General features: G+C 42.6%; 4 protein-coding genes and 1 long non-coding RNA gene across 6 annotated transcripts; all 5 read right to left on the bottom strand.

Moving 5' to 3' along the window:
- Nucleotides 1-20,927: 20,927 nt before the first annotated feature.
- LOC124140193 lies at nucleotides 20,928-30,168 on the bottom strand. Its single transcript, XM_046507608.2, has 3 exons — nucleotides 30,013-30,168; nucleotides 22,630-22,923; nucleotides 20,928-21,372 (listed from the first exon to the last, which is right to left on the bottom strand). The coding sequence occupies exons 1-3, from the start codon at nucleotides 30,019-30,021 to the stop codon at nucleotides 21,208-21,210; spliced, it is 468 nt and encodes a 155-aa protein (XP_046363564.1). The 5' UTR covers nucleotides 30,022-30,168; the 3' UTR covers nucleotides 20,928-21,207.
- A 5,048-nt stretch (nucleotides 30,169-35,216) lies between these two features.
- On the bottom strand, nucleotides 35,217-68,106 carry LOC124140126. Of its 2 annotated transcripts, none has more exons than XM_048401615.1 (10): nucleotides 68,038-68,106; nucleotides 57,491-57,720; nucleotides 56,980-57,145; nucleotides 56,172-56,416; nucleotides 52,632-52,681; nucleotides 51,394-52,228; nucleotides 47,360-47,479; nucleotides 46,964-47,053; nucleotides 40,268-40,353; nucleotides 35,217-38,923 (listed from the first exon to the last, which is right to left on the bottom strand). In XM_048401615.1, exons 2-10 carry the CDS (start codon nucleotides 57,635-57,637, stop codon nucleotides 38,731-38,733), a joined length of 1,932 nt encoding a protein of 643 aa, XP_048257572.1. In that variant the 5' UTR covers nucleotides 57,638-57,720; nucleotides 68,038-68,106; the 3' UTR covers nucleotides 35,217-38,730. The 2 variants fall into 2 exon arrangements, with proteins under 2 accessions (XP_048257572.1, XP_048257571.1); XM_048401614.1 differs by having other exon boundaries at nucleotides 67,923-68,100.
- LOC124140127 lies at nucleotides 42,391-46,956 on the bottom strand. The gene is made up of 2 exons (XR_007222746.1): nucleotides 43,432-46,956; nucleotides 42,391-43,376 (listed from the first exon to the last, which is right to left on the bottom strand). It is a non-coding gene; the product is annotated as an uncharacterized LOC124140127 (long non-coding RNA).
- On the bottom strand, nucleotides 61,313-62,263 carry LOC125383493 (mucin-2-like). The gene has a single exon (XM_048401806.1). It carries the CDS (start codon nucleotides 62,261-62,263, stop codon nucleotides 61,313-61,315), a length of 951 nt encoding a protein of 316 aa, XP_048257763.1.
- LOC125383492 (signaling mucin HKR1-like) lies at nucleotides 63,235-64,248 on the bottom strand. The gene has a single exon (XM_048401805.1). The coding sequence runs from the start codon at nucleotides 64,246-64,248 to the stop codon at nucleotides 63,235-63,237; it is 1,014 nt and encodes a 337-aa protein (XP_048257762.1).
- Nucleotides 68,107-72,089: the final 3,983 nt, after the last annotated feature.

The raw sequence follows: 72,089 nt of genomic DNA, 5'->3' as shown, positions 1-72,089 counted from the left end.
GATGAGGATGGTGCTGGTAACGATGAAGATGTATGTTGATGGAGATTAAAGGGAGGTGCTCTCCACGTATAACTGGTAGATGTAGCGCGAAAATTTCAAGTTTTACGCTTTGCCCGAACGTTTTTGGGAGCCAGTCATATTGCATCGCCACAGTAGTATCTTTGATTCATGAAATACAACATTTATTACTTTCTCGAACAATACGACCACAATCGTGGAATAGGCGGTCCACAAGGTGGGGCCAGACAGATAGTCTGTTCCCCGAATGCATGGATCAGTGTTCATGCTATCAACCCCTTGTTTGTGTGGTCCATTAACTCACCATTGCCCACACGGCTCCCGCTGGTCTTCTCGGAGTGAGTGCCACAGAGACTACTTCAGATTACTACGACTGTCAGATTCCTTATATCTTACAAAGAGATGTTTCAAAATGATTCGTTACAACCGTAGTTCGTTATAAGCATATATAAGCCAATAGCTGGGACAGAAAAACAGTTCGTTATATCCGTCATTTCATTATAAACGTGTTCTTTATAAACGTAGTTTACCGTACTGTTGTTTTTTTAGAGCTTGGTCCATTCTACATGACAAAATTAAATGCTAACACTTTTGTGTAAGGTAAGGCATATAGTGAAGTGGCATAGGTTGAGTTTAATATTTTCAGTTGGTTGTCGATATGAATTAATGAAATAACTAAAGAAAATTAAGCAAGGCTCGCAGATTTTATTTCTATACGCGTAACTGTATTGTATTGTGACAGAGCAAATATAAGCCTTCGTGGTACCTAAAACTTGAACTACACTGTCTTTGTCGATTTCTATCGTGTTTTCTACCCACAATGTATTGTCACATATACTTTGAATATTGTAAAAACCGCATTCTGCATGTTTGAAACCTATACATGTGCACACATGGGTACAATGTGTGCAGCCCATTTCTGGTGTCCCCCGCCATGATATAGCTGGAATATCGCTAAAAGTGGCTTAAAACCCAAATCATTGATCATATCATTATTTGTGAACGCCTACTGATAATGACTCAGAAAGAAGTACTTTTCAATAAATATAAGGTTCCGCTGCTCTCAAATCGGATATTTCAGGCAGACGTTGTTGTCGTGATTTGATACTTCTGACTGACCAATCGGATTTTTTTTAAGTGTCGTCGGTCGTGACTATTTATCTGTTCAGTGAACCCACGAGTGAGTGAGGGGAAAGGGGTTAACGCCGCTGTGAACAGTATCTCTACTCTGTCTCAATCTGTCATCTCAACGTTGGAGGAAAGCCCAAAGTGATGCAGAACAAGAGCACGGATATGGTGCTCACAAAGAAATGATCGTGTTTGTTTACATTGGGTTATGAACTGTACGGATCATGATATCCTTCATCGTAGTCTTGGGGGCATGGGAAGCCCAGTCGTCTAAGGCGCCGCGATTCGCTGTGCAGAGTTGCGTCTCTTGGGCACGCCAGAAACCTATGATTGTTAGTTCGAATCCCGGTTCGCCCCGATTTTGCTCTAGGTTTGAACGAAGTGATGCAGGTCTTAGATGTTTTAAATTATCATCTGATGAAACCCACGAACACGGGTGTGGTGCTGACAATCCCAGAAACATAATCGACGCGAACCGGGATTCCATTCCATAATCACAGGTTTCTTTCATGTCCAAGGGACGCAACTCTGCAAAGCCATTGCGGCGCCTGTTCTGTTCTGTTCTGCTAATCTGGGATTCGAACCTACAATTAGAGAATCTTTCATTATTCTCATGACGTATTCGTTTATAGAATTCAATTACTGTAACATGGAGAAAGTCAATTGTTAGTGGATCATACCATTTACAAAAATTTATACCGTTTGTAGTTCAAGGGCATAAAATCATATTGCCATTGTTAGCAAAACCCTTTGTATTGTTGGTGTAAATAACGTTTCTTTAAAACGTATTATAGACATATATCCACAAATAGCGCCATGTATGTATTATATAAAAAATAAAAACTTTGAAATATTCTCTGTAATATGAAGTTTAAGTTACACCGTCCCACGTGACATCACACCTGGATTAACGGAACCCGCCTTCGGATTTAGATGTCCAATCAATCGGAAGAAACTCAGGCTCAATTGCTGGTTTTAATTCCACATCCCAAAAGCTTTAAAATATATTTACCGTCTCATAACATTTTGATACTGCAGACATTTTGCTTAAAACACACATGATAAAAAACTGATTGCCTGGCGTTTGATCGCAAAATACCTTCGCCAGGTACTATTGGCCATGGCCACACATCACATTGTATACATATTTGCGGATATGGACGCGGTCGACTTCATCGCAATATTCCTCAAAATGATGTCTATTTCTCCAGTATTTACACCCATTTGACTGATTGTGCCATTCGGTTCCATTTCTCACGTGTAATGCTTCCGATTAAATGGCACTTTGCTGTTGCGACGCTTTGATGTAACGTTGCTATTGACCTCGTCATTAAGGCACAACGATTTCCATAATGGTCTAGTCACCTGGGACTTGAAAAGGACATCACATATCAGGAACCATTGGGAAGGATTGCTCTGTTGGCTTCCTGATAAATAAACTACTCATTTATTGTGAATGAGATTGAAAGCCGAGGCGATACGCCGGTCCCTCTGTGCACGGTTTGATCGTTTTGCCGTTTTCGTTTCATTTAGGATATTGAAAATTGTGTACATTATTGATACGAGTACACAACTGACGGCTGGCGAGTCCCAGGTGTGGAATCAAATCTTGCTCGAACCTGAGCACTTTTGGAACAATCGTTGACCATTCCCGCAATTAGATGCCGAGAGAAATGGTCAGTGGTATCATGTGATCTAGACTTGGTCAAACTGTTTTTAGTTAAAAGTTTATGTTCTTGTAAACCTGTCGAAAAACATGCAGATAGGGACGAAAAAAGATATCGGCAATTAGAAAAAAATATCATTACGTTTCAAGGGGATAACAAACACCAAGAGAATATAATTACAAACGTACATGCATTTCGGGTATTTGATTTTTAAGCGGGACTGGGCCAAGTCTATGGAGCCATAGTTTCCTTGAATTTGATGACTACAGAAATAGCAGGTTTCCGCCTACATTATTCTGGATTCAACAAGAGATCGTGCGAGGAAATATCTTTTTCTCCTCATGCCGGATAATTATATTTGGTCTGGAAGGAAAGAATAAAAAGAACGTTGAGTTTTTGTTTGGCAAATGGTAATAAGAATGGGATGTGACAAGTTGGACTTTCTGAATTTTGAATTTCAGTTTAAGGATGTGTTTTATCTCGCTGGTTGGCAGGTATTAACTTCATCGAAGAATGGTCAGAAATGTGGTTAAACTATGTCGGAATGATACATTGTATGTGTGCACGAGCATACGTCGATGTATAAAGAGTCAAAACTCTTCGTAAAGCCACCGAGAGCTTTAAAGCAAATTTGGTACATGTTTCAGTTCAAATGTGCAAGTCAGATTCACAGGCAAATTCAAAACGCATATACTATCATAACTTACAATGTACTTGGTACACTATTAACACAAAAGTGTACAAATGATTAATAGTGACATTGAAACTTTACATTTGTTGTGGCAACTGTTTCCGTGACACAGGTGGTAGCGTGAAGGACTACATATAAGGATTCTGCAGGGTCGTATTCCGTCGAGGTTTAAAAGTGTTGCGTTCATAAATGTGTTACACACAATCCCAAATATATTTAGACCTAAACATGTCACAATTATGGGACAAGGAACGTGCTGGGATTTGTGTTTAGGATCTAAACACATTTTTTTCAGTGTATCATGATAATTCTGAGCGTCATCATAATCATCATCGTAACAATAATCATCATAATGATCTGCATTGCTGAAATATTGCCTATGCAACGTCAAATCATTAGAATCATCACCTTCGTCCTCGTAATCACCATCACCATCTACATCACCATCATTATTGACATCATCATCGTCGTCCTAAGTAGAAGTAGTAGTGGTGGTGGAAACAGTTCACCGAACTCATAAATCCCACAAAAGAAATGCCTCAAATGTGAGTGAGTGAGTGAGTTGGGTTTAACGCCGCTTTTAACACTATTACATTTATATCACGGCGTGTCAGCTTAATGTGGGAAGAAAGCCCGAAGTGATGCAGGTCTCAGACGTTTACCACTTCGGTGAAACCCACGAGCACGGGTATGGTGCTGACAAACCTAGAAACATAATCGGGGCGAACCAGGATTCGAACTCACAATCATAGGTTTCTGGCGTGCCCAAGGGACGCAACTCTGCACAGTTAATCGTGGCGCCTTAGACGACTGGCCACCCGTCCCCCCTCAAATATGAACAGAAATTTCAAAAGAGTATTTAAGTAAACTTTATTATGATTGAAAATAAAACATATTGGCCTTGGTAAAGCCCTGTAATCAATTGTTAAATGATAATACACCCATTTAAGACATATTATTGACGAACAACCTAGTGTATGTACGTTAATGCTGATTTAGCTACCAATGATTACTTTGAAAGGGTGTATTATATGTACTGGTGTAGTGAAAGGGTATTTTGTAGATACTTTGAAACTCATTAACCGCTCGACTGCTAATAATTATGTACCCGGAAGTCGAATGTATTTGTTTTCGACTTTGAAATTATCGTTTCGTGGCGTTCAAGGAGTTTAAGAATTCTGAATCCAGGTATCGATCGATAGAATGCACTAACTGCAAGTCTCCATTCAATAAATGCGGACACTTTTTAACGTTAAAAAATCTCTCCAAATGGTAAAAACAATTAATATATTTTTATTCTATTTGTATGACTGATTTTAGGTTATTACAATTTTGCAAATATTATAAATTGTGTATTTTATGCTGTATCTTATATAGCCACGTCGGTGGTTTCTTTTTAGTTGAGTTGAGTTTAATTAAAGCACTGATGCGATAAGTAGGTTCCTCATTCTGGCATCACTTTGACATTGTCTTAAATACTGGTTGGTATATCTTGTAGTCCAATAAATATGAGTTGGTTTATATAGTACTGCACTACATATTAGTTGGTTTATTTAGCAGTACAATAAAAATTAGTTGGTTTGTTTAGAATTACAATATATGTTAATTAGTTTATTTCGTACTAAACTAAATATTACTTTGTATATTTAGTGGTTCAAAAAATATTTGTAGGTTTATTTAGTACATGTAGTACAATATATATTAGTTGGTTTATTTAGTAGTACATGTACAATAAATATTAGTTGGTTTATTTAGTAGTACAATATATATTAATTGGTTAATTTCGTACAAAACTAAATATTACTTTGTATATTTAGTGGTTCAAAAATATTAGAGGGGCGGTCGGGTAGCCTAGTGGTTAAAGCGTTAGCTCGTCACGCCGAAGACCCGGGTTCGATTCCTGACATGGGTACAATGTGTGAAGCCCATTTCTGGTGTCCCCCGCCGTGATATTGCTGGAATATTGCTAAAAGCGGCGTAAAACCATACTCACTCACTCACTCAAAAATATTAGTTGCTTTATTTAGTACATGTAGTACAATAAATATTAGTTGGTTTATTTAGTAGTACAATGACTATTACTTGGGTTTTTAGTAGTACAACAAATATTAGTTGTTTTTATATAGGAGAGTGGGTATTCGTTTGTGTATTTAGTAGTACAATCAATATTAGTTGGTTTTTATTAGTAGTACAAGAAAAATTAGTTAGTTATATTTAGTACTACAATGAATATTACTTGTTTTATTTAGTTTTTCAATAAATATTACTTGCATTATTTAATAGTAGAATGCACTAACATTATAACATAGAGAAGAATTGTGTCTTTGATAGATTGATCCTGGCATCCATGTCGACAGTGGTGCGTCTGATCATTATTACCCAAATAGACAACTTCAAACAACGCCCGGCTAGATACATATAGGGAATCTCACCCGAGTGTCTTTTGATATCAAACATATGAATACGAGTTGATAAAAGTGGAAAAAAACACGAGGCTTGCCGAGGAGATTTTTCCACTTTTTTTTCATATATATGACATTCTTTCACCTCTAAACGTTTTGGCAAATGTCAAAATCTACAATTATGTTGTAATTTTGAAAAACGCTTTGCCATTCCGCCGTCTTGCTAAGGTTTGTTGGGGATTGACGTAAGGCCCCTGACAACCATGAGCATGTTGCTGCCATGGACCTGTCCAAGGCTTTTTGCTGTACACCTCATGATCTGTTGGGATAGGGCTGTCGGCAGCAGGTCGAATTGGGTTCGGATTGCAGCGGTTGGTCTAATATTTCAAGGGGTTACCTCAAGGGTCCATACCAGGGCGATTGCTTTTTAACGTTTATAGTAATGCTATTTTCTACTGTCAGGTTAAATCTTCTCTGTACTAGTATGCGATATTATGCGCAATAAATATCCCGCAATGCTCAAGTCCACAATTGAAAATGACTGTGAAACTCACTTTAAGTTGTTTGACAGCAGCCAGATTACGACCAACCCAGCCAAGTGTTAGGCCATATGCCTAGGGAGTAGAACCAACCCAGCCAAGTGTTAGGCCATATGCCTAGGGAGTAGAACCAATCCAGCCAAGTGTTAGGCCATATGCCTAGGGAGTAGAACCAACCCAGCCAAGTGTTAGGCCATATGCCTAGGGAGTAGAACCAACCCAGCCAAGTGTTAGGCCATATGCCTAGGGAGTAGAACCAATCCAGCCAAGTGTTAAGCCATATGCCTAGGGAGTAGAACCAACCCAGCCAAGTGTTAGGCCATATGCCTAGGGAGTAGAACCAATCCAGCCAAGTGTTAGGCCATATGCCTAGGGAGTAGAACCAACCCAGCCAAGTGTTAGGCCATATGCCTAGGGAGTAGAAACAACCCATATCTTCAAAATTTCTGTATTGAAAGTAAAATTTGGTTAATGGTGTGGATATTGACAAAAAGCTGACCTTTAATAAACATTTTTCTTTTATCTGTAGGAAATCTTAAAGAGATTTGATACAAACAATATCTGACCAGTGGGTGAAATGGGTGAAACTACAAATCATATATATTTTTTCTAATTTAAATTAGTGTAACGTTATTTGGCTGTAACAGGTAGAAAATAAATCAGGAACGAGCAATTCGCTTGGTTAACAATGACAACTGTTCTCTCCTTTCATGTCTTCTTCTAAACGCTGTTACAGACTTTCTACATGTAAGGCGTCTCAAGGACATGGCACAAGAGGTCTTCAAACTTGTCAATAAAACATCACCTTTTTAAGTTTAAAAATGAATTGAAATCAAAACCCCTAGGTAACAGTTCATGGCTGAATTAGCCGAGGTTAATACAACTTAATTCGGCCTATACTCTTTAGCGTATGAGGCTGCTAGGGTCTGGAACAGCCTAGGCTGGCGAATGAATTCCGTAAGACTAAATGTTCTGAGTTCTGCAGACTGGTCGGAAACTGGGGCGTCCCATACACTTTCTCAGTATACCGATGACTCTCATCGATTCTAGTATTTATTTTATATTTTTCTTCTATCCAATTTCTGGTTTCGTTTAATTAATTCATGCCCTGTGTGTACATTCTTTTTCTTGTTTATATTTCTGTGTTGTACATTTTTCAAACTGTTCGTCGGAAAAATAGTTTTTATCGGTAATGTTCACCATCCGACGCTAAATAAAGCTTTTTGTGTCTTGTATCTTGTACCTTGTATATTGTATGATACAAGCCAGTACATATTCAGTGTTCTCCTACCCACTACCCATAAGGTATCAGTAGTATTGTCAAAATTAGAATGAATAATAAATCAATATCTTAAGTATAGATATCCCCCAAAACTATCGTAAATAAAACTCTGCAGGGAGAATAAATCACTCGGGGATGCACCCTTCATGGTTTATTTTCCTTGCAGTGTTTTATTGTACGATAAACAACGACCACGAGTCGTTTTTTTCTGAAATATCTCGAAGATGTTTATGTTACAATATAACACTGCGGGGAGAATAAACCATGAGAGACGCGGCCACGACTGGTTTATTTTCACTGCTGTGTTGTATTGTACGATAAACAACGACCACGAGTCGTATATTTCTTATATGAGATATAAACATTATGTACAGCCTCTTTGAGGATATTAATATAATAAAGCATTTTCCCGTATTTAAATAATGATGACTCCCTGAATAGAATCCGACCTCAGTAATGTCGACAAGTCCATTTTATGAACAGGGTTGGTTGAGGTTGGTATCTCCCGCATATTCACACAATCCTCAAATCGATTTATCTGTACCTATTCTCCCAATACCAATTGTCATATCTCTCCCACTTTTGGATGCGATCGTTCGGTCATTGCGTTTATCTGCGTTGTCTAGCTAAATCTATGGAGAACAACTCACTGGACACTTCCCTCACTAAATTGTCGTCGTCCAATGTACTACGTCATCAAGTTGCGAGTGTGTGTTCGAATCGTCTGAAGTGACGTCATGATAGAACAATGTTTTACGCTTATATAATATAATATAAAATACAATATAATATAATAATATAATATAGCAAATATAATATGAAAAAAGAAGAGTTGGTGCTATTCTATGTGTATGACCTTGACATATTTCATAGTGTTGATACTTAGTGTTAAGACTAGTGAGTGCAATTACATATTGCGCTGTTTATAATAAACAAATGTTCGACAAATGGGCCGGTAAACAGCAGGTGTGTCGGGTGTGCTGCAGGTGTGATGCAGGTGTGCCCTGTGCATGTACCAGTTCGAGTACCTCGAGATATCCTTGACAGTAGACTGACTTTTTCCCCTAAACACTCATTCCATATACAGGAAATGCGGATTTCATTTTTTTCGAAAACTAAGGGGCAATAAAAAAGCATCTATCTTTGTCCACAGTTATAACACATATCTTAACATACATTGTACACTGAATTATAACTCTGCATGCTAAATTAGACGCGCTTGAATCAGAAACAAACTCTTTAAAGAATACATACTAGTTTGTAAATTGCAAGCCGCTCAACATAATTTTTGCGTGGGTTTGTGGACTTAACGTTGAAGCACAAGTATGGAGTTTATAAATGATATACAATTAACTCTGCTTCCGACTGAACTGCGTGAAGAAGTGTGCGTATGCGTATGCGTATGCGTATGCGTGTGTGCGTGCGTGCGTGTGTGTGTGCGTGTGCGTGTGTGTGTGTGTGTGTGTGTGTTAATTATTCAGAAATATAACAGTCATTGTTTAAAACGCTTTGCATACTTTTGACATGTATGTTTTAATCAACTCACGGATGCTGGTGTAGTAAGACCAACGTTTCTTATATCATACATGGAGGGTGGCGGGGTAGCCTAGTGGTTAAAGCGTTCGCTCGTCACGACGAAGACCCGGGTTCGATTCCCGACATGGGTACAATGTGAAGCCCAATTCAGGTGTCCCCCGCCGTGATATTGCTGGAAGATTGCTAAAAGCGGCGTAAAGCCATAGTCCACCACTCCATCGTGGATATTATAGTACGTATTATTACTGAAACCCTGCAGCGGAATACTACATACAATAACATCAGGGCCCACTTGCACAAAGCGATCTTAGTGCTACGACTATTGTAAGCCTCTGTTAAAGTAGGGGAGTTACGATCATCTTAGCGCTAAGATCGCTTTGTGCAAGTGGGCCCTGAGATGGATTGAAGAAGTCAAATGCTATAATCCGAGGGACAAAGGAAAGTATACCGAGTTTGTTTTTGGTGGAATTGAAAATTGAAAGAACTGTTGTTAAATTTGCTTGTGTCTATAGCTATCGCTCATTCCTGCAACGATTTCTAAAAAGTAATCAGTGGCTGGATAATTTTGTGTGAAAATATATTCGTTGAATGAAGACTGGGGTAAGAAATGAATTTGCAACCACATTACCCCTACCATGTTTGTCAAAAAGAGAATTTACTGATTTTCAAAGAAACTTTCTTTACGATACCCATCAGCAGGTGTGTATTATCCGCATTAAACACATACCTGTTTACCAAATGAGATGGGAAAATATCTTATGTTAAAACATTTGGAAAGAGCAGCGGGGTAGGTGGAGGTTGTACTTGTATCCAACAATTGTTGGTCAATCACAGACTGACACACTCGGAGTGGGAGCATGCACGGTGACGTCTCGTTCAGCTGAAGACCTGGTGATCACGCAAATGTATCGAGTAATGAGTGTGATACAGACATAGTAATAGTGATTCAGTCGAGGGACAGGAGTTCGTGTTAACGAGGTTTCATTGTATTCCAAGCGTTGTTACAGCTTTAGAGAAGGTAGTGCATGCTAGAATGCTTGATGCTTGATGCTGGGGGGAAAAAAAGAAAATCCAGAAACAATTTGCGTTTTGAAGTATTGTTATTTTGTTTAAAACATCCCACCGACTTCAACCGTTTACATGACATTGTTTAATTCGTATGTTTTAAAAAGGTGGCGCAACCCATTTCACCTGACATCACACTAAGATAAATAGATCTTGTACATTTCAAGGACAAATGTTTCAGATTGTCATATGTCACTACCGGAAATGCACGTATTTAAGCCTCTCGGTGTTATAGTTCATGGGCTTTATAATGAGATATTATTTTCGTGTTTCAGTCTGTAGGTATAAAGTTATCTAGTTTCAGCTTGGGTTTTTCCTTGTGTGACTGTCGATTTTGTAACCATAGCTGTTACCCCGCCGCGCCACAACAAAACAACGGCATTGATTTCACCGTAGTTTGTCAGTACAAGAGATGGAAGTAACACACAGACTACAATTCACATCAATTTACGGAATCAACAAATACCAATTTTTACCAGATTATAATAAATGTCCATGGGTTAACATGTATCGTAGATCGATGCTGTGTCAATATTCATATCAAAAGAATGATTCGGGAATTCTAGAAAAGTACGAAGTATACGGGGTAGATCAAGTTGATCCATGTTTGAATCAAGTCAACTAGTGCAAAAGTCGCGATCAATTGTGTCAGTGTAAATGTTGAACTGACGGTCGGTATGATCAAAGGGGCTGTCGTTGTTATAAGCCAGTTGTTGTCAAGTTTTTGTCTTTTGGAAACCTGCTAAATCAATGTCAGTAGGCTCTCACTATGGCGTGTTCAGCGAATGGCTAAATTTGTTATTGTAAGTTTACAGTTCACGGTTGTACGGCAAAATATGAACACCAAAATAGAAGGTCAAAAGGTCACATTCAAATAGTGAATTTTCGTGTTTCTTTTGTTTTAATGTAACTTTATCCATTAATCTGTAACGAACCCCTGTGTCATAATACAAGCAGTATCACTCATTGACTTCTATAACCATATAACAACCCGGAGAACGGGTGGCCATGCCGTCTGGGGCGCCGCAGTTCATGGTGTAGAATGAGTGAATGAGTTTGATTTAACGCCGCTTTAACATTATTCCAGTTATATCACGGCGTGTCAGTTTAATGTGGGAGGAAAGCCCGAGGTGATGCAAGTCTCAGACGTTTACCACTGCGGTGAAACCCATGAGTACGGGCATGGTGCTGACAAACCTAGAAACATAATCGGGGCGAACCCGGATTCGAACCCACAATCATAGGTTTCTGGTGTGCCCAATGGACGTAACTCTGCACAGACTACTGGCCCACCCGTGCTCCCTCGCAGTGTAGAGAGCTAGATTGTAAAACAATTGTGTTTAGAATGTAAATGTGTTTAGAATGTAAACACATACAAGACATATTTAGATCTAAAAATGTTCAGGAATGTGTTTCAATCTTAAACGGAATTCAAATTTAGTGTGTTCCATCTGGGCGCATGACATGAGCTATCGTCTCACAGCCTAAACACCCCCTAAACAACATTCCTATAATCTAAACATGGTTAGAATTTAAATATTTTTATGACAAAATCTATATCATTGTGTATTATTATAATAATCTAAATATGTTTAGAATTGAAACATGTTTAAATAATGTACATAATTAGGCGGTATATGATCGTGGGGTTGAATCCTGTATTTGCCCTGTCACCACCATGCACGCGCGGGACGTGGGTTTCACCAAAGTTACAAAGGCCTCCGATCTTCATCACTAGATACTTTCCTCCTCACACGCCGTGATATAATTAAAAACGTATTGTGTGAAGCAAAGATAAACCCCAACTCACTCACTCTCTGACAACCGGTGCAGTCCACAATCCACGAGTGCTTTTCAAAGTCAATTGCAATTTGGTCAAAGGGAAACAACTCTTTATCGACGCGCCTTGTTAATACTTAGTTGTCTTCAGAATAAAATGCATTTTAATGCATTTACAGCAGAAATTGTCGCATCGCTATGAGAACAAGGAACCACCCGTTCTTCAAAGCAATCTGGGCCTGGATTTCCGAAACGATATTATTTATAGGGCTAGCCCACTGAGATACCATGCCGCACTTCAACATGAACACCCCCTCAGCCACAGTATACTGACTCCCAACCGACCAGTCCTAAATGCCGAGCGCCAAGCAGGGTAACAACAAGTACCATCTTTTAACGTGTTATGTTATGACACGGCCAGGGATCGAACGCCGGACCGTTCGCACTCCGGGTGGACGCTCTACCACTGGACCGCGGAGGCGGTCTGTGATGGAAATAGGAAGAATCCTCACACTATATGTGCTATGCTACACGGTGTGTAAACACTTTGTAACTTATAATATTTGATACTTTTGTAAATCATGGTTTTGTAAATACTCTATTGCGTTGTAGCTCTATAATGAACTTCTCACACATTAGTTATGTGTTCAACTTGAATTAACGGGAGGTAACTCTTTGCTTGAAGCATTTGAAGCTCTCATAAAATACCCAACCTTTACCATTTATGAGCTTTGCAAATACCCAGAGTGTTTAGCTCATGGATATTTATATTTGTAAACCGTCTGCAAGAGGAACACTTATCAAATTTATGTATTAGTGGCTATATATGTATTATACTATATTCACATGCAATTAAGGCCTGAGGCTGAATGAAATCTTGAATCTTGACAATAAGATGATAATGGCTCCATACCTGTCGCAAGTTAATTTTTCTTCATCCAAGATGGCGGAATACTTTGTCAAAGATGTTTTTCAAACACATAATCTGCTTTACGTTCAAACATTGACATTTCATTTGGTTTAATTGTGCGATTCACCTTGACCCTTCGAAAACACGAAGAACACATTCAAGACTTCATGTCAGAAATGTTGTAAGTCGCGGTAGTGAGCCACATACCTATGGAGCCCATAGCCTGAACGTTATGTACAGCGTGAATATCGTTATTTGTTTACATCATACTAAATCACAATTCGCAGCGTAGTTTCGTGTGACTTTTGAAATCCAAATATCTGATACTTTCTTTGAGAATTCAGTGACAAAAACATCACATTAATGATCACCGGTATCTGTAATTTATTAAGACACCAATACCAATTCTGAAACGCCAGCTATAACCTTAGAATCGTTCAGTATACCAGTACTCATACGCTGAAGTGAGTGAGTGTGGTTTTACGCCGATTTTAACAATATTCCAGCAATATCACGGCGGAGGACACCAGAAATGGGCTTCACACATTGTATTCATGTCGGGAATCGAACCCGTATCTTCGGCGTGACGAGCGAACGCTTTAACCACAAGGCTACCCGACCGTCATTGAAGCCAATTCGAACATTTTGGATAGTGTTGACAAAATCTCATTTCCCGTATGCCGGTTTTAGAACCAAATGTCAAACTGATACTAATTATTACAAACGGTCAAGATGCAAAACGAAGGCCGCTCTCTGAAAGCCGTACTCCTGTACTTGTTTGAAAACGTAAACAAAGCCAAATCCAGATTTTACATATTGCAACATTTTCTGCTATTTTGAGATGCCCATTCATCTATTCGTCACATTTCATTACATATTTGAGAATATGCATGGGACGATTATCGTCGGAATAATTACATGATTAAAAATAGACAAATTACAGTGATAATATAAACGGTTTAAAACTGTAAGACCTTCTCGTGGATATACCAAGACTAAAATCTAGTCTCTGAAATGAACATATCGTACAGAAGAAAAATACAGTTGCTAAATTATCTTTTTTTAAATAATTAAAAGGAGTCCAGAGACTCTCTTCATTTTTCTGATACTGCAGAAATCTAGACTTGCCAAACATTATAGACTTTCGTGAGCTGTATTTGATCTATTTGTATCTTGGTCTGTAAAACAGACTAGGATTTACCGCGTCACAGTTACGGTAAGGGTTCGAAGTGAAGAGAACATTCTAATTGTTTGATTGGCATTCTAGAAGCTGGGAAATAAGTAAGAAAAATGTACAACTTTATATATAACAACTTCTGGTTTATTGCATATAGCGACGTTTCGCTATAGATTCTTACACCGTTATCAAGCTGGAGGTACAACAACCAAGTGATGAGAGGCATATATGCATGACATGTTGTGATAAGCAGCAGATTAACAAAGACAACAACGGTAACAGGTAACAAGCAGATAATTGGATGAAGCCAAATGTACTGTGAGAGAGTATTCAGTTTCAACGTTGAAACTATGTGTGTTATCATTGCTTATTTTTCACACATGTTTACCAAATCAACCTTTGTATTCCAATCAAAGATTGATATGTATGTGATGTGTATATTTCTACATGTAGAGACATGGACGAGTATAAACAGGGCGCCTCGATATAGAGTTGTTTCCCTTTGACCAAAGCGAAATTGGCTTTGAATCACATCCGCAGATGTAGGCCGCACGGTTTTTTGTGAGTTTCTGAGTTTGGGTTTAACGTCCCTTTGAACAGTATTTCGGTAATGTCTCGGCCTGTCAGCATGATGTGGGAGGAAAGCTCTCAGAAGTTTACCGGTTTGGTGAAACTCTCGAGCGTAGATATGATGCTGATAAATCTCGAAAGTTTAATTCGGGCGATTAATTCGGTGTTTAGAACTCACGATCAAAACTTTCTGTCTAGCGTAGAAGACGTAACAGCGAATTGTGACGCCTTAAAGGACTGAGTAACCGTGTCATCGATATTGATGTGAAATACGTTTTTTATATTCCTATTATGTAATATTGATACAAAAAATTTAGGTATAGTTCTCCTTTTTGTCTTCAGCTTTAAACGGGGCACGGATGGCCCCGTCGTCTAAGACGCCGAAATTCGCTGTGAATAAGCACCGACAGTGTTTCTCTTTTCTGTGTGGATGTTAACGGTAACAGCTGGCTGAAAATGACTTGTAATTTTGTTCAAGCGGGATACGTCACAAAGTCTGTTATGACTCCAGGATTCCGGAGCGCAATGTCAGTGGTAAAACATTCATATGTTATCGGAAATATAAAATATTATAACATTTTTAACACCTGATAATAATAATGATCATATTCACGTTCAAACAGAAACATCTTATCATACCTCAGATAGAAAAAACCAACAGACATTGTTCACCATAGAAGTTATATAATGATATCAAATTGTTTATCTGTATTTGAGCAAGAGTGATAAAGTGAAAGTTTCTTTCAAATATATCCATAAATCCAGTTGGAAATGAACAATTTTTGCAAAGCTCGTTCCGACGCATGTCACTGAAGGCAGCTTTTTTTCCACAAGCAAGTATTGTTACCGAAGGCTATCTGTGACATGTTGTGGACGTGTGTTGCCCTGCTAAAAGCTATGAGCATCGTGTTGGTGCGTACAAAACTAGATTCATAATCAAACGGCAGACAACTGTTTGTTTGTTTTTAGATCAATCACATTATGAATAGGTGTACTGTAGGTGCATTGACAAATGGAGGCACCTATGAAAAAAACTGTAGGTGTATTAGCCGATACACCACGGAGGGTTCATGACAAAACTGTAGGTGTATTAGCCGATACACCACGAAGGGTTCATGACAAAACTGTAGGTGTATTAGCCGATACACCACGGAGGGTTCATGACAAAACTGTAGGTGTATTAGCCGATACACCACGAAGGGTTCATGACAAACTGTAGGTGTATTAGCCGATATGATGAAACTGTTTGTGTATTGACTGATACACAACGGATGTCCCATGATAAAACGGTGATAGTATGTTTTAGAAACATATGGACAAATCTGTAATGTTCTATGCTATGAGAGCACTGTCTGGAACTTTCCAGTGGCTGGGTAGGTTGTACGTATATAAGGGGACAGTTACGTGTTTATTATTATTATTATCAGCCAATCAGGAAACAGTAGACCGCTTGAAGGCGTAGCGTATATTTGTTTTCCGTTTGTGGGAACACAAACGCAAAAACAAAATTGCTTCGTATGCCAATTAAATACCATGGAATCGTTTGCAATTTATTTATTCAGGGGTTTCTCGATTTGTTATAATTTTTGAATGGTCTGTAACGGGCTCCGGGTACAGACGTCCTTGTAGCAAAAGTAATGTCTGTAACAAGCTCCGTCCGAACTGAGACAGTCTATTCTCCTTGAAATCTTGGAGAGTCCTCCAAAAGATTTTCTAATATAGAAACGTTTCTTCCCACCAATCACCTTTACACACAGTGTTTAGATACAAATGAAACGTCTCTACTGTAGGATTAATGAAAAATGTGAAAAAAGAAAGTATTTGGAAAATATTGTGTGTGTTTTTTTCTTTTATCTGACAAGATACAAGTAGCTTTTGATGACTGGCAGGGATTTTTCGTTATATATAGTGTTGTATGGCTAATCCTCTTTACATTTGAATATTTCAGTGAATGGCAGGGATTCTTCACTTTATATAGTGTTGTATGGCTAATCCTGTTTACATTTGAATATTACAGTGAATGGCAGGGATTCTTCACTTTATATAGTTTTGTATGGCTAATCCTGTTTACATTTGAATGTTACAGGGAATGGCAGGGATTCTTCACTATATATAGTGTTGTATGGCTAATCCTGTTTACATTTGAATGTTACAGGGAATGGCAGGGATTCTTCACTTTATATAGTGTTCTGTGGCTAATCCTGTTTACATTTGAATGTTACAGGGAATGGCAGGGATTCTTCACTTTATATAGTGTTCTGTGGCTAATCCTGTTTACATTTGAATGTTACAGGGAATGGCAGGGATTCTTCACTTTATATAGTGTTCTGTGGCTAATCCTGTTTGCAGCTGAATATTACAGTGAATAGCAGGAATTCAAATATTCTTTTTACGTGTGTAGGTTTTACTTCACTGTTGTTTGTGTGCAAATGAACGTTTTCTAACAAAATAGGCGCTATTTAACTGCTAAAATGCGTTTTGAACCCAGTAGCTTAACAATTCACTACCATGAATTAGTTACAGATAAATATCATGAAATGGCAGAAATCCGACAATTCATAAAATGTTTTGTAGCTCAAATTTTCATTCAACAATATGATGATCGGTCCATTATGAGTGTAAGAAATCAATGGTCGCGAGATCGAATACCAGATTCTCCCTGCTTATGTTTCTAGGTTTGCCAGCACCATACCTGTGCTCGTGGGTTTCATAAAACTGGTAAAGATCTGAGACGTTGAGCACTTCGGGCTTCACTCCCACAATAAGCTGATACCACGTGACATAAGTGGAATACTGTTCAAAGAGGGATCACACCTGGCACACTTGCTCAATGACAGCATCGTGTGCGTGAAATAATTATTACACTTGGGTTGCGTATGGAATTTTATCAACTCGCTTACCTAGAACCGTCTTGATAAAAACAAACAAACACTGGAACACTGACAGACAAGAAGGTACAGTACCACAAGCATCGGAAAAAACCTTTTCAAACATCATGGAGTAAACACTCCATTGTCAACACTGACAAGGTAATGCGGAACTAATGTGACGAGCGGATATTTCATAGAATAATCAGTATTAAAATGCAAACAGTTCTTACGTGCCCTAAACCTGTAATGTGATTTCAGTGAAAGGAAATGTTCATATTGTTACGGTCAAACACCGTTATGTCGAAGTTGAAGGTACCTACATTAATACTTCGAGTTATCCGAGGTTCGACACAACCGAAAAGTGACGAATAAACAAGGAATACGCAGGGCCAAACTTAACTTCGAGACAAGCGTAAATTCGACACATCAAGGTTCGACACAATGGTAGTCACAATCGTACCCTGTCCGTGTGGAGCGTTGTCATACCCTGGTTTAACTGGCTATGATCCTGTTAGTCACACGATGTCGAGATATGTATGACAGCTGTCTCAAACAACCGAGATATGTATGACAGCTGTCTCAAACAACCGAGATATGTATGACAGCTGTCTAAAACAACCGAGATATGTATGACAGCTGTCTCAAACAACCGAGATATGTATGACAGCTGTCTCAAACAACCGAGATATGTATGACAGCTGTCTCAAACAACCGAGATATGTATGACAGCTGTCTCAAACAACCGAGATATGTATGACAGCTGTCTAAAACAACCGAGATATGTATGACAGATGTCTCAAACAACCGAGATATGTATGACAGCTGTCTCAAACAACCGAGATATGTATGACAGCTGTCTCAAACAACCGAGATATATATGACAGCTGTCTCAAACAACCGAGATATGTATGACAGCTGTCTCAAACAACCGAGATATGTATGACAGCTGTCTAAAACAGCCGAGATACAGCCTAACAGAATATTCACTTTAATATCATCACGAATTATGTGCCTTTTTCTTCTCTGTTACAATTAAGAGATGCTAGGTTCTGATTTTCGTCAAACTGGTCATTCGCAGGATCACGTGTTGTCCCTCCGCTGCCAAGGTGTTTATAGGGGGCACGGGTGGCCCGGTCACCCTAAGGCGCCGCTGTTCGCTGTGCAGAGTTGCGTCCCTTGGGAACGCAAGAAACATACGATTGTGGGTTCGAATCCCGGTTCGACCCGATTATGTTTGTAGATTTGTCGCCACCATACCTGTGCTCGTGGGTTTCACCAAAGTTGTAAACGTCTGAGACCTGCATGACGTCGAGCTTTTCTCCCACATTAAGCTGACACGCCGCTAGATAACTTGAATACCGTTAAAAGCGGCGTTAAACCCAACTCACTCACTAAGTTTAAAATACCTTCATATTTTAGCTAGAATTTTGCCACAGCATTTTTAGACATTTATATAAATCTGAAGATATGTATTGAATCATACATATTTAAAAATATTAAACAGCCGGGATAAGAAAGAACACACTTGAAAATTAGATTTGACCAAAAACATTACAAACATTATAATTATCAAAACGTTACTAGGCAGAAATCGGTCACTGAAACACCGCAATAATAAGGTCCAAGACACAACTATGACACCTCACCATTATACATCATACACATCATTTCATAACCATTTCTTTGTTCATTTTAGCCACGATCAAACATGGATGTATACTTCCTGTTGTCTGGTAGGTTAGAACTGCCTTTGCGTTTAAAGACATTATTTTCTCTGGATCAAACATCCATCTACAATCCACAACCAGCCAGCCATGATGATCACCCGGTACAAACTGAGTCACTGCGGGTGAAGGTAACCTTGACACCTATTTAGTGATATTGTTGAACATATCTGTTCGGTAAGCGAGTGGACCCATGAACATCCGGGTTAGAATAGGTCTTCAGCAACCCATATTTGCCGTAAGAGGCGACTGTGCTTGTCGTAGGAGGCGACCAACGGGATCGGGTGGTCAGGCTCGCTGACTTGGTTGATGCATGTCATCGTGTTTCAATTGCGTGGATGGATGCTCATGACATTACTCACTGGATACTCGATACTCCATACTCGATTATGTACAGACCGCCGTCATATCGCTGGAATATTGCTGAGTGCGGCGTTAAACAACAAACACACATTGTAAACGAGGGAGTTGGGTTCTACAAAACCCACGGCGGGCGGACACCAGACTTGGGTTCACACACATTGTACCCACGCGGGGAATGGAACGTGGGGATCGGCGTGATGGGCCAAAGCTTTAACCACTTGACTGCACCACGACCAAGTTTGTTCAGAAAACAACGTATCCCACACTCAACAGTGTCAATGAACTTAAAGTAGGTTACAGTAACTGTAATATATATCCGGCACTGTCTTCTGAGGAATATAAGTCACGCAAATGAGTAAACTAATGTCAGTGAACTTCATGAAGTGTGTTACTTTAACCTTGATATAATTCTGCCCTTGTGTACTGGTGGAATGGACGTCATGCAGTTTCGCAAGTTTACATGCGTGTATTTTTGTTATGGAGGTCGTTTAGGGGACTATTTAACGATGTATTATCATCATCATCATCATCATCATCATCATCATCATCATCATCATCATTATTATTATTAATTTATTATAAAAAATGTACGATGATATCATGTTTATCCCTTCGATGTAACGCCGGTATTACTATTATAATGGTGCATGAACGCGAGGTTCCACTGCAAAATGTTCCCTGTTTAAGTGTCACGGGGGGTCTGCAAATACGTCGGAACCGATTGTTACAACACTGGCGTCATGTGCAGAACGGGAATGCCGTATTTAGATCTCGTGATACTCTAGGTCTTGTAACCTTTGTAAATCGCTCGATGGCTACCATCGAGTCATTGCAATCGAATTTACCATCGTCGAATTACATCGGTCCCGATCAATGTCACCAGCTTAATAGGGGTCGGTGGTTATATACATGAATACCGTTAATCGAACGTAACACATAATCTCACTCACTCACTCACTCAGTACATATTAAGGAGAATACATTGATAGTGTTGGGCAGGTTGAGGGTATCCGGCTATTTATATACGTAAGCGTTAACGGGTATGCTTTTAAGCCGATGTATAATATTGCAATATTCCAGAAAATATACCAAGAAAAGGGCTTAACTCATGCCGCCCCACAAGTAACATTGTCACACACACACAGACACACACACACACCTCACGAGGCGCCTCACGACCTGAGGATAAATAACAGGAGAAATTGCGATTGTCTAGTGATATATACTGAAACACGTTGAAAACGAATACTCCATGTTTTGTAATATTTGGCCACAAAAATCAAATTAATTTGAGGGTATTTGGCATGAAATTATCAAACGCAACAATATCAAACTGCTTCGAATCTCATGCGATGTGTTTGGAGATTGAAAACACACCTTTTCTGATTTCGAGTTAAAATTGATTTTGCGTTTTCAAAGTGTTTCAGTATATTTATAATTTTATTACTCTGTGCCTGATGCAATTCGATTTACAAAATACATAAAATTATGTTTTTGTCCTGCGATCAAGGACTGGAGGAGAGCTTCCTACTGCATCTACATGACAAGTACATGCCACTGAAAATCGCTCCACTGCCCATTTCAAACAGTTCCGTCGTCGATGACGTCGCAGCACCGTTCTTGGGACGTACACAGGCTTACAGGCGCCTCTCTGAGATGAGACACAAGAAAAAACGTTAAGTATCTTATGGCATCGGAGATTTCCCATAACGCTATGGCAATAATTATTGATTTTGCATAAGAATACTTTCGGAACCTATTGATCAAAATATCCCTCGTAACGATTTTTCTTTTGGGTTTTATTTTCACCGATGATTTTCCGTGTTATGCAGTGCAGGACGTTTACTTTGTCACCCGTCAACATCTAAGTAATGCCTATAAAACAATTTCGCTCTCGAGGCAGGCGCTCTATCATTAGACCAAGGAACAGGTTGATGAATAGTGAGTGAGTTGGGTTTAACGCCGCTTTTAACAGTATTCCAGTTATATCGCGGCGTGTCAGCTTAATGAAGGAAGAAAGAACGAAGTGATGCAAGTCTCAGACGTTTTCCACTTCGGTGAAACCCACGAGCAGGGGTATAGTGCTGACAAACCTAGAAACATAATCGGGACGAACCGGGATTCGAACCCACAATCATAGGTTCTGGCGTGACCAAGGGACGCAACTCTACACAGCGAATCGCTTTAGACGACTGGGCCGCCCCAGTTGATGAATAACTCTGACATGACTATCAGGTATCGATGATATTCGACCAAAAGTAACAATAATATTCTGTGAAGAAATAGATAATGAGTTGTGAGAAAGTTTAAATACTATTTCAGTTACTTTAACCACGTTTATAACGAACACGCTTATAACGAACTGACCGAAATAACGAACGAATTGTTTAGTATAGATATGTATATATGCTTATAACGCACTACGGTTATTACGAACTAAAACTAGTGGTCATTTTGAGTTCGTTGTCATCCTGATGTGACGAAGGATCACAGTCATCTGACATTTCAACCAAGGACACGTGTCTGTAGAGACTCAGCGCTTTTGACGAATTTGCTACCCTAGTCCTTTGTTGAAATTAAAACAATGACAATATTGATAATTAAAGTGTAACGTTATATCTGTGAGTGAGTGAGTGAGTATGGTTTTACGCCGCTTTTAGCAATATTCCAGCAATGTCACGGCGGGGGACACCAGAAATGAGCTTCACACATTGTACCCATGTCGGGAATCGAACCTGGGTCTTCGGCGTGACGAGCGAACGCTTTAACCACAAGGCTACCCGACCGCGCCTTACATCTGTGAAATTATGCGACAAGGTAAACGTTTCTGTTGTTACTCTATATATTTATATAACTCATTTAGTATTGAAAACCCATTCATTTAAAGCAAGTTAACCAAATAGATTACCGTGTTTCTGCATTGGCTACAACTACACATAGCTTCAATGATCAAGCTGGGTTCCCTGTCGCTATCGTGGTTGATGCGGTAGTGCCAAGGACAGACCCGACCCCCAGACAAACCGAGTGGCCGACACGTCCTCTCCCCGGTCAGGTAGGCATAGTGGGGGTGTGACCCTGGGATGTTGTTCCTGGACAGTTGGGGCACCAGGAACATGCTTTCCTCCAGGGGCACCGACTGGTTGGGGCACAATTGTTTGGGACTCGCAACGACGACCACTACGGCGACAAGCCACAGGCACACCTACAATAGAATGTAGTGCAGACACATGACATTACTGTTGTTGTTGTTGTTGTTGTTGTTGTTGTTGCTTCACAAGTGTACACATTTTAAGTGTTGTTATTACTACTTTTATTGTTTTGTGTAGTAGTACTAATAGTACACCCGTGACGATCATTAGTCGTCATTAGTATATATTACATTGCTTAACGACCCATGAAGATCAGGGGTAGAATAGGTCTTCAGCAACCCATGCTTGCCGTAAGAGGCGACTATGCTTGTCGTAAGAGGCAACTATCGGGATCGGATGGTCAGGTTCGCTGACTTGGTTGATGCATGTCATCGTATCTCATTTGCGTTGATCGATGCTCATGATATCAATCAGTGGATTGTCTGGTACAGACTCGATTATTTACAGACCGCCGTCATATAGCTGGAATATTGCTGAGTGCGGACTTAAACACGCAATAAAACAAGCAAATAGAACTACTACTACGACTACTACTACTACTAGTAGTAGTAGGGCAGAGAAGGTAGTAGTAGTCGTAGTAGTAGTAGTAGTAGTAGTAGTAGTAACAGTGGTACTAGTAGCAGCACTACAGCACTGGCCTGACTAGGTCTGTTTGTAGTAGTAATAGTAGTAGCAGTGGTGGAAATAATAGTAGTAGTAGTGGTGGAAATAGTAGTGGTTGTAGTGGTGGAAATAGTAGTGGTTGTAGTGGTGGTAGTAGTAGTGGTTGTAGTGGTGGAAATAGTAGTGGTTGTAGTGGTGGAAATAGTAGTGCTTGTAGTGGTGGTAGTAGTAGTGCTTGTAGTGGTGGAAATAGTAGTGGTTGTAGTAGTAGTTGTAGTGGTGGTAGTAGTAGTGGTTGTAGTGGTGGTAGTAGTAGTGGTTGTAGTGGTGGTAGTAGTAGTGGGTGGTGGTAGTAGTAGTAGTGTGTGGTGGAGGTAGCAGTAGTAGTGGTAGTAGTAGTGGGTGGTGGTGGTAGTAGTAGTGGGTGGTGGTGGTGGTAGTAGTAGTGGTGGTAGTAGTAGTGGTGGTAGTAGTAGTAGTAGTAGTAGTAGTAGTAGTAGTAGTAGTAGTAGTACATAATATAAATCCATGTTATTTCCTGTTATCTCATTCGCCTAGTTTTGTTATATGTTATCACATATATATGCGATATCAGGATTAATAGACGCTACGTATATAAGGAAATGGTAACAGCGAGCATGACAAATCACATTGTTCAGTAACTTTTAGTATACGTCGACATTTATTCACTAACTGGTTTATAAACAGGAGGTGAGCCACAGTTGAACTGTGCCGAATTGTACAGTTGTGCCTATAGAACCTGTAGTAACTGTATATATAGCCGATTTATGTATGTCCATAGAAAACGTATTGTACATTATCTGATAACATTTGAATATTTTAAAAATTGCATGACAATAGTTTTTATTCCAGCTGCTTCATGTATAGATGTTTTGAAAGGTAAGTAATGTCTGATTTGTGTTGACTAACATATCTAGTCTCTGAAATGAACATACTTTACAACACTAAATTATCTATATATACTGAACCGCAAAAGAAACGTCACAGTGGATAGATATATGAGAAACCTCATTTGACCAAACACCGTACACATACTTTGAGACATATTAAAAAGATGAAACTTGGCAAAACTGATCATAAAGGTTGAAATTAAAGTGTCAAATGTTCTTAAAGTGAAACACAACACTCGTCTCTGAGAAAATGGCATCACAAGTCAGTATCTCGTGTGTCCGCCATGTGCATTGATGACTGCCGTGCAACGTCGATACAACGATGCAACGGCGGTTGATGAAGGCCATAGGCACTTGAGCCCACACTCTGAGGAACGCCTGACGCAATTCAGCTGCAGTTGTCGGCCTTGGTCGGACGTTATTCAGCCGTCTTTGAATCTCGTCCCAAAGGTGCTCAATGGGATTTAAATCGGGACTGAGGGCGGGCCACTGCATGGTTCTGATGCCATTCTGCGGGAGGAAGGTTCTCGTTGCTCTCGCAGTGTGGGCACGGGTGTTATCATGCTGAAACTCGTGGTTGCGGCGACATGCCATATGAGGTATGGCGTGTGGTCTCAAGACTTGATCAATGTACCGAGCTGGTGTGACACCATTGCCTATCCTTGGACCGATGTTCTGGAAGACCACAGGGCCGAGCCTCTGTGAAAGACAATTACACCAATTACACCAATTACACCCATGGCGTCGCCAGACTCTCTCTCTCTCTCTCTCTCTCTCTCTCTCTCTCTCTCTCTCTGCCATCTGCTGTTTAGATACAGTAACGGCTCTCGTCCTCTGAGAAGAGGACTCTTCTACACTGCTGGTGGCGCCAATGCTGGTGCTGTGTTGCCCACTGAAGACGGTCCCGGCGATGACGTGGTGTCAGAATGGGTCCTCGGCGTGGCCTGTGACAGTGGAAGTGTCCGGTCGTCAGTCGTCGACGCACAGTGTCCGCGCTAATGTGTCCCCATGGTCTGTTGAGCGGTTTCCGCAGCAGTGACAAAGCGATCTTGAAGACGCTGTCGCACAAACGTCGTTCCTGACGTCGGGTGGCGACCCTTGGTCTTCCACTACGTGGTCGGTCATCTGTAGTGTTTGTGGTCTGGTACCGTTGCTGGATCCTGTATATGGTCACTACTACGTTGACTTGAAATGTACTGGCTACTTGCCGGGCGATTTGTCGAGCAAAATTACTGTATCTGTATCCTGTAAGCGGTTCAGTTTATAATAAAACGGATCCCAGAAACTCTTTTTATTTTCAGAGACCCTGAGAGTAATCTAGACTTGCCAAATATTAAAGACTTGCATGGGCATTGTATTGAGAACAGATATATTTTATAATTAGAACACCCAAGGGCTAAGGAAACTAAACCAAACTTTAACTTAAAATTTGTCGTAATCTAAAATCAATATATTGTTACAAAATTGCTATAAATGAATAACCAATCCGCAACCAACACGTGGGTTTCTCAAAGCCCCCTTTCTGGTCCTCGTGCAAAGTGACTTTAACCGTGAAAGTTCTATGCACGTGCAACACGATGTGATTTGGAAAGTCAGGACATAAAAGTAGCATCGCTGTCTCCCGTGGCACACAAATCAGCGTGTCACGATTTTTCGGTTGTACTCGCACAACAATCACTAAAGTACTGTCGGAAATGCTTGAAAACTGATTTTGTGGCTTCATGTAATAAATACGAGTCATATAACTATAAAAAGAGCATATATCAAAATAACGCGAAATGACCTAATCTAGCCTGTCGTAACTGACATTTTGATTACCCTTAAAATGTTCTTTTACTGGTAAAATGATGATAAACTTAGAAAATATCCGTGTTGTGTCATGCATGTATGAAATGACCTATAACCTGAGGTAATTACCTAACACCTGTCCCGAGGTGATGACCCCACACCGTCCCGTGCATTCTCCCAGGTGCTAATGTCACCGAGTTGGGGGTGGTCTCAAAATATTGCTGTTATTGTACTTAATTGACATGCGTTTATGGGGTAGCAATTTAGGATATGTACTGCATTATATTTGCTTGGAAACATGATGGACTAGTTAAGAGCTATGAAACGGGATGAGTATTGGAAGTTTGCGGTTTTGGAATTTCAGAAGTATTTGTTGTTCTACAGATGGTTTCTTGAGGTAGCATTCATCTCCGCTGATGACGTATATGAATCTGTACTTTTGAATATTGTGTTATGTCTTGCTTCGTACCCATTACACTTAGCCAAGATGGGCTCAACAGGGTTTAGCTCACAGTGTCTGACTGGCGTACGTAAGACAACGTGACCGTGTTGTTCCGCCAGCACATATATCTTGTACTTTACTGGTTTCTTATTCAGCCGACTTTTCTCTATGAGTTGAACTTTCGTTTCATATGGTCTAAAGTCGACAATGTCATATATTCCTGTATGGTCGCCTTCAGACTATGGTTTGGGCGACAGTATCTGATTCCCGGACATTATATTAACTGACGTTATCCATGACAATAACACTGGCGTTGTTTTTAAATAGGCAATAGCTGAAGTTGCAACCAGTCTATGAACACGGTTTTCTTTTTCGCCTCGAAAACTCGTACTCATCCATCAATAAGCCCCATATCATGGGTTGCAGCGTGCAACACAATGACACGATTACCTTTACCTGATGGTACCATGGGTGCTTTTTGTCCATCTGCCGATAGCCATATGTAGTCAGTGGAATGATTCATCAAGGAAAATTATCTGGACGCCCTGACTGTGATAGTTATGAATGGATGGAATATTTTCCCCTGAAAAGTGCTCGGTCATCGCCACGCGCGGTGTATCGAAATCCCATCTCTTGGAGAGCAATGGTTAGTGCAGTCCGGGAAACATTGATTGTATCTTTAATTCCTCCCAAATTCTACTACAAGTCAGTGTAACCTTCTGCTCATAAAGCTTGTACGCTTTTCGCCTAATCACCCTGTATCACAGCTGTCTGATATCCTTTTACTTCCCAGTTTTGTTTTGTTTTCTTACCATACTGTAGACTTGATAGTATGAATTGACAACCCCATAGCTTGGGCAGTTCAGTCATTCACCCTATCTAAATTAATAAATGGTTTCCCTCTATCTTTAAGTGTAAAGAACTTGTATACATTTCCCAGTACAGACTGCATATCGTGTACCATGGTTATGGCTATGCAAGTGTAATGTTACATGCATCCTGGGAGCAATGTTAACCAAAAAAAACGCAGCGTCATTTTGTCATTTTAGAAGATGCACATGCAGAATTTTCTCAAAATGATTTTTGTGTGTGGATTAGATGTTTTATGAAGATTACATTATTATCATTATAACGGAGTCACGTGTGCATATTTCTATAGTCCGTTTCAGACTGTCATCATTGGACACGGAACAAATGTGAACTTCCTGTTTTCGTTCGAATTTGTCCCTGTAAATTTGTGGATAGGACTCCTTGTGACTGAAATACTTCAAACAACAGGTAGGGCGATCGGTAGTTACTCGATATTTCAATAACAACAGTCTGTGAAAAATAATATCCTGTCTTAACAGGCAAAAAGCAGTTTTCTAGCGTTTCCGACAGTACTTGAGGTTACGTTGTTGGCACAGTGGCCCTACCGTGGACAGGCCTAGCAGTGGCAGACCATCCGTCACGACATCCAACGAAGACCGGTACCGGACACACACCTGGGAAACAGATACATCCAGACACAGTATACTGACTCCGAGCCGACCAGTCCTTGTTTTAGCCCTTTAATGCCGAGCGCCAGACAGGGTAACAACCAGTACCATCTCTTAATGTCTTCTGGTATGAAGCATCCGGGGATTGAACCCCGAACCTTCCGCTCTCAGGGTGGACGCTCTACCACAAAACAACAACTGTATCAAGGAGACTACCCTGCCCTCATACAGTGTCGTCTTGGCGCCTCAACATGGACGTCAAAGACTGGGATGGAAACGGACCGTCAGCCCATGGCAGAACACCAACTGAGAACGCGTACTCTTTCGGACAAAAGTCGACTCCGGTTCTTCAGTCCTGATAGCAGAGTTCATATTAGGCCTCGACGTGAAGAGCGAGAAGCACGTTGCTGCATTCCGGAGGTCGTACCATTCGACGGTGGTAGCGTCATGGTTTGGGGCGATATCTGTGGACAGCAGAAGACTGATCTCGTAGTTTACAACACCAAACTCACGGCTCAACGCTACGTGGGTGAGGTAATTCGCACGTGTTCACCCGTACCTGCAACAAAACTCTCGGAACATGTTCCAGCAAGACAACGCCCGATAACACACAGCGCGAATCGTCATGAACGTTCTCAATCACTTATTGGGCTATAAATCGTTGGGTTTACATTTACATGCCATCACAATCTTACACCAAGTGAACAGCGAAAACATGCAACGACTGACGGAAGCCCAACGCAACGACGCCATCGGCCGACTGCAAACAGGAGAATCGACTTCAGCTGTAGCCAGGTTTTTCAACGTAGCATCAAGCACCATTGCAAGACTGTGGAACCGTGACCTTTCCAGAATCGGTCGACATCGTATCACTATTAGAGCACAGGACAGAGCATACGGCTGCGTCACTTTCGTGAAAGAACATCCACGACCACCTCTATGACTACGGCAATACCAGGATTTCGTAGGATATCAGTCCAGACGGTGAGGAACTGTTAATGCGCTGAAGGTATTCGCGCTAGACGAGCAGTTTGACAGGACCTGCATCGTCGGCGGTGAAAATATACTGTTGCATGTGTGCCAAGTGGACGCTGGGTCAATGACAATGATGTGTGCCAATTTGAACACTCGATCTGTTGATTATTTATATGATCTATAAAATATATATCTAAAATCACCTTTGCGTTTCTTTTTTAGCAGAGTATATCTTCGTATAAGTCTATGATGGCATTTAGAAGTGATACACACAAGAGAGAATGTATGGATGTCAACTTCTATATTATGTGGAACAACGTTTTATATGCTTACTCCTGATGAATACTTTCTTTGAAAACTATTTTGTGTGTGAGAATATAAGGCTAATTGTTTTTAAATGTTTAAAAAAGCCTCCTGCAACAATATTGTTTTTTTTGGCAGAGAATTTCTTTTTTTCAAACGGTTGAAGCATACAGATATTTTCCAGCATTTTCGGAGTCAGTTTGTGTTTTTCATTAAAATCCCAGTTCCCCTCAACCTTTGAAATAGCATGTGGTCAATTGCTGAGGTCGTTTGGTAAGGGCAAATGATAGTTCGTGTTAGAAACGGAACGAGTATTTGGGAACCGTCTAGGTACGATCACAATCCGTGTTAAAGATGAAATTACCATCACATTTAAAATTAATATTTGTCAAAACATAGCTAAAGACACTCAAAATATTCATGGTTACTTCTTCAAAAGACTTAATTTATATATGTACATCGTGTTCGTGTGTATATTTACATACATACATACATACATACATACATACATACATACATACATACATACAAGAAGCGCGGTAAAACATTGTATTGTTTATAGGCTACATGTTTGCTTATGCGTAATAACCACATCGGTGAGCATGACAACACGTTTCAATGGTAAAAAACTTCACAACTTACCGTCAGCATTATTTCTCCAGTCTACGAGCACCCACGGATGAATGGTGAGTGATGCGCTATGCTCTGTCGTCATTCAGTGTGGGGTTTTACACCTTCAATCAATACGAGGAAAACCTTCCGATACAGGATATCACGCGATAGGGTGAGCTGCACCAAAACGTTCCTGTCGTTAATTGCGTTCACATGACCTGATTATGAATGTCTGTCGAGTGGTAATTTCCACTGACGTTGTGAAGAGAGGGTTTGTACCATTGAGATGCGTATCTGTAACAGACCTTGATTGGAGTCAAACACAAACAAACCTACGACTACCCCAACATTGATTAGGGGGAATCCTACATTGAAAACACAGTTGTACAAATGTATACTCTGCAAAAAATTAAACGCAAAACTGATTTTAGATGTATATTCTATATATCATATAAATAATACACAGATGGTAATCTATTGTTCACAATTGGCACACATCATTGACCCACGTCAAATGCAAATGAAACCCAACGTTTTTATAGCCCAACAAGTGACGCTAAATGTGCATATTATGTTGTTGTATCCCTGCGTCAGGCTTTTACGTGGTTGTGTTGTTCTGATTTTTCATCAACTTTCTGCAGTACCCCGTCCTTCCCGAACAAATCAATCCCAATCTCTGCAGAAATGACCAACTAATCTTTGGTATTAAGTTTGTATGGATGTAGGCAACACTTTGTTAGATATTTACGATTACTACTTTTGCATTTCGTGTTTGGCAGAGTATATATTGGAAAGCATTTATTGAATCAGCAGAGAACGAGTGACAGTGAGATCTACGACGTCACAGTTGAATGAGTGGGATGTTTTATCATTGTATTCAAACAAACTCTCCTTAACCTGTGATCAGTATGACGAATATTTACCCACAAAGTAAATATCATAAGTCAAACTATAACCACTTAGATTAGAATTAAATATTTGAAATTCACACTGACGCCTACGCCAGGAAATCTGTTTCTCCTCTAAAGATAGCGTATGATCAAATAAAGCATAAATTACCCGAGGAAAGCAGCATTGAATACTACTACCTCACTCTATCTGGGGGCGGTCGGGTAGCCTAGTGGTTTAAGCGTTCGCTCGTCACGCCGAAGACCCGGGTTGGATTCCCGACATGGGTACAATGTGTGAAGCCCATTTCTGGTGTCCCCCGCCGTGATATTGCTGGAATATTGCTTAAAGCGGCGTAAAACCATACTCACTCACTCACTCACTATCTTGACTGAAACACATCCTGTACACCATTGTGGGCCTTACTTCTAGCTAATACCTGTTGTATCACTATACAAGACACAATACGTCTTTACACTTATTGTTTAAGTTGTGAAATGTCCTATGTGTGCAACACAGAGCACGTAAATTACATCTGTCTGTAACATAGATAATGTCCTATACTACTGTACACACACCACGTCATTTACATCTGTGTGTAACATAGATAATGTAATATACTACTGTGTGCAACACATGACACGTCGTTTACATCTGTGTGTAACATAGATAATGTCCTATACTACTGTAACACACACCACGTCGTTAACATCTGTGTGTTATATAGATAATGTCATGTACTACTGTAACACACACCACGTCGTTAACATCTGTGTGTTATATAGATAATGTCCTTTACTACTGTGTGTAACACACACCACGTCGTTAACATCTGTGTGTTATATAGATAATGTCCTTTACTACTGTAACACACACCACGTCGTTTACATCTGTGTGTAACATAGATAATGTCATGTACTTCTGTAACACACACCACGTCGTTTACATCTGTGTGTTATATAGATAATGTCCTTTACTACTGTGTGTAACACACACCACGTCGTTTACATCTGTGTGTTATATAGATAATGTCCTTTACTACTGTAACACACACCACGTCGTTAACATCTGTGTGTTATATAGATAATGTCCTTTACTACTGTGTGTAACACACACCACGTCGTTTACATCTGTGTGTTATATAGATAATGTCATGTACTACTGTAACACACACCACGTCGTTTACATCTGTGTGTTATATAGATAATGTCATGTACTACTGTAACACACACCACGTCGTTAACATCTGTGTGTTATATAGATAATGTCATGTACTACTGTAACACACACCACGTCGTTTACATCTGTGTGTAACATACATAATGTCATGTACTACTGTAACACACACCACGTAAATTACATCTGTGTGTAACATAGATAATGTCATATACTACTGTGTGCAACACATGACACGTCGTTTACATCTGTGTGTAACATAGATAATGTCCTTTACTACTGTAACACACACCACGTCGTTTACATCTGTGTGTTATATAGATAATGTCATGTACTACTGTAACACACACCACGTCGTTTACATCTGTGTGTTATATAGATAATGTCCTTTACTACTGTAACACACACCACGTCGTTAACATCTGTGTGTTATATAGATAATGTCATGTACTACTGTAACACACACCACGTCGTTTACATCTGTGTGTTATATAGATAATGTCATGTACTACTGTAACACACACCACGTCGTTTACATCTGTGTGTTATATAGATAATGTCATGTACTACTTTAACACACACCACGTCGTTAACATCTGTGTGTTATATAGATAATGTCATGTACTACTGTAACACACACCACGTCGTTTACATCTGTGTGTAACATAGATAATGTCATGTACTACTGTAACACACACCACGTAAATTACATCTGTGTGTAACATAGATAATGTCCTTTACTACTGTGTGTAACGCACTCCGCGTCGTTTACATGTGTGTAACATAGATAATGTCCTATGCTACTGTAACACACACCACGTCATTTACATCTGTGTGTACCATAGATAATGGTACATACTACTGTGTGTGACACACAACGTAATTTACATCCGTTAGTGAGTGAGTGACTGGGTATGGTTTTACGCCGCTTTCAGCAATATTTCAGCAATATCACGGCAGGGGACACCGGAAAATGGGCTTCACACATTGTACCCATGTGGGGAATCGAACCCGGGTCTTCGGCGTGACAAGCCAACGCTTTAACCACTCGGCTACCCGATCGCTCCACATCTGTGTGTAACATAGATATTGTCACATACTACTGTGTGCAACACACACTTCGTAATTTACATCTGTGTGTAACATAGTTAATGTCATATACTATTGTGTGCAACACACACCGCGTCGTTTACATCTGTTTAACATAGTTAATGTCATATACTATTGTGTGCAACACACACCATATGATTTACATCTGTGCGTAACATAGATAATGTCATATACTATTGTGTGCAACACACATCATATAATTTACATCTGTGCGTAACATAGTTAATGTCATATACTATTGTGTGCAACACACACCATATAATTAACATCTGTGCGTAACATAGTTAATGTCATATACTATTGTGTGCAACACACACCATATAATTTACATCTGTGTGTAACATAGTTAATGTCATATACTATTGTGTGCAACACACACCATATAATTTACATCTGTGTGTAACATAGTTAATGTCATATACTATTGTGTGCAACACACACCATATAATTTACATCTGTGTGTAACATAGTTAATGTCATATACTATTGTGTGCCACACACACCATATAATTTACATCTGTGTGTAACATAGTGAATGTCATATACTATTGTGTGCAACACACACCATATAATTTACATCTGTGTGTAACATAGTTAATGTCATATACTATTGTGTGCAACACACACCATATAATTTACATCTGTGTGTAACATAGTTAATGTCATATACTATTGTGTGCAACACACACCATATGATTTACATCTGTGTGTAACATAGTTAATGTCATATACTATTGTGTGCAACACACACCATATAATTTACATCTGTGTGTAACATAGTTAATGTCATATACTATTGTGTGCCACACACACCATATAATTTACATCTGTGTGTAACATAGTTAATGTCAAATACTACTGTGTGTAACACACACCACGATTTTTTTGTAACATAGAGTGGGTATGGTTTTACGCCGCTTTTAGCAATATTCCAGCAGTATCACAGCGGGGGACACCTGATATGGGCTTTTCACATTGTGCCTATGTGGGGAATCGAACCCGGGTCATAGGCGTGACGAACGAACGCTTTAACCACTAGGCTACCCCATCGCAACATAGATAATGTCATATACTACTGTGTGCAACATAGCCAAAACGGTTACGTGGTGTGTTCTGTATACCATTCATGTCCTACCGTTTCCTATCACTTCATACAATGGACCCCCATTCATCCTGGAGTTAAAATAAAGATCTTCAGATTAGGTTGCTTCGTGCAAAGGGGCCCTGACATGCCGTTTTCTGTTGATCAAATATGCTGTAACATATTGGGGGCACTGGTGGCCTTGCCTCACGGGCCGAGTTGCCTCACGTGGGCTTGCTAGAAACCTTTGGATCGTGGGTTCGAATCTCGGTTCCCCGATTACGTTTCTGGGTTTGTCAGCACCACACCTGTGCCCGTTGGTTGCATCAACTCGTATAAGACATGCATCACTTCGGGCTTTCCTCCCTCATAAATCTGACAAGCCGTGATTTAACTGAAATACTGTTCAAAGCGGCCTTAAACCAAATTCACTCGTTCACTTTCTAACAAGTATATCCTTCCTGTCATACCATGCCCTGGTCTGCCATGCTGTATGTCTTTTGTCCTGTCATACAGGCGACTAACGGGATCGGGTGGTCAAGGCTCGCTGACTTGGTTGATGCATGTCACTGTATCCCAATTGCCTGGATCGATGCTCTTGAAATCAATAACGGGATTGCCTGGTCCAGACTCTATTATTTTCAGACCGCCATCTTATAGTGTGGCGTTACAACAAACAAATAGAAATTTGACATTAGGATTTATCATACAAAACTACTAAAAGCGACCCTCAAAAGACAACTGCCATTAAAGTGTTTCCCGTATAGGTGTAAATATAGGTCTGATTCACCAGCGAATGCACCGTTACGCCTGATTGTTCTCTTGAATATCTCAGGCTGTCTACACATTAAATACTTCAATGTTATCAGAAGGAAACTGATAACATTGTCTCGCGGGATTTGCCGGGCCGACCGATAGTGGTTTGACCCCATCTGAAGGTCACGGGATGTAATAAAATAAGCAAACACGTTTGGTTTAATTTCATTTATATTTCATTCAAATTCATTTTCTGAAAACAATCAATTTTTGTGTAAAGCTACTATGAATGAATGAATGAATGAGTATGGTTTTACGCCGCCTTTTGCAATATTCCAGCAATATCACGGCGGGGGACACCAGAAATGAGCTTGACACATTGTGCCCATGTGGGAAATTTAACCCAGGCCTTCGGCGTGACGAGCGAACGCTTTAAACTCTAGGCTACCCCAAAGCCCTTGAGAATCGTATGTAAATGTTTTCTGTTCATCGATTGAGGCCAGAGTGACGTTTTTACCAGAAGGTAAGTACAAGAATCATCCCTTTATATTATTATTGAAGAACTGAACAGATATGTTCTACTATATTGTTATACGTCTATAATATGTCACCAGAACAACATGCCAGTCACGCAAGCTGCTACATTGGGGATCGGATGGTTGAGATGTGACCTGCTGTGTGCCACGGTATTCGATGGCACTCATTCACTAACCGACCCGTGGAGATCGGGGTAGAATCGGTCTTCAGCACCCCATGCTTGTCGTAAGAGGCGATTAACGGGATCGGGTGGTCAGGCTCGCTGGATTGGTTGATGCATGTCAACGTGTTCCAATTGCATGGATGGATGCTCATGACATTACTCACTGCATACTCGATACTCCATACTCGATTATGTACAGACCGCCGTCATATCGCTGGAATATTGCTGAGTGCGGCGTTAAACAACAAACACTGTCTTCTGTGGAATATAAGTTATGCACATGAATAAACTAATGTCAGTGAACTTCATGAAGTTTTTTACTTGAAGACAGGACAAGACAAATATATTCGGTATAAGGCCTTTGGTCCAAAATACACAGATTGAATATCTATGCGAACGCATTTACAAACATTTTCAGATTTGTTCTCTCTTTTTTTTAATTCATTGTTAAAAGTTTTTTATATTTCTAGCAATGCTAGTTTTATAGACATAATACAGAAATAAACTAATGTTATAGATGGCTCCCTGTTCATTTTGAAAAAGAATCACTACAGTGTGCTGTATACGGTTCATGAATAAATGTACCAATACAATTTGTTCTTATTTCTCTATGAATAGTGCAAACAAATAACACATGGAATTCATCTTCAATAAAGGAAGGACCCCTTGATTTGCAATATGGACAAAATCTTTCATTATATTCAATTCCAGTATACCAGTTTCAACTGCTTGGACTATGCATGTCATCGTATCCCTTTTGCGTGGATCGATGCTCATGATGTCAGTCACTGGATTGTCTGGTCCAGAATCCATTATTTACGAATATTGCTGTGCGCGGCGTTAAACAACAAACATTCGCTAACCACAGAATACTCGTTTACCTACACAAACAGGGTACGTATGTTCACTGTAAGTTCTTCAAAGAGGAATATTTAAAAGCAAGATTAAGTACTTTCATACTGTTTTCAATATAGCGACAGCCTATGTATTCGCGATCATTCCGCAGATAAGGTATATCACAGTAATGACAAAAATTACAAATTTCGTTTTAACAGAAATATCCATTTTGCTCGCGATAAACATCATCATTGAGTTTTGATCACGTCCATCGTACTCTGTACATCACAAGATATCATAGCCTATATATACAGTACCCTGTACACTGAAGCTTAATAGCTGTCGCCCATACACCGTACGTCGTACACTGCACATTTTACATTGCACACAATAACGTACGCCATACTGCTGTATGTAGAAATATTACAAGTAAATGATTGAACAGTTTGGTAAATGCTAAATCTAAATGCCAACTTTGATTCGCCAGGGCATTCAGTACTTTAAATATACACAAGGAAACATCTCACAAAATTGACATCTTCCAGAAGCAAATAACAAACAAGAGTTTGCCACTAAAGTGGCTATATCCCCCGCCCCTGTTGCAGAATTTATAACATAATTAAATCTTTAAAAAAACCTAACCTTTTTTAACCGAGGTGGGACTTGTCATGGAAATTGTAAAAAAAAGAAGAGTTTGCCACTAACTTGGCCAAGTCTCCTGCCCAGCAAATGAAGTGTCATGTCAACAACAGTGAAATTTGATCACACAAACAAATACATTTGAAAATATTCAAAATTTTGTGAGGAGTAAAAGGCAGAAGGGGAGCATATACTTGATGTAAATGCAAAATATCCTGAAGAAACAAAATATAATGCTGCAAAACACAAAACAAATGAAACCTTCTCCACAAAAACATGATGGAAGTACAAACTGACAAAACCAGTTCCTACATTTACTACTGAATTCATTAGGGTGGGAGAAAGACAAAACATTGCAAGTCACATTTTGACTCGTAATAATATCTTCATGGAATATTTGTTAAGAAACATAAATGGTATTAGTATGTGATATGTGACTATGGTCATTACCAGTTCAAACCCAAGATGTTGCTTTGGACATAGTAGATTAAATGCAAAATATTAAGATTAAAAAAGTTCAGTTCATTACCACATTGATTAACATACAAAGAAATAATGATAGTCACTTAAATATACTACACCTATTCCGTCACACCCCGCACAAGATGATGGTCAGTGTATGGAACTGGAAAGACTCTAGTTGAGATGGGCTCATTACAGAAGATTAAGTCTAGTGTACCCCCAAGGGCGGGCGGGGGATAATAAAACGACTCTCGCTGAAAGAGTTAGGTACCGTAAAGTCCTCAATGAGAATCTACTCTTTCAGCACTTTTCTTATCGTATGGGCAGCATTAGAATTTGGCAAGTCTAACAGTTTAATATCATTGCACAACAGCGTTGTTTTATCTGGCTGGTATTCGAGACAGACATGGCGTATATTCGAGACTTGTCATATTCGACTTCTTTCACTTAGAGGCTAATGAGCGACACAACCGCTGATCCTTTGGCCCGTGACCAGCAGAAAAGTCAGATGGCTAGCTATTTTTTAAAGTTAGTTTGAACAGTACGCACACATATGCGAATGGTGTGGGTAATTTATGTACCAATGCCCAACTCTTGCATTCCACGTGTTAATAACTATGCCAATGAAAATAGTGTATGTGTAATGTATTGTACGGACTTGTTGGCTTTCTCCAGAGTCAACCGCATCCGTGGTCTAGAGGATAGAGTGTCTGCCCGGAGAGCGGAAGGTTGGTGGTTCTATCCCCGGCCGCGTCTTACAAAAAGACATTAAAAGATGGTACATGTACTTGTTACCTGCCTGGCATTCGGCATTAAGGGGATTAAACCAGTACCGATAGGCTCGGCGTCAGTATACTGTGTCTGAGTAGGGTATTCATGTTAAACTACGACGTGGTATCTCAATGGGTTAGCACTATACAATCGGCGTAAGTCCGGACGAGTACAAGCAGGCAAGCACGCACTCGCACACCCGTGCATGCTGTATTAGTGAAATAACCTTCAACGCGACGTTAAACCCCATTGCACCTTCACCTCGGAAGAGTGAGTTCTTGTCAACATCAGCTGACCATTAACTATCCACACACATCTGCTTCTATCTTCATTCAAGAAAAGGGTATTTTAGCATGATTTTCAGTCTGTAGGGGCATCTGAGTATTATTCCATCTTTGAGGTGATAATCTAGCAGCTCTGTCAGAGTGAGGGCTTCCTTCTGGTCCTGATATATGTAGAACTTGTTGCCGTTGTAACTTGACCTCTTCCAGATAAGGAAGGTCCTGAACGAAGAGTTATACCTACGGACGGAAGAACGACAGTGAATGGGATTCATAATAATCATTAATATCACAGCTTGATCACGACCTAAATAGGACAGGGAAGGGAAGACTAGTGGTCGATGATGTGAGCGACAGGCTTTGTAAATTGAGCTATTTGTTGATATTTTGTACAAAAAATAATCTAAAACAAAACATAGCGCTGAGTCTTATCGGGTGCCTTCCGATTGTGCTGAACGCGTTATTGGGAACTGTTGTGAGTGAGTGAGTTGGATTTAACGCCGCTTTTATCAGTAATCCAGTTATATCACGGCGTGTGTGTGTGAGAGGGGGGAGGGGGGGGGGGGGAGGGGTCTGGTGTTGAGACAAAATACTTTTAAAAGTTTGCACTTCAATACTTCAAATGAAACAATAGTCATCAGTCATGACACATGCCCCGATCTGGTGTAATTCGGTAATGGCTACTAATACCCCCACTTCTGCCATCAGATACCTTCAGCTCAGTGCATAAGGATATATAGCTGTTCAGTATTTTTCAATATCCCAAATCATCAAAAGGCACCAGTTCACCACAAGACTGATCTGTATAGCAAATTTCATCTCGAAATGAACGCCAAGAATATGACAGTGGGATGTCAACGAGTGACTACGTTGGTTTCATTATTTCAGTTTTATCATGGCAGCTTAATGTGGGAGTAAATCCCTAATAACAGGTCGGAAGCGGCGACCACGTGTGCAACGCCCACGAGCACGGCTGTGTGAACAATCAGAGGGTTGTAGCACGGAAGGGAGGCAACTCTGTACAGTCTACTGTCACCGGATCACCCATGCGAGTGCATGTGTTTGTGTGTGTGTGTGAGAGAGAGAGAGAGAGAGAGAGAGAGAGAGAGAAAGAGAGAGAGAGAGAGAGAGTATAACTTACAACTACAAATACTTTATACATTCATCACCTTTAATGTTGCATTCATCATTCACGCTTTAACTGAATCACTTCGGGCTTTCCTCCCACATTAAACTGACACGCCGTGATATAACTGAAATACTGTTAAAAGCGGCGTTAAACCCAACTCACTCACTCACTCACTCACTCACTTATTAATGTTGCGTCAGTTGAACTGAGTGAGTGAGTGAGTGTGTACGGTTTCACGCCGCTTTTAGCAATATTCCAACACTTTCACGGCGGGTCTTCGGCGTAACAAGCGAACGCTTTTACAACAAGGCTACCCCACCGCCCCTAGATGAACTGATTAAACCACCAATATACGCGAGTTTATATACAGTGAGAGGGTTGTTAGGAAGAAAAGGGACATACAATTTCATTTGTTTAATCAAAGCTAGAGACACCTGTGAAAATACGTCACTTACACAACACCGAGCGCTGGCCTCTGTTTCAAGTCACAGTACCATAACACATATGTACTGTCTTTACATCTTTCGATTCTGTTTTTCACCTGGGGAAATAAGAGCATGCAGTTACCTTAGCAACACACTCGACTCATGACACACATACATCGTTCATAAAATCTACAGTGGAACCTTCATTTCCAATACGCCATTCATTATACCTGTGAATGCTAGTACCCAAGTTCTTGAATCAGTGTGGATTAAAATTTCATTCTCAGCTCCCTGGGGAGTATTAAACCCAAGCGTTATCAGGCACTAGGGGAATGATACATATGGTCTCGAACATTGAAATCTATTAATGTATCTATCTACAGTGCAGTGTTATCCACCTCGGCATCTGTGATGATTGGTATGTAGCCCCATATCTCCTTCAGTGTTACCCACAACGGCATCTGTGATGGTTGGTATGGAGCCCCATATCTCCTACAGTGTTACCCACCTCGGCATCTGTGATGATTGGTATGTAGCCCCATATCTCCTTCAGTGTTACCCACCTCGGCATCTGTGATGGTTGGTATGTAGCCCCATACCTCCTACAGTGTTACCCACAACGGCATCTGTGATGGTTGGTATGTAGCCCCATACCTCCTACAGTGTTACCCACAACGGCATCTGTGATGATTGGTATGGAGCCCCATATCTCCTACAGTGTTACCCACCACGGCATCTGTGATGGTTGGTATGTAGCCCCATACCTCCTACAGTGTTACCCTCAACGGCATCTGTGATGATTGGTATGTAGCCCCATATCTCCTACAGTGTTACCTACCTCGGCATCTGTGATGGTTGGTATGTAGTCCCATACCTCCTACAGTGTTACCAACCTCGGGATCTGTGATGGTTGGTTTGTAGCCCCATATCTCCTACAGTGTTACCCACCACGGCATCTGTGATGATTGGTATGTAGCCCCATATCTCCTACAGTGTTACCCACCACGGCATCTGTGATGATTGGTATGTAGTCCCATATCTCTAACAGTGTTACCAACCTCGGGATCTGTGATGGTTGGTTTGTAGCCCCATATCTCCTACAGTGTTACCCACAACGGCATCTGTGATGATTGGTATGTAGCCCCATATCTCCTACAGTGTTACCCACGACGGCATCTGTGATGATTGGTATGTAGTCCCATATCTCCAACAGTGTTACCAACCTCGGGATCTGTGATGGTTGGTTTGTAGCCCCATATCTCCTACAGAGTTACCCACCACGGCATCTGTGATGATTGGTATGTAGCCCCATATCTCCTACAGTGTTACCCACGACGGCATCTGTGATGATTGGTATGTAGCCCTATTTCTCCTTCAGTGTTACCCATCACGGCATCTGTGATGATTGGTATGTAGCCCCATATCTCCTACAGTGTTACCCTCCTCAGCATCCGTGATGATTGGTATGTAGCCCCATATCTCCTACAGTGTTACCTACCTCGGCATCTGTGATGGTTGGTATTGAGCCCCATATCTCCTACAATGTTACCAAACCTCGGGATCTGTGATGGTTGGTATGTAGCCCCATATCTCCTACAGTGTTACCCACCACGGCATCTGTGATGATTAGTATGTAGTCCCATATCTCCTTCAGTGTTACCAACCTCGGCATCTGTGATGGTTGGTTTGTAGTCCAATATCTCCTTCAGTGTTACCCACCTCGGCATCTGTGATGGTTGGTATGGAGGCCCAGTACTCTACAGTGTTACCCACCTCGGCATCTGTGATGGTTGGTATGTAGCCCCATATCTCCTACAGTGTTACCCACCACGGCATCTGTGATGATTGGTATGTAGTCCCATATCTCCTTCAGTGTAACCAACCTCGGCATCTGTGATGGTTGGTATGTAGCCCCATATCTCCTTCAGTGTTACCAACCTCGGCATCTGTGATGGTTAGTTTGTAGTCCAATATCTCCTTCAGTGTTACCCACCTCGGCATCTGTGATGGTTGGTATGGAGCCCCAGTACTCTACAGTGTTACCCACCTCGGCATCTGTGATGGTTGGTATGTAGCCCCATATCTCCTACAGTGTTACCTACCTCGGCATCTGTGATGGTTGGTATGGAGCCCCAGTACTCTACAGTGTTACCCACCTCGGCATCTGTGATGGTTGGTATGTAGCCCCATATCTCCTACAGTGTTACCTACTTCGGCATCTGTGATGGTTGGTATGTAGCCCCATATCTCCTACAGTGTTACCTACTTCGGCATCCGTGATGGTTGGTATGTAGCCCCATATCTCCTACAGTGTTACCCATCACGGCATCTGTGATGATTGGTATGTAGCCCTATTTCTCCTTCAGTGTTACCCATCACGGCATCTGTGATGATTGGTATGTAGCCCCATATCTCCTACAGTGTTACCCTCCTCAGCATCCGTGATGGTTGGTATGTAGCCCCATATCTCCTACAGTGTTACCTACCTCGGCATCTGTGATGGTTGGTATTGAGCCCCATATCTCCTACAGTGTTACCTACCTCGGCATCTGTGATGGTTGGTATGGAGCCCCAATACTCTACAGTGTTACCTACCTCGACATCTGTGATGGTTGGTATGTAGCCCCATATCTCCTACAGTGTTACCTACCTCGACATCTGTGATGGTTGGTATGGAGCCCCAGTACTCTACAGTGTTACCTACCTCGGCATCTGTGATGGTTGGTATGGAGCCCCAGTACTCTACAGTGTTACCAACCTCGGCATCTGTGATGGTTGGTATGTAGCCCCATATCTCCTACAGTGTTACCTACCTCGACATCTGTGATGGTTGGTATGGAGCCCCAGTACTCTACAGTGTTACCTACCTCGGCATCTGTGATGGTTGGTATGTAGCCCCATATCTCCTACAGTGTTACCTACCTCGGCATCTGTGATGGTTGGTATGGAGCCCCAGTACTCTACAGTGTTACCTACCTCGGCATCTGTGATGGTTGGTATGGAGCCCCAGTACTCTACAGTGTTACCTACCTCGGCATCTGTGATGGTTGGTATGTAGCCCCATATCTCCTACAGTGTTACCTACCTCGGCATCTGTGATGGTTGGTATGGAGCCCCAGTACTCTACAGTGTTACCAACCTCGGCATCTGTGATGGTTGGTTTGTAGTCCAATATCTCCTTCAGTGTTACCCACCTCGGCATCTGTGATGGTTGGTATGGAGCCCCAGTACTCTACAGTGTTACCCACCTCGGCATCTGTGATGGTTGGTATGTAGCCCCATATCTTCTACAGTGTTACCTACCTCGGCATCTGTGATGGTTGGTATTGAGCCCCATATCTCCTACAGTGTTACCTACCTCGGCATCTGTGATGGTTGGTATGGAGCCCCAATACTCTACAGTGTTACCTACCTCGACATCTGTGATGGTTGGTATGTAGCCCCATATCTCCTACAGTGTTACCTACCTCGACATCTGTGATGGTTGGTATGGAGCCCCAGTACTCTACAGTGTTACCTACCTCGGCATCTGTGATGGTTGGTATGGAGCCCCAGTACTCTACAGTGTTACCAACCTCGGCATCTGTGATGGTTGGTATGTAGCCCCATATCTCCTACAGTGTTACCTACCTCGACATCTGTGATGGTTGGTATGGAGCCCCAGTACTCTACAGTGTTACCTACCTCGGCATCTGTGATGGTTGGTATGTAGCCCCATATCTCCTACAGTGTTACCTACCTCGGCATCTGTGATGGTTGGTATGGAGCCCCAGTACTCTACAGTGTTACCTACCTCGGCATCTGTGATGGTTGGTATGGAGCCCCAGTACTCTACAGTGTTACCAACCTCGGCATCTGTGATGGTTGGTATGTAGCCCCATATCTCCTACAGTGTTACCTACCTCGACATCTGTGATGGTTGGTATGGAGCCCCAGTACTCTACAGTGTTACCTACCTCGGCATCTGTGATGGTTGGTATGTAGCCCCATATCTCCTACAGTGTTACCTACCTCGGCATCTGTGATGGTTGGTATGGAGCCCCAGTACTCTACAGTGTTACCTACCTCGGCATCTGTGATGGTTGGTATGGAGCCCCAGTACTCTACAGTGTTACCAACCTCGGCATCTGTGATGGTTGGTATGTAGCCCCATATCTCCTACAGTGTTACCTACCTCGACATCTGTGATGGTTGGTATGGAGCCCCAGTACTCTACAGTGTTACCTACCTCGGCATCTGTGATGGTTGGTATGTAGCCCCATATCTCCTACAGTGTTACCTACCTCGGCATCTGTGATGGTTGGTATGGAGCCCCAGTACTCTACAGTGTTACCTACCTCGGCATCTGTGATGGTTGGTATGGAGCCCCAGTACTCTACAGTGTTACCTACCTCGGCATCTGTGATGGTTGGTATGTAGCCCCATATCTCCTACAGTGTTACCTACCTCGGCATCTGTGATGGTTGGTATGGAGCCCCAGTACTCTACAGTGTTACCAACCTCGGCATCTGTGATGGTTGGTTTGTAGTCCAATATCTCCTTCAGTGTTACCCACCTCGGCATCTGTGATGGTTGGTATGGAGCCCCAGTACTCTACAGTGTTACCCACCTCGGCATCTGTGATGGTTGGTATGTAGCCCCATATCTCCTACAGTGTTACCTACCTCGGCATCTGTGATGGTTGGTATTGAGCCCCATATCTCCTACAGTGTTACCTACCTCGGCATCTGTGATGGTTGGTATGGAGCCCCAATACTCTACAGTGTTACCTACCTCGACATCTGTGATGGTTGGTATGTAGCCCCATATCTCCTACAGTGTTACCTACCTCGACATCTGTGATGGTTGGTATGGAGCCCCAGTACTCTACAGTGTTACCTACCTCGGCATCTGTGATGGTTGGTATGGAGCCCCAGTACTCTACAGTGTTACCAACCTCGGCATCTGTGATGGTTGGTATGTAGCCCCATATCTCCTACAGTGTTACCTACCTCGACATCTGTGATGGTTGGTATGGAGCCCCAGTACTCTACAGTGTTACCTACCTCGGCATCTGTGATGGTTGGTATGTAGCCCCATATCTCCTACAGTGTTACCTACCTCGGCATCTGTGATGGTTGGTATGGAGCCCCAGTACTCTACAGTGTTACCTACCTCGGCATCTGTGATGGTTGGTATGGAGCCCCAGTACTCTACAGTGTTACCTACCTCGGCATCTGTGATGGTTGGTATGGAGCCCCAGTACTCTACAGTGTTACCTACCTCGGCATCTGTGATGGTTGGTATGGAGCCCCAGTACTCTACAGTGTTACCTACCTCGGCATCTGTGATGGTTGGTATGTAGCCCCATATCTCCTACAGTGTTACCTACCTCGACATCTGTGATGGTTGGTATGGAGCCCCAGTACTCTACAGTGTTACCTACCTCGGCATCTGTGATGGTTGGTATGTAGCCCCATATCTCCTACAGTGTTACCTACTTCGGCATCTGTGATGGTTGGTATGGAGCCCCAGTACTCTACAGTGTTACCTACCTCGGCATCTGTGATGGTTGGTATGGAGCCCCAGTACTCTACAGTGTTACCTACCTCGGCATCTGTGATGGTTGGTATGGAGCCCCAGTACTCTACAGTGTTACCTACCTCGGCATCTGTGATGGTTGGTATGTAGCCCCATATCTCCTACAGTGTTACCTACCTCGGCATCTGTGATGGTTGGTATGGAGCCCCAGTACTCTACAGTGTTACCTACCTCGGCATCTGTGATGGTTGGTATGGAGCCCCAGTACTCTACAGTGTTACCTACCTCGGCATCTGTGATGGTTGGTATGGAGCCCCAGTACTCTACAGTGTTACCTACCTCGGCATCTGTGATGGTTGGTATGGAGCCCCAGTACTCTACAGTGTTACCTACCTCGGCATCTGTGTGGGTTGGTATGGAGCCCCAGTACTCTACAGTGTTACCTACCTCGACATCTGTGATGGTTGGTATGGAGCCCCAGTACTCTACAGTGTTACCTACCTCGGCATCTGTGATGGTTGGTATGTAGCCCCATATCTCCTACAGTGTTACCTACCTCGACATCTGTGATGGTTGGTATGGAGCCCCAGTACTCTACAGTGTTACCTACCTCGGCATCTGTGATGGTTGGTATGTAGCCCCATATCTCCTACAGTGTTACCTACTTCGGCATCTGTGATGGTTGGTATGGAGCCCCAGTACTCTACAGTGTTACCTACCTCGGCATCTGTGATGGTTGGTATGGAGCCCCAGTACTCTACAGTGTTACCTACCTCGGCATCTGTGATGGTTGGTATGGAGCCCCAGTACTCTACAGTGTTACCTACCTCGGCATCTGTGATGGTTGGTATGTAGCCCCATATCTCCTACAGTGTTACCTACCTCGGCATCTGTGATGGTTGGTATGGAGCCCCAGTACTCTACAGTGTTACCTACCTCGGCATCTGTGATGGTTGGTATGGAGCCCCAGTACTCTACAGTGTTACCTACCTCGGCATCTGTGATGGTTGGTATGGAGCCCCAGTACTCTACAGTGTTACCTACCTCGGCATCTGTGATGGTTGGTATGGAGCCCCAGTACTCTACAGTGTTACCTACCTCGGCATCTGTGTGGGTTGGTATGGAGCCCCAGTACTCTACAGTGTTACCTACCTCGACATCTGTGATGGTTGGTATGGAGCCCCAGTACTCTACAGTGTTACCTACCTCGACATCTGTGATGGTTGGTATGTAGCCGGGGAAGCGGGCCAACTCTGTGTCCACCTCCTCTCGTGTGAAGTTGCCTCCATCCGGTGTCTATGCAACAATAGACCCACTGTTTACAATGTATAGAAAACGTCTACACCCTAAATATGTGCTATTCTGAATCAGTATAATTAATGTGGCTCTTCTAGGACACATTTGCCCTGTGTCGAGTTGTGGAACTGTGTTCCTTATATTTATCACATATTTTACGATGCCTCTGTCACGCAGATAAACAGGACTGTACCCGTGAAGATCCGGGTTAGAATAGGTCTTCAGCTTGCTGTAAGAGGCGACTAACGTGATCGGGTGGTCAGGTTCCCTGACTTGGTTGATGCAATGCCTCTCAGTTTAACCCACCTGCGCACCGTTTGTGGTTGGTATGCGAGACTCTTTCTCCACCTCCGCTCGTATGAAGTCGTCTCCACCTTTTGACATGCAATCAGTATAGGTTGCATCCCGTGTTGAATCAGACGCCGTCTATTTAACAGTAACATGATTATACGTTTACACGCTGTCAGCGATGTATATTCACAAACATCATTTTTGGCTATGTATAAAGATTGTTCTAAACACTTGGGACAGTCAGTGGTCGAAATATAAATAAGAATTAAAATTGGACCTTTCGAAAAAAAAAGGTTTCTGTAGTGAAAATAAGGTCGGTAGGATGAGAAAGAAAGAAAAATTCTATAAGAGAAAACGTTTCCATGGGAACTAAAAGACGCACTGCTTCGAGTACTGGTGACACTTTGAATGGTGTTCATCGTAGCTACATCTCATGCTTTGAGCGAACATTCACATTTTGCCTACATGTACATCTTTTTTTCTGCATAAGGCTGGCAAACAACTTGTGATTTAATTGTTTCGTAGATGTGATTAAAGACGCTCTAAGTATGTTTATGGGTGAACGGTTTGCTAACTCGTGCTTATTAGCCGTGCAATGGTCCATTGGTTGTGGGTTAGACTCCCAGAGTATCATTCCTGTTATGATTCTGGGTCCGTCAGCTCCATGACAGTGCTCGTGGTAAACGTATAACACCTGTGTGCTTAAGGCCCGCCTGCACAAAGCCGTATTATGTCTACTGGGGGACTGGGCTTTGGCAGTCCCAGTAAGTGTTTCTAAGTCATTCAAAGCCCGCTTTGTGCATTCGTAAACTCAAAGTGTGCATATCGATCTAGCAGTTAGCTATTAGAGACAGGGACGGAGACGACATGTCAGTTTAATACGAGTCACTACTTTCAAAATTTGGACGGAGACATCTTCCCGGGGACAGGGGAGTTAACTGACAATAAAAGTCCAGTTTCATCCCTTACGGAACTACGCTGGAATTATGTACTTATATTTTGTCTGGGCTAACGAGTCTATGCCTAGTCCAATCAAAATCGCGTAACGAATTCGACATCCGGTTCTTAAACTGACATGTAGATTTCGGCTGATTACAGGATTTGCAAAGCTTCTTTTTCTTTTCTTTTCATCAAGGTGCTCACGTGATGTGCTGCACTTCGCGAAGTAAACATTTACAGTTACTTAACTCCCTTGCCTCGAGAAACTAGACGTAGACAGTAGACTAGTACTCAAGCTAGTGGTGAGAGTCCCTCGTTAGGACCATTGTGAAACATAAACGTTACACAGGCGTTACGTTACACAATGCACGTACAAGGATTTACAACTCGATTTAGAAATAAAGTTATTTTATTTAAACATATACACTCTTCAAAAAATGAAATGCACAGGTGGTAGTAGTTCATTGAACCTGATTACACGAAAATATCCTGTATATATATTTGATATATGTTATTGGAAAATGTTGGTGGCCTGATATTCGACAAACAGTACGTCAAAACGCAGCCATTGTCGATTGGCAGTGTCTTAAACGGCATTGTTTCCACACTTGTTCCAAAATGTCACGGAGGAAAACAGTAAAACAAAATGCACGTGCAAGTTATGGCATTTGTAACCCGTGGTAGTAACTTTAAAAAGGCAAGCATAAGCCAAGAACCTGTCTTTCACTTGTCAAGATTTTTCAAGTTAGAAAATGCCAAGATTCAGCGCTGCCAATCGGAACATCGCCATAGGACGTATCCAAAGATGGGGATAAGAGTCTTCTGTTGCACGCCATTCAACGTCCCCCACAGCACCATTTGCCGCCTTTGGGACCGATACACACAGTTCAATTCCACTGCAGACCGCCCGACAACCGGCCGACCAAGAGTTACCACCCCTGCACACGATCGCTACATTCGACTGTTCCACCTACGCCATCGCAATGCCACAGCTACGGAGACTGCAGGACGCATCCCTGGTTTGAGGAGGATATTAGCCGAGACTGTCAGGAACCATCTTCGCGAGGCTGGAATCCGACCCAGAAGACAAATTTTCGTCCCTCTTTTGCAACAGATCCATCGGCAGCGACGCTTTCGTTGGTACCATACCTTAGAGCCTTAGAATTTGAGAAACTCGAAACGAGTGTAGTTTAGCTATGAACCACGATTTCTTCTTCACCGGCGACATGGAGGACAACGTCGTCGAAACATCACCTTCTTCCAATCATTGACCGCCAGAGGGAGCTGTTTCAACAGGACAACGCTCCACTGCACACAGCTCGTGTCAGGGGAGACTACCTTCATAATTTCAACATCAACGCCTTGCCCTGGCCGTCGAGGTCTCCAGATCCCAACCCAATCGAGCACCTCTGTGATGAACTCGATCGACGTGTACGTCAACGTCAGAACAAGCCGCAGACACTCCCACAACTGGCCAACGCGTTACAAGCAGAGTGGCGCAAAATTCCGCAGGACAGAATTTATACACTTATCCAGGCACTACCGAGCAGATGCAGAGACGTGATTGCTGCCCGGAGCAGTCACACGAGATACTGAGTTCAGCGCACCCTTGTGGCGTTATGTTACATGACAATGAACAGTTTTCAATGCCTTTGTACAACGACAACGTATGTATCGAGCTTCAAAATTTCATATTTGTATCTATGATATTGATTTAAATATATTGACTTTTTTAGGTTCAATAAATTTACTAGAAATCTACCTGTGCGTTTCTTTGTTTGAAGAGTGTACATTTACAAAATAAAAAATAATTAAATCTGAATAATGCCCAGATAATGCTTAATTTCAGTCTAGAACTGATGCAATGTAGATTTGGCAAATCATTCTTGAGTTGGACATTGAGGCAGACTATTCGTGGGTTAACATTTTCATAACTTTCTTTCAAGATTTAAGACATGTCGTTACGTCCATTTCAGTACACGATGCTACATTATACATCTTGAAAGAACCTTCACATACATGTATGCAGGTTCACGAGCATCTTCCCGAGGCATGGGAGTTAACTGACTATACAAGTCTGGTTTGCACCCTTGCCAAAGGAGGCTGATATTATGGATTTACATTTTGGCTGGACTAACGAGTCTATGAATAGTCCTATGAAAATCGCGCACCGAAATCGAAATCCGGTTAGTAAACTGTCGATTACATGATTTGCAAAACATGTGCACCACCAACTCATTGTCAACAGATATTTTCCAAGTCTTTTCACGTTTTTAATCAAGGTGCTCACGTGATTTTAGGCACTTCGCGAGGTAAGACCCGTTTTATCGATCAGATCTTCTTGGCCGGGGGCCGCCATTTTGTTTGAAACAAATGCAAGTGAAACGAGAGTTGGAATCTGTTTGGTCCAAAGGAGAGGCTTACAAGGGACATAACTCGTAATAACCACTGGTGGCGCTACGATCGAGCCCAGAAATTCCAGCCTTATTCGGCAAGGGTGGATATTGGACTTTTACAGTCAGTGAACTCCCTTGCCTAGCGAAGATGGTACACGAGCGATAACGTCAACTATTCAAATATGCACCCAGATATGACTTTTGCCCATTTAGTGACCGATGATTTGATATGCAGGGGTCGGGAAGAGAAAATACCTGCCACAAAGGTGAAATTGTTCTTAAAAAACACCAGACTCACAGTTTTAAATATAAAAACTCATCTGAGAGAGAGAGAGGGTTGGATTTGGTATGGAGATAGACACACACACACACACACAGATATGTATGTGTGTGTGTGTGTGTGTGTGTGTGTGTGTGTGTGTGTGTGTGTGTGTGTGTGTGTGTGTGTGTGTGTGTGTGTGTGTGTGTGTGTGAGTGTGTGTGTGAGTGTGACTTCCTGGATGGGAGGAGGGGTCATACCTACACCTTCAATCTTACACCACTTATTTAATTATCACTATATTTTCTGCCTGAGAGTTAGAACTTTACTGTGCTTCATATACATTATATATATATATACCACCGCCACCACCACGCCCTCGATATCAACTGGTCGGTCCATATGTGCCAAGCGTCGGTTCTGTCTTTAACCTTAAAGTATAGAGAGGTACCTACCCTTAACAAGTCTCCTCTGTTGAGATTGTAATACGTCGATGCCTGGCGAGACGGTACACTAGACTGTGGCATAGGTTGTATCCCGTCGCCAATGTGAGGTGACGTCAGGTCATACCCCTGAGGCCTAGACCCCTTCGCACTACGACTCCTGCTACTGACGTCCTCCTGACGTATTTTGTTATAACTGCAAGTGTTGTCTTCCTCACATTCCTTTGAGGTGTTCCTTGGCCGTAACGAGGTGTCAACGTTCCCTGACGGCCGGTTCATGGACCCGGCATTAGCAGTCGTAGAAACAAATGTCTGAGGGTCTTCATTGTAATATCCGGATGAAGGTTGTGGACCACCTAGGCTTGAACTTAGAGATGGAAGAGCCGACTTAACACCACTATGTTGTGTATTCTCGTCATCACGTGACCTGCCACGTGACGTACCGGAAGATGGACTTACCAACGAGGGTCCGGCTCTCCTCAATGGTTGGCCTACGTTTTGGGTATTGGTGTCCCTGGCAACGGGTGTCTTCGTGTTTGTGGTGATATCCCTGTATTGTTGTGGGGATCTATCTGGAACACCTTCCCTTGAACTGGTTGCTGGTCGAACCATTGAGGCACTGCCCCTACTTGAAATGAATGTGTACCCGTCACTGACACGTTGTGTCACAGCAGAAGGATTCGGACGTGTCGGGGTACTACGTGATGACATAACTCCGCCCCGTGTCGTACCAATTGATTCTTGGTGACGTCCCGATGCAGTAACGCTGGTGCACGCTATGCTGCTGTAGTAGTGTTCACTTGGCGATAGAGAAATTTGATCTGCAGCTTTCCTGTCCTGAATTGTGCTGTAAAAATAGCAATGAGTGAGTGAGTACGGTTTTACGCCGCTTTTAGCAATATTCCAGCAATATCACGGCGGAAAATAGCAATGAAGGGTCCTTCACATACATAGATTTGTACACTCTCTACTTCCAACAATTCCATATCTGTGCAATCCTAATTCGCATATGTGTTTTATGTAACTTACATACACATTGTGTCTGCAGAAAAAAATGCAAAATGAATATAGCTAATGATTATCTTTGGTGTATATTGTAAAATCCTATTAACTTATTTTAATGGATGTGGGAGGAGTGGTGAATTGTTTCATAAAACATAATATAACAAGAATTGTACGCCTTGAAGCAGTGGAAAATGGTCTTAAAAAAGCCTTAAAAGCAGTTTATTATTCTGTTTCTCCATTCTGACCTTGGCCGTGTTCTGCCTTGACCTCCTCCATGTCGGTCTTTAGAACTTCCCTGGAAGGAAGAAAATACACAAAAAAGCACGTTTGTATTCGCATCCATTATTAATGAATGTTGCTATTCACGTCCAAGAAACGCAAATACGTAAATAAACTGACGTCCAAAAGAAACTTTACCAACTGAAAATATAAATTTCAGACAGAGCATAAATTTTTTTTCGATGATGTCTATCTAAAACACATAACCTGAATACAACAATAGTGTATGCAGAAAATGTTAATCGTCTGTTACATGTTTGCGAGATAACTCGCGAAAAAGTGAAAAACACGAGCACCACGGACAACTGCAAATGCACGTGCGGGTAAGGGTATAAAACGATTGCAACGGCAAGCCAGACATCCACAGTGGTAAAAAAACACACAAAAGAAATGCCACGACTCACAGTCGAACAACGTGAACGAGCCTTGGGTATAGTTCAGATGGGAGCCACCCAATTTTGGGGGGCTCTGACGTCATTCTCAATCGCGGTATGATTGTCAGTTTCAGTGTTGATTATGTTGATATATTGATCTTCTCAATACACTTTACTTCATGCATGTATGTTTTGTTGTTTTTGATCAAGAGTGATTTCAAACTCTGGTAAAGTTTCTTTTTGACGTCAAGTTATATCTGTGTCAATAGTACATGTACACGAGTGTATCAGTTCTGTCATTTCACAGGACACGAGACTTGCTTACAGGCTAGGATGAGAAGTACGACCCACCCCGATGTCTGATTGCGTGGGATGAGGAATCATACCTACTCAAATGATATGCTGGGTGGGGGGTGGTGTCATACCTACCCATATGAGCTTATGGGTTGGAGGAGGGGTCACATTTACCCAGATGACCTGCTGGGTGGGAGGGGGGGTCACACCTACCCTAACGACTGCCTTGGTGGGGGGATTTACCCAGATGACCTGCTGGGTGGAAAGAGGGGTCACATCTTCCCAAATGACTGTCTGGGTGGTAAGATGGTAAGAGGGGTCACACCTATCCTAATCACTGTCTGGGTGGGAGGAGGGGTCACACCTTTCCTAATCACTGTCTACCCTAATGACTGCCTGGATGGGAGGAGGGGTCACACCTACCCCAATGACTGCCTTGGTTGGAGGAGGGGTCACATCTACCCACATGACTGTCTGGGTTGGAGGAGGGGTCACACCTACCCTAATGACTGTCTGGGTGGTAGGAGGGGTCACGTCTACCCCAATGACTGGGGTGGGAGGGAGGTCACACCTACCTTAATAACTGCCTGGGTGGGAGGAGGGGGTCAAACCTACCCTAATTACTTCCTGGGTGGGAAGAGGGGTCACACCTACCCTAATTACTGTCTGGGTGAGAGGAGGGGTCATACCTACCCTAATGACATCCTGGGTGGGAGGAGGGGTCACACCTACCCTTATGACTTCCTGGGTGGGAGGAGGGGTCACACCTACCCTAATGACTTCCTGGGTGGGAGGAGGGGTCACACCTACCCTAATGACCGCCTGGGTGGGAGGAGGGGTCACACCTACCCTAATGACATCCTGGGTGGGAGGAGGGGTCACACCTACCCTAATGACCGCCTGGGTGGGAGGAGGGGTCACACCTACCCAAATGACCGCCTGGATGGGAGGAGGGGTCACACCTACCCTAATGACATCCTGGGTGGGAGGAGGGGTCACACCTACCTTAATAACTGCCTGGGTGGGAGGAGGGGTCACACCTACCCTAATGACCGCCTGGGTGGGAGGAGGGGTCACACCTACCCTAATGACATCCTGGGTGGGAGGAGGGGTCACACCTACCTTAATAACTGCCTGGATGGGAGGAGGGGTCACACCTACCCTAATGACATCCTGGGTGGGAGGAGGGGTCACACCTACCCTAATGACATCCTGGGTGGGAGGAGGGGTCACACCTACCTTAATAACTGCCTGGATGGGAGGAGGGGTCACACCTACCCTAATGACATCCTGGGTGGGAGGAGGGGTCACACCTACCCTAATGACTTCCTGGGTGGGAGGAGGGGTCACACCTACCCTAATGACCGCCTGGATGGGAGGAGGGGTCACACCTACCCTAATGACCGCCTGGGTGGGAGGAGGGGTCACACCTACCCTAATGACCGCCTGGGTGGGAGGAGGGGTCACACCTACCCTAATGACATCCTGGGTGGGAGGAGGGGTCACACCTACCCTAATGACCGCCTGGGTGGGAGGAGGGGTCACACCTACCCAAATGACCGCCTGGATGGGAGGAGGGGTCACACCTACCCTAATGACATCCTGGGTGGGAGGAGGGGTCACACCTACCTTAATAACTGCCTGGGTGGGAGGAGGGGTCACACCTACCCTAATGACCGCCTGGGTGGGAGGAGGGGTCACACCTACCTTAATAACTGCCTGGATGGGAGGAGGGGTCACACCTACCCTAATGACATCCTGGGTGGGAGGAGGGGTCACACCTACCCTTATGACTTCCTGGGTGGGAGGAGGGGTCACACCTACCCTAATGACATCCTGGGTGGGAGGAGGGGTCACACCTACCCTTATGACTTCCTGGGTGGGAGGAGGGGTCACACATACCCTAATGACCGCCTGGATGGGAGGAGGGGTCACACCTACCCTAATGACCGCCTGGATGGGAGGAGGGGTCACACCTACCCTAATGACCGCCTGGGTGGGAGGAGGGGTCACACCTACCCTAATGACCGCCTGGATGGGAGGAGGGGTCACACCTACCCTAATGACCGCCTGGGTGGGAGGAGGGGTCACACCTACCCTAATAACTGCCTGGGTGGGAGGAGGGGTCACACCTACCCTAATGACCGCCTGGGTGGGAGGAGGGGTCACACCTACCCTAATAACTGCCTGGGTGGGAGGAGGGGTCACACCTACCCTAATGACCGCCTGGATGGGAGGAGGGGTCACACCTACCCTAATGACCGCCTGGGTGGGAGGAGGGGTCACACCTACCCTAATGACCGCCTGGGTGGGAGGAGGGGTCACACCTACCCAAATGACCGCCTGGATGGGAGGAGGGGTCACACCTACCCTAATGACATCCTGGGTGGGAGGAGGGGTCACACCTACCCTAATGACATCCTGGGTGGGAGGAGGGGTCACACCTACCCTAATGACCGCCTGGGTGGGAGGAGGGGTCACACCTACCCTAATGACATCCTGGGTGGGAGGAGGGGTCACACCTACCCTAATGACATCCTGGGTGGGAGGAGGGGTCACACCTACCCTAATGACCGCCTGGGTGGGAGGAGGGGTCACACCTACCCAAATGACCGCCTGGATGGGAGGAGGGGTCACACCTACCCTAATTACTGTCTGGGTGAGAGGAGGGGTCACACCTACCCTAATGACTTCCTGGGTGGGAGGAGGGGTCACACCTACCCTAATGACTGCATTGGTGGGAGGAGGGGTCACACTTGCCCTAATGACTTCCTGGGTGGGAGGAGGGGTCACACCTGCCCTAATGACTGCCTGGGTGGGAGGAGGGGTCACACCTACCCACATGACGTTCTGGGTAGGGTAAGGGAGCGATCTGGCATCATCATAAGGTTCTTCATTTTCGTAGATGGGCGGACACATAGGTTCGTAGTCATCGCTATCAGATGAGTCACGCACTGTCGAGCGTGTGTTTGTGAATCGTCCTTGACTCTGTCTTGGGGGTCCGTCTATTTCGTCCACTGCCCTTTTAACGTCGTCATCATCGTTATCAGTCGTACAATCCCCGGAGACGCTATTTATGTAGGCTGTAACATAAAAATACAACATTTTTTCCGAGTTTAAGGTTTGAATATGGTTAAGGTTTAACGACCTTTGGTGTATGTATATTTAGAGAACAGCCTGTGCTCTACGAGGAATTATATCCCGAGTGAAATAATTTTGGCAAGCTCGAAGTCTTCAGAATTATTTGATGTTATTTTTTAAATACACACGTGTAGTCAGAAATTATTTACTCTCATGTAAATAATAATACTAATAATTATTATTATAATAATAACAATAATAATATTTTGTCTATTTACTAATAATTAGATAAGGCCTTCATTTTTCATAACCTTATTTACTGATTCTTTCTCAAAAACAAAGGGGCGGTGGTCGAAGTAGAAATTTTTAAAATCTTTCAAAGTGATTATTACAACCTTGAGTTATTAAGGTAAAATTTGATATAAAACAGCGTATCAACATTTGTGAAATTTAGGGTCGGTGATCCCTTAACCAGGTCATAAAATACAGACGCCTACCAGGGACTGCGATGTAAAGAACTTTTATTTTGCAACAAGTGACCGCAATGACAAAAGAAAAAAGATACCTTCTTTTTGTCTGCAGAAGTCAGCAAAATCTGCCAATCCAACGGAAGGATCAGCCAACGCTTTGAGAAGATGTTTGAACCAGTCCGTCTTCTTGACGAGTTGATGAAACAGATAATCACAAGCTACCCATCTTCCCTCGCTGCCAAGCTTGGCCCTCATTTCATCCTGAGGAAGATTAAAGAAAATGTTAAATTTCTAAATTCCTCAAATTCAGGTAATACGGTAATTCAAATACACACTGATTTACTGATTGGGCCACGAGCCCAAAATAGTACGACGGGAAATATGTCCTTGTTGACGGTTCCAGGTAAATCGGTGGAGAAGAAATGACATATTTGTACGTGTCGGAAGTCAATGTGGTCAAAGGACGATGCTTGCCCCACTAGCTGGGATCATTCATACAAAGTTCTTGGCCTACATAGGCCTTGTGGTTTCAGAGAAGATTTTGGAAATGTGTTTAAATTACGTGTGTAGGTTACAATACGCCAACTGTGATGCCGCCCCACTTACCTCATGTCTCTCTGTGAGCCTCACTTTGAGTGACAGCGCATCATTCAACAAGCGTGGGTCGACCCGCCGTTTGAACTCGCGAGCTATAGCACTCTTGAGACGTTCATTAAAACTGAATCTTTCTGTGTCGCTCTCAGAACAAGCCATTGTGCACACGGACTCGTATCTGCAATAGTTACCAGCAATATCTGCCGCATGTCACAGCCATATGAGTCAGCGTCCTCGTTGTTCTGTTGTATAATAGAGAAGAGATGTTAAGTCTGCATCGGGAAAAACATTGTCGCTTTTAAAGACGAGTATCACCTTTTACATGGTAGTCAGTTTTATAGCGGACTTCGAAAATGAACTATTAATGAAATTCCAACCAGTTACTTGCTACAGGCCAATGGAAAAGATCAATTACTTAACAGAGCAATGTCAGGCTAACAGTGAATGTAGTGAACATTATGTACTACAATATAGCATATTACATACATATATATAGCATACATGATATTATGATACACAATTTTCGGCCGAAAGTCTTAAACATACTGAAATACATTTGCCTGCCTCTAATCATCGCAGCTTACCCAGATAGTCATATGTTTCCAAATTTATCAACTTGATAAGGCGATTCTTTTTATATAAATTGGTTTACAGATCCGTTGACTTTGCAAAAGAAGATATAGCAATATTTCTTATTACGGCCGAGTGAAACATCTGCATCTGCCCCAAAGGAAGATGAAAATCCAAGCAGATGGAGTTTATAGGTGATATAAATCTAGATTTAGATCCACATCGGTTTCCGCAAGCGACAGCTTAATCAGCAACTTAAAACATCGCTATTCACTTTAAATAGTGCTAATACGATCTGACCCGTTCATCTGGACATGATAGACATTAAATGTTTGTGTTTTTGTTTGTTGTTTAACGCTGCACTCAGCATATTCCATCTATATGACGGCTGTCTGTAAATAAACGAGTCTGGACCAGACAATCCACAATCCGAGGTCGGACGCCTTGTCCACGTGACCAAAGAGGTTAAACCCCGTCAGCAAGCTGACAAGGTAAGGATGTCATCTGTGGGATGACTCCACGCCCTGCTACAACAGCATGAGCATCAATCCACGCATTTGTGATACAAAGACATGCCTCAACCAAGTCAGCGGGTCTGAACACCCGATCCCGTTAGTCGCCTCTTACAACACGCATGGGTTGCTGAAAAAACACGAGAAGTCATAATTTAAGGAAAAGGGGGAGCCATGGCAATAGAAAGAGGAGTCGTGACAATAGAGGAAGGAATCATGGCAATAGTGAGAGGAGTCATGACAATGGTGAAAGGAGCCATGACAATAGGGAAAGGAGTCATGACAATATGGAAGAAGTCATATCAATAGAGGAAGGAGTCATGGCAATAGAGGAAGGAGTCATGGCAATAGTGAGATGAGTCATGGCAATAGTGAGAGGAGTCATGGCAATAGTGGAAGGAGTCATGGCAATAGTGAGCGGAGTCATGACAATAGAGGAAGGAGTCATGGCAATAGTGAGGGGAGTCATGGCAATAGTAAGCGGAGTCATGACAATAGAGGAAGGAGTCATGGCAATAGTGAGCGGAGTCATGACTATAGAGGAAGGAGTCATGGCAATAGTGAGTGGAGTCATGGCAATAGCGAGCGGAGTCATGACAATAGAGGAAAGAGTCATGGCGATAGTGAGCGGAGTCATGACAATAGAGGAAGGAGTCATGGCAATAGTGAGATGAGTCATGGCAATAGTGAGCTGAGTCATGGCAATAGTGAGCTGAGTCATGGCAATAGTGAGCGGAGTCATGACAATAGAGGAAGGAGTCATGGCAATAGTGAGATGAGTCATGGCAATTGTCAGAGGAGTCATGATAATAGAGGAAGGAGTCATGGCAATAGTGAGATGAGTCATGGCAATAGTGAGCTGAGTCATGGCAATAGTGAGCTGAGTCATGGCAATAGTGAGCGGAGTCATGACAATAGAGGAAGGAGTCATGGCAATAGTGAGATGAGTCATGGCAATTGTCAGAGGAGTCATGATAATAGAGGAAGGAGTCATGGCAATAGTGAGATGAGTCATGGCAATAGTGAGAGCAGTCATGGCAATAGTGAGCAGAGTCATGACAATAGAGGAAGGAGTCATGGCGATAGTGAGCGGAGTCATGACAATAGAGGAAGGAGTCATGACAATAGAGGAAGGAGTCATGGCGATAGTGAGCGGAGTCATGACAATAGAGGAAGGAGTCATGGCAATAGTAAGATGACTCATGGCAATAGTGAGAGGAGTCATGGCAATAGTGAGAGGTGTCATGACAATAGAGGAAGGAGTCATGGCAGGTGAGCGGAGTCATGACAATAGAGGTAGGAGTCATGATAATAGTGAGATGAGTCATGGCAATAGTGAGAGGAGTCAGTCATGGCCATAGCGAGAGGAGTCATGACAATAGAGGAAGGAGTCATGACAATAGTGAGATGAGTCATATCAAAGTGAGAGGAGTCATGGCAATAGTGAGCGGAGTCATGACAATAGAGGAAGGAGTCATGGCAATAGTGAGATGAGTCATGGCAATAGTGAGAGGAGTCATGGCAATAGTGAGCGGAGTCATGACAATAGAGGAAGGAGTCAAGGCAATAGTGAGATGAGTCATGGCAAGAGTGAGAGGAGTCATGGCAATAGTGAGCGGAGTCATGGCAATAGTGAGCAGAGTAATGACAATAGAGGAAGGAGTCATGGCAATAGTGAGATGAGTCATGGCAACAGTGAGAGGAGTCATGGCGATAGTGAGCGGAGTCATGACAATAGTGGAAGGATTCATGGCAATAGTGAGAGGAGTCATGACAATAGAGGAAGGAGTCATGGCGATAGTGAGATGAGTCATGGCAACAGTGAGAGGAGTCATGGCGATAGTGAGCGGAGTCATGACAATAGTGGAAGGATTCATGGCAATAGTGAGAGGAGTCATGACAATAGAGGAAGGAGTCATGGCGATAGTGAGCGGAGTCATGACAATAGAGGAAGGAGTCATGGCAATAGTAAGATGACTCATGGCAATAGTGAGAGGAGTGATGGCAATAGTGAGTGGTGTCATGACAATAGAGGAAGGAGTCATGGCAGGTGAGCGGAGTCATGACAATAGAGGTAGGAGTCATGATAATAGTGAGATGAGTCATGGCAATTGTGAGAGGAGTCAGTCATGGCAATAGCGAGAGGAGTCATGACAATAGAGGAAGGATTCATGACAATAGTGAGATGAGTCATATCAATAGTGAGCGAAGTCATGGCAATAGTGAGCCGAGTCATGACAATAGAGGAAGGAGTCATGGCAATAGTGAGTTGAGTCATGGCAATAGTGAGAGGAGTCATGGCAAAAGTGAGCGGAGTCATGACAATAGAGGTAGTAGTGATGGCAATAGTGAGATGAGTCATGGCAATAGTGAGATGAGTCATGGCAATAGTGAGAGGAGTCATGACAATAGAGGAAGGAGTCACGGTAATAGTGAGATGAGTCATGGCAATAGTGAGAGGAGTCATGACAATAGAGGAAGGAGTCATGCAATAGTGAGCTGAGTCATGGCAATAGTGAGAGGAGTCATGGCAATAGAGGAAGGAGTCATGACAACAGTGAGAGGAGTCACGGCAATAGTGAGATGAGTCATGGCAATAGTGAGAGGAGTCATGGAAAAAATAAGAGGAGTCATGACAAGAGTGCGAGGAGTCGTGGCGATAGTGAGCGGAGTCATGGCAATAGTGAGCGGAGTAATGACAATAGAGGAGTCATGGCAATAGAGGGAGGAGTCATGACAATAGACGGATGAGTCATAGCAGTAGAGGGGGAGTCATAACCATATAGGGAGGAGTCATGATAATAGATGGAGGAGTCACAGCAGTAGAGGGAGGAGTCTTGACAATAGAGGGAGGAGTCATGAGCAAAGTGAGATCAGTCTTGGCAAGAGTGAGAGGAGTCATGGCAATAGTGAGCGGAGTCATGGCAATAGTGAGCAGAGTAATGACAATAGAGGAAGGAGTCATGGCAATAGTGAGGGGAGTCATGGCAATAGTGAGAGGAGTCATGGCAATAGAGGAAGGAGTCATGGCAATAGTGAGAGGAGTCATGGCAATAGTGAGTGGTGTCATGACAATAGAGGAAGGAGTCATGGCAGGTGAGCGGGGGTCATGACAATAGAGGTAGGAGTCATGATAATAGTGAGATGAGTCATGGCAATAGTGAGAGGAGTCATTCATGGCAATAGCGAGAGGAGTCATGACAATAGAGGAAGGAGTCATGACAATAGTGAGATGAGTCATATCAATAGTGAGAGGAGTCATGGCAATATTGAGCGGAGTCATGACAATAGAGGAAGGAGTCATGGCAATACTGAGATGAGTCATAGCAATAGTGAGAGGAGTCATGGCAATAGTGAGCGGAGTCATGACAATAGAGGAAGGAGTCATGGCAATAGTGAGATGAGTCATGGCAAGAGTGAGAGGAGTCATGGCAATAGTGAGCGGAGTCATGGCAATAGTGAGCGGGGTAATGACAATAGAAGAAGGAGTCATGGCAATAGTGAGATGAGTCATGGCAATAGTGAGAGGAGTCATGGCAATAGTGAGCGGAGTCATGACAATAAATGAAGGAGTCATGGCAATAGTGAGATGAGTCATGGCAATAGTGAGAGGAGTCATGGCAATAGTGAGCAGAGTCATGACAATAGAGGAAGGAGTCATGGCAAGAGTGAGATGAGTCATGGCAATAGTGAGATGAGTCATGGCAATAGTGAGAGGAGTCATGACAATAGAGGAAGGAGTCATGAGAATAGAGGAAGGAGTCATGAGCAATAGTGAGATGAGTCATGGCAATAGTGAGAGGAGTCATGGCAATAGTGAGCAGAGTCAGAGGAAGGAGTCATGGCAATAGTGAGAGAAGTCATGGCGATAGTGATCGGAGTCATGACAATAGAGGAAGGAGTCATGGCAATAGTGAGATGAGTCATGGCAATAGTGAGATCAGTCATGGCAATAGTGAGAGGAGTCATGACAATAGAGGAAGGAGTCATGGTAATGGTGAGATGAGTCATGGCAATAGTGAGAGGAGTCATGACAATAGAGGAAGGAGTCATGGCAATAGTGAGAGGAGTCATGACAATAGAGGAAGGATTCATGACAATAGTGAGATGAGTCATATCAATAGTGAGCGAAGTCATGGCAATAGTGAGCCGAGTCATGACAATAGAGGAAGGAGTCATGGCAATAGTGAGTTGAGTCATGGCAATAGTGAGAGGAGTCATGGCAAAAGTGAGCGGAGTCATGACAATAGAGGAAGTAGTGATGGCAATAGTGAGATGAGTCATGGCAATAGTGAGATGAGTCATGGCAATAGTGAGAGGAGTCATGACAATAGAGGAAGGAGTCACGGTAATAGTGAGATGAGTCATGGCAATAGTGAGAGGAGTCATGACAATAGAGGAAGGAGTCATGCAATAGTGAGCTGAGTCATGGCAATAGTGAGAGGAGTCATGGAAATAGAGGAAGGAGTCATGACAACAGTGAGAGGAGTCACGGCAATAGTGAGATGAGTCATGGCAATAGTGAGAGGAGTCATGGAAAAAATAAGAGGAGTCATGACAAGAGTGCGAGGAGTCGTGGCGATAGTGAGCGGAGTCATGGCAATAGTGAGCGGAGTAATGACAATAGAGGAGTCATGGCAATAGAGGGAGGAGTCATGACAATAGACGGATGAGTCATAGCAGTAGAGGGGGAGTCATAACCATATAGGGAGGAGTCATGATAATAGATGGAGGAGTCACAGCAGTAGAGGGAGGAGTCTTGACAATAGAGGGAGGAGTCATGAGCAAAGTGAGATCAGTCTTGGCAAGAGTGAGAGGAGTCATGGCAATAGTGAGCGGAGTCATGGCAATAGTGAGCAGAGTAATGACAATAGAGGAAGGAGTCATGGCAATAGTGAGGGGAGTCATGGCAATAGTGAGAGGAGTCATGGCAATAGAGGAAGGAGTCATGGCAATAGTGAGAGGAGTCATGGCAATAGTGAGTGGTGTCATGACAATAGAGGAAGGAGTCATGGCAGGTGAGCGGGGGTCATGACAATAGAGGTAGGAGTCATGATAATAGTGAGATGAGTCATGGCAATAGTGAGAGGAGTCATTCATGGCAATAGCGAGAGGAGTCATGACAATAGAGGAAGGAGTCATGACAATAGTGAGATGAGTCATATCAATAGTGAGAGGAGTCATGGCAATAGTGAGCGGAGTCATGACAATAGAGGAAGGAGTCATGGCAATACTGAGATGAGTCATAGCAATAGTGAGAGGAGTCATGGCAATAGTGAGCGGAGTCATGACAATAGAGGAAGGGGTCATGGCAATAGTGAGATGAGTCATGGCAAGAGTGAGAGGAGTCATGGCAATAGTGAGCGGAGTCATGGCAATAGTGAGCGGGGTAATGACAATAGAAGAAGGAGTCATGGCAATAGTGAGATGAGTCATGGCAATAGTGAGAGGAGTCATGGCAATAGTGAGCGGAGTCATGACAATAAATGAAGGAGTCATGGCAATAGTGAGATGAGTCATGGCAATAGTGAGAGGAGTCATGGCAATAGTGAGCAGAGTCATGACAATAGAGGAAGGAGTCATGGCAATAGTGAGAGAAGTCATGGCAATAGTGAGTGGAGTCATGACAATAGAGGAAGGAGTCATGGCAAGAGTGAGATGAGTCATGGCAATAGTGAGATGAGTCATGGCAATAGTGAGAGGAGTCATGACAATAGAGGAAGGAGTCATGAGAATAGAGGAAGGAGTCATGAGCAATAGTGAGATGAGTCATGGCAATAGTGAGAGGAGTCATGGCAATAGTGAGCAGAGTCAGAGGAAGGAGTCATGGCAATAGTGAGAGAAGTCATGGCGATAGTGATCGGAGTCATGACAATAGAGGAAGGTGTCATGGCAATAGTGAGATGAGTCATGGCAATAGTGAGAGGAGTCATGACAATAGAGGAAGGAGTCATGGTAATGGTGAGATGAGTCATGGCAATAGTGAGAGGAGTCATGACAATAGAGGAAGGAGTCATGGCAATAGTGAGCTGAGTCATGGCAATAGTGAGAGGAGTCATGGCAATAGAGGAAGGAGTCATGACAATAGAGGAAGGAGTCATGACAATAGAGGAAGGAGTCATGAGCAATAGTGAGATGAGTCATGGCAATAGTGAGAGGAGTCATGGCAATAGTGAGCAGAGTCAGAGGAAGGAGTCATGGCAATAGTGAGAGAAGTCATGGCGATAGTGATCGGAGTCATGACAATAGAGGAAGGAGTCATGGCAATAGTGAGATGAGTCATGGCAATAGTGAGATGAGTCATGGCAATAGTGAGAGGAGTCATGACAATAGAGGAAGGAGTCACGGTAATGGTGAGATGAGTCATGGCAATAGTGAGAGGAGTCATGACAATAGAGGAAGGAGTCATGGCAATAGTGAGCTGAGTCATGGCAATAGTGAGAGGAGTCATGGCAATAGAGGAAGGTGTCATGACAACAGTGAGAGGAGTAATGGCAACAGTGAGAGGAGTCACGGCAATAGTGAGATGAGTCATGGCAATAGTGAGAGGAGTCATGACAATAGAGGAAGGAGTCACGAATAAAGTGAGATGAGTCATGGCAATAGTGAGAGGAGTCATGACAATAGAGGAAGGAGTTATGGCGATAGTGAGATGAGTCATGGCAATAGTGAGAGGAGTCATGGCAATAGAGGAAGCAGTCATGACAACAGTGAGAGGAGTCATGGCAACAGTGAGAGGAGTCACGGCAATAGTGAGATGAGTCATGGCAATAGTGAGAGGAGTCATGACAATAGAGGAAGGAGCCATTGCAATAGTGAGAGGAGTCGTGAAAATAGTAAGAGGAGACATGACAATAGAGGAGTCATGGCAATAGAGGGATGAGTTGTGACAATAGACGGATGAGTCATAGCAGTAAAGGGGGAGTCATAGCAATAGGGGGAGTCATGACAATAGACGGAAGTCATCAGTAGAGGGAGGAGTCATAACCATATAGGGAGGAGTCATGATAATAGATGTAGGAGTCACAGCAGTAGAGGGAGGAGTCATAACAATAGAGGGAGGAGTCTTGACAATAGACGGAAGTCATCAGTAGAGGGAGGAGTCATAACCATATAGGGAGGAGTCATGATAATAGATGGAGGAGTCACAGCAGTAGAGGGAGGAGTCATAACAATAGAGGAAGGAGTCTTGACAATACAGGGAGGAGTCATGAGCATAGATGCATGAGTCAAAGTAGAAGAGGGAGGAGTCATGACAATATACAGAAGAATCATAACAATAGTGAGATAAGTCATGGCAATAGACAGAGAAATCATAGCAGTAGAGGGGGGTGTCATCACAATAGTAGGAGGAGTCATGACAATGGTGTGAGGGGTCATAACAAATGAATGAGGAGTCACATATCGCAATAGTAGACCGTATCGTGGCTTTAGAGAGAGGAGTCATAACGCTAGAATGTATATGACATTAAAGGGAGGAGTCATAACAACAAGTTGGAGTCTGCAACAAGGACATGAAGGTCAGGGAAGTAGAAGTGGATCATAGAAGTGAATCCCAGGAGTGGATCATAGAAGTGAATCACAGAAGTGGATCATAGAAGTGGAATCAGAGAAGTCGATCACAGAAGTGGATCATAGAAGTGAATCACAGAAGTGGATCATATAAGTGGAATCACAGAAGTCGATCACAGAAGTGGATCATAGAAATGAATCACATAAGTGGATCATAGAAGTGAATCATAGAAGTGAATCACAGAAGTGGATCATAGAAGTGGAATCACAGAAGTGAATCACAGAAGTGGAATCACAGAAGTGGATCACAGAAGTGGAATCACAGAAGTGAATCCCAGGAGTGGATCATTCAAGTGAATCACAGAAGTGGATCACAGAAGTGGAATCACAGAAGTCGATCACAGAAGTTGATCATAGAATCGGATCATAGAAGTGAATCCCAGGAGTGGATCATAGAAGTGAATCACAGAAGTGGATCATAGAAGTGGAATCACAGAAGTCGATCACAGAAGTGAATCCCAGGAGTGGATCATAGAAGTGAATCCCAGGAGTGGATCATAGAAGTGAATCCCAGGAGTGAATCACAGAAGTGGATCACAGAAGTGGAATCAAAGATGTGGATCATAGGAGTGGATCACAGAAATGAATCACAGAAGTAGATCGTAGAAGTGGATCACAGAAGTGGATTACAGAAGTGGAATCAGAAGTGGATCACAGAAGTGGACCATAGAAGTGGATCACAGAAGTGGAATCACAAAATTGGATTACAGAAAAGGATCACAGAAGTGGATCACAGAAGTGGAATCAAAGATGTGGATCATAGGAGTGGATCACAGAAATGAATCACAGAAGTAGATCGTAGAAGTGGATCACAAAAGTGGATCACAGAAGTGGAATCACAAAAGTGGATCACAGAAGTGGAATCAAAGATGTGGATCATAGGAGTGGATCACAGAAATGAATCACAGAAGTAGATCGTAGAAGTGGATCACAGAAGTGGAATCAGAAGTGGATCACAGAATTGGACCATAGAAGTGGATCACAGAAGTGGAATCACAAAAGTAGATTACAGAAAAGGATCACAGAAGCGGATCACAGAAGTGGATCATAGAAGTAGATTACAGAAGTGGATCACAGAAGCGGATCACAGAAGTGGATCACAGAAGTGAATCAAAGAAGTGGATCATAAAAGTTGAATCACAAAAGTGGGTCACAGAAGTGGATCACAGAAGTGGATCATAGAAGTGGAATCCCAAAAGTGGTTTACAGAAGTGGATCACAGAAGTGGATCACAAAAGTGGAATCAGAAAAGTGGATTACAGAAGTGGATAACAGAAGTGGATCACAGAAGTGGGTCATAGAAGGGGCCACTCGAATAGTGGAATCAAAGCAAGAATGTGGGAGGTATAACTACTAACATTACCAATTTTGACACCCACACTTACACACCATTAATCAGTTGAAACGTTTGTAAAATATCTCAGTTAGCCATGATTTGTTTTAGAATTGCGCTCCAGTTGGAACTTCATTTAGAGACGAGATGTTATTCCAGGTAGTTGGTGTCTTGTTTTCATTCACTTGGAATCAAAACTATCAACATTTACACGTGTCTCAGGTTATCCCTTAAACTTTCTCGTTGTACATTTCTGTCCACTCAACTGTTGTTCGGACTTGTTATTATTGGTAATAAAAGATTTCATATACACCATACACTCCAAACGAAATTACGTAAGGTACACTTTGAGGTCACAGGCATAAAATCTTAACTGGCACGTGTACAATGACGTGTGTTATTTAATAAACGATAAAACAACTCGCTATCTATGTACGTGTCGACAAGTCACACTCACCACTGGGTGTTGGGCTTGTATTCAACCAGTACATTAATATCCCACATTGTGAAACTATGCTGTCAGTTATAACAGTTGGCTGTCATGACGTAGATCGTTGAAGTCAATAAGTTACCCTTGTGAATGAATACACGCCGGTTATTGATTGACCACGGCAATCAGGAAGTTGAATGGGGAAATTCCCTCGTCAAAGGGAGATAATCCGGGTAGACCGCGAGCTCGAAGAATGTGCACGTTGTATATCTAAGTGAGTTCGAATCTGACTGCTGAACTTTTTTATTCAATTTGAGTTGAATATGATCCTATATTTGAATGAACCATCAAGCACGAATACAAAATCATTTTCTCGGAAGTAAACGTTTACAATGATTACTTAATATAAGTATATCAAAAAAGAATATTATTTGTTTCACGTAATAGAGGCACCATTATCAAAACCTAATTTTGTTTTGGTTAATTCGATACTTAATATACAGACTGACAAATTTGCCAGTTGCTTTAAGTCTCTGTAAAAGACCTCTTGAGCACACGTCTGTAATGTACTGCTGTTTATAAGTATGCAATACTCAGCATTAAGTAGGGACTTGTTGTGGTTATTAATTCACATAGTAATTGAATGCATATGTCGCCCACGCGTGTTACCATTTGGAATATTGTAGTGTAAACAACATTTTGTCTTTTCGCCTTTAACAAAATATCTGCTTAATTTTGTTTTGTACTCCTTAGTTCTTAATCTTTGGCAAAAAGAACTCTCGGACGTTTAAAAACCTACTTGTAAATAAAAGCGACAAAGCCCTTTCTATATTCATCCTATTCAAATGTAATCTGCTAAAAGCAGAATCGGTTAACGATTCCGACCCATGAGTATGTGTTAATGAATCGTGACTATCAAATGGTGATGATACCAGCGTGTTGGCGAAAAGGTGAGCGTATCGAGCGTTGTGAAATGTTGACACCAAAGGCTGGCGCTGCTGTAGTATTGCTCGACATAATTGGAAAGTTAACTATTGGAAAGTTGAAGTGATCCCTGTTGTCATACAATCTTGTGGAGAGTTTTTTGTCACTCTGAATTTATGCATATATCTAAATATGAAACAGATAAGGCGGTTTAATTGGTCTCTTTAATTTCTAAACTGACGGCCAAAAGATACTTTACCAGACTGAAATTGCAAAAATATAAAAACGCGAGTTCGAACTAAATCTATGCAGAAAGTGGTACACGTCAACACACGTTCACGACTGACACCCGATCAACGCGAGCGGGCCCTTTGGTATGATACAGATGGAAGCCATCCATGCCAACATTAAGTGGTTGCTTCCGTGTTGCTGTCACTAACGTGATGCAACGTTACAGCCAGACATGGCAGACATGAGACAGGCCAAGAATAGGCAGACCCAAGATAACTACGCCCAATGAAGACCGGGACTTGTGTACTTTTCATCTCCGGAATCGCTTCCTGACAGTGACGTCACCAGCGAAGAATGCCCCGGGGCATAAGGTTAGTCGATAGACAGTGGCTAGGCGACATAGGGGTCAAGGAATTACAGAGGACAGTTATAGACAGCGCAACATCGTCATCAGAGATTGAGGTGGGCCCGGACTGTACGTCGTTGGCAGCGGCGTGACTGGCAAAGGTTCGTTTTCACTGATGAAAGTCGGTTCTGTCTTTTCTGAAGGAAGACAGCGTGTTTACCACCGAAGGAGAGAACGGAAGGCGGCATGTTTAATGCCGTATGGTGGAGGGGCTGTTATGGTGTTGGGAGGAAATCTGTGGGCAGGAGAGAACACCACTGGTCATCGTTAACGGAAACCTGACAGTTTAGCGTCACATGGATGATACTCTTCGTCCGATTGTCCTAACATTTCTACAACAGCTACCGAGTGGTGTCCTTTGTCCGCATGACAACGCCAGACCCCAGACAGCCCGAATCGTCAACGTGTTGCCATGACCTGCACGCTCCCCAGACATGTCCCCCATAGAACATCTCTGGGGTGTCATGAATCGTCGTGTTCGATAGCGACCACATTCTCCAACAAGAACTGATCCATCCCCTCCAAGGAGAATGGCGACGTATTCCCTGTCACGTCATCAGACGACTGACTGCGAGCTTTTTGCGTGTCTTAAAGTAGGGGGTGGTCATACACGCTATTAATGGGACGTGTCAAAACTTGTTTCTGCTACCCCACATCAGTTTGGCCGACTGTCATGCCAGTATCAGATGCTGTATGACTGTCATTTAAATGTTAATTTCGTTGATCATTTCAATACATTTTACTTCATGCATCTATCTTTTGTGGTTCTTAAACTAGAGTGATTTAAAACTATCGTAAAGTTTCTTTACTACACACATACATATGTGTATACACATTTCTGTCCCTTATATGCCAGACTAACCTTTCATCCCAGAAAAAAAGTTATCTTATTCAAAAAAATATATCTACAAACTACAAAACAAAATCCAAATGGCCCCCATAACAATGCTTAATTTCAGAACTGAGGAAATCTAGACTTGAGTTGGAAGACTGTTTATTATATTTTCTAGGGTGTGTGAGACAGACAACTTGTATGCCTGCAGCTGACTGATCTTGTTTGCTGAAGCTGGGAGGCTGACGACCTTAATCTCGCCATTTATTCATGAAAGAGGCCAGCCACACATCTCCGAATATACACAGAAACAGATATATATGAACGGACTAATTTATTATCCGCGGGTACATTAACCTTCTTCGTCGCTGTTTCAACAAAAGTCGTGATTCAATACACAACTCTTCCTGGAAGGATATGCTCCGGACACACAAGTACGGATCAACAGAACAACACGACATTTTAATTAGTTTCATTGTGGGAAAGTGATTCCTACAACACTTTTAAATATTGGGAATATATCGCAGCGCAATCAGCCGTTAATCTGTACTGCATCATTAGCAGCAAACACACCGTCCATCGTTCACTGTACGCTTTCAGCTGGAGGATCCTGAAGCCCATGCGCCGTACAATGTCCACAACGAATTGAACACAACACCAAGACTGCTGATGAATTATACTTTCAAACTTTTAATTGATGAGTGAATAACTTAATGTCATGATTATACAAAATTAGATTTACTGTACGATTTATGATACCTTAGTAATGCCTGGTGTGTGTCGAGGCTCGAGAAGATGATATTCATCTGTGTTTTAAGAAACACAGATTTATCAACATTAGTTTAACATTGACTTTGGCTTTAAAGTTTTAAATCTTGCAAGTGCCTAAATTATATGTTAACCACACGAGAAGTGGAGGGTTGGTCAATTTCAAGAGATTTTTAAATATACTACATTTCCGTAACCCAAGGGGTTCACATAGCTCACTAAATGTAGGACTCGGGTTACAATTGTTCTTCAGCAACCCTTGCTTGTCGTTGGAGGCGACAAACGGTGGTCAGGCTCGCTGACTTGGTCGATGACATATCATGGTTTCCCAATTGCGTTCATCGATGCTCATGATATCAATCACTAGACTGTCTGGTCCAGACTCGATTATTGAAAAATACCATTGCCCGACGCCCGTGCCAAGTATGCTTTAGATATCGGGCGTGTAATATACGTTTTCTAGTATGCCCGTGGCAAGTAGAGCACACAAAATGATCTGGTAGGTCAAGTTTCACGTGAATGTAATCATGTGATGATGTTACGATATTGATTGGCTAATATTTTGCTAGTGTCCGAGACTGGCAATCTAATTTGCATACAGCTACCCCAGTCAACCAATGGGATTTATACACTTCGATGTCAGGCAGGTCAACTATGAGAACCAGGCTTGTTTCATTGTTTAATCGTAGTCACACTTCCATATATGGCACATGCTTCTTGGAAAATGGAATGACAGGCAGTTGACTACTTTCCTTGGAATTTGTAATGCGAGGCAGAAACAGTTTCCGTCTATAGGCCTAGCTTTGATGAAATATATTTTTTTGACATTGACACACCGGTCGCCGTCGACGCTCTGGATCGCGAAAACTTTGTTGACACAAAACAGTCGAACTACAATATATGTGACTTTTAACGTGTCAAAGAATGGCATTTTTAATATAGATCTATGTATCTATTTCTTGTCAACTAAAGTTCGTTTCAAGGCGTCAATAGCGATAACCTGACCGTGGTTGCTGTAAATAACGGCGAGTTG

Source organism: Haliotis rufescens, unplaced genomic scaffold, assembly GCF_023055435.1.
Source record: "Haliotis rufescens isolate VD_foot unplaced genomic scaffold, xgHalRufe1.0.p SCAF_23, whole genome shotgun sequence".
Taxonomy (NCBI): domain Eukaryota; kingdom Metazoa; phylum Mollusca; class Gastropoda; order Lepetellida; family Haliotidae; genus Haliotis; species Haliotis rufescens.
This window is presented reverse-complemented; position numbering and strand designations above follow the sequence as displayed.

Excerpts from the sequence above, each read along its gene's own strand:
- LOC124140193 (XM_046507608.2), bottom strand. Across the intron at positions 21,373-22,629 it reads GTAGCCAATGCAGAAACACG|AGAGGCGCCTGTAAGCCTGT; the intron begins GTAATCTATTTG and ends GTCTCATCTCAG.
- LOC124140126 (XM_048401615.1), bottom strand. The coding sequence starts at position 57,637 with ATGGCTTGTTCTGAGAGCGACACAGAAAGATTCAGTTTTAATGAACGT. Across the intron at positions 52,229-52,631 it reads CAAGGCAGAACACGGCCAAG|CACAATTCAGGACAGGAAAG; the intron begins GTCAGAATGGAG and ends CTATTTTTACAG. Across the intron at positions 38,924-40,267 it reads AGGCCAGCGCTCGGTGTTGT|GTATAACTCTTCGTTCAGGA; the intron begins GTAAGTGACGTA and ends TTCCGTCCGTAG.
- LOC125383493 (XM_048401806.1), bottom strand. The coding sequence starts at position 62,263 with ATGACTCATCTCACTATTGCCATGACTCATCTCACTCTTGCCATGACT.
- LOC125383492 (XM_048401805.1), bottom strand. The coding sequence starts at position 64,248 with ATGACTCATCTCACTATTGCCATGACTCATCTCACTCTTGCCATGACT.